The 53,260-nt window shown below is 38.4% G+C and overlaps 3 protein-coding genes across 3 annotated transcripts; 2 read left to right on the forward strand and 1 right to left on the reverse strand.

The window, feature by feature from the left end:
- Window positions 1–11,082: 11,082 nt before the first annotated feature.
- Window positions 11,083–16,333, reverse strand: LOC136824103 (dynein axonemal heavy chain 5-like). Its single transcript, XM_067080267.1, has 5 exons — window positions 16,219–16,333; window positions 13,462–13,596; window positions 12,891–12,981; window positions 12,019–12,179; window positions 11,083–11,121 (listed from the first exon to the last, which is right to left on the reverse strand). Exons 1-5 carry the CDS (start codon window positions 16,276–16,278, stop codon window positions 11,083–11,085), a joined length of 486 nt encoding a protein of 161 aa, XP_066936368.1. The 5' UTR covers window positions 16,279–16,333.
- A 23,456-nt stretch (window positions 16,334–39,789) lies between these two features.
- Window positions 39,790–43,152, forward strand: LOC136824126 (axoneme-associated protein mst101(2)-like). The gene is made up of 7 exons (XM_067080291.1): window positions 39,790–39,902; window positions 40,099–40,254; window positions 40,474–40,611; window positions 41,091–41,198; window positions 41,380–41,535; window positions 42,603–42,740; window positions 42,943–43,152. Exons 1-7 carry the CDS (start codon window positions 39,843–39,845, stop codon window positions 43,039–43,041), a joined length of 855 nt encoding a protein of 284 aa, XP_066936392.1. The 5' UTR covers window positions 39,790–39,842; the 3' UTR covers window positions 43,042–43,152.
- Window positions 43,153–51,393: 8,241 nt separating this feature from the next.
- Window positions 51,394–53,044, forward strand: LOC136824121 (uncharacterized). The gene has a single exon (XM_067080286.1). It carries the CDS (start codon window positions 51,409–51,411, stop codon window positions 52,837–52,839), a length of 1,431 nt encoding a protein of 476 aa, XP_066936387.1. The 5' UTR covers window positions 51,394–51,408; the 3' UTR covers window positions 52,840–53,044.
- The last annotated feature ends 216 nt before the right edge of the window (window positions 53,045–53,260 follow it).

Below are 53,260 nucleotides of genomic sequence, written 5' to 3' on the forward strand. Positions count from 1 at the left end.
AAAAGTGTCATGGTGAAGAAACTATATAAAGAATAATCTAGAATCTAGAAAGAAGCTACAAAAATATGAATGTGTGTAAATTATTAAAGACTTTGATTTCAAAAGAACATTTTCGTTTTACAAAAGAGAACACTCGCCCACCGGACTCCGAAGGAGCCGGTCGACGGTGTCAAAATGATTTATTGGCCACCGAGCGGTACGGCCCAGGAAGAGAAATTATGTATTAGATTTATTGGCATTGCTGAGTTAAACCCAGAGAAGGAAAAGACTGCGGAGTTGGGGATCTCCGCAGAGTGAAATAAAACCCAAGTCGTAATAATCTGCAGTGAACGGCGCATCCAGACGTGGATATTTTATGAACTTTTTGTATATATTTATTTGGATTTTATTGTTGGTATCGTGTTTTAATATTGATTACTTATAATGAACTAAATTCGTGTCCACTCCGTTGAGCCTTGACCCAGGAACTACAAAGGGTACCAACCCGTCTCCTTACCTTCCAGCGGTAAGTCAGGCCGATATCCGGGAAAAACTTTTAAATATAAATTTTGTTGTCATTAGCTCAGGTATGATCAGCCCTGAGCAACACGACATCTGGGGGCTCAACCGGGATAGCCTAATGGTGATAGGCAGTTATGGAGGGACACAACAAAAAAATCGCAAAAATTAAAAACTTATAAAAATAAAAATTGAAGAAGACTGAAATACGAATTACCGAACAGTTACCATGAAACCGATTTGCTGTGAATTTCGAGAACACTATTTTCAAGAGAACGAAGAGATGATTGTTCAATTTGTTTTGTTAAAACAAAGGCTATGTGTACTGTTGGATATGTTTGTTATTTACTTGGTTGTTTGAAGAAGCTGCTCACTCTTCTCGATGACTTGCGTGTATTTTGGCTTGTCACCCCTAATGCTTTCAGGACTTGATCGGTAGTTACTGAACTCCACGTCTATCCAAGCTTGGACTTAGCGAAACGCTTACACTCAAGCTCTGATAGACCAGGTAGTCACTCAACTCCGATCTTGCGAAGCAAACAGATATCGAACAAATGTCTTGCGGCTAGAAACATCGATATGCCGAATTATTGAATTTTGATCGAACACTTTCTGAATGGTTTGAGATTACTTTCTACACCGATCTTTGAAAAAAAGGGCGTGGCTGTTTTTGGAGTCGTTATGGTTAGAAACAAGCGAAACGGGAAGTTCCCGAAAACCGAGAATTCTTGTGGGAAAGAATATGTTTCCGATATTGACAATCATTTCGATGAATTAGCAGCTGCCTGTTGTTAGATAAGCCATGAATGCTATCCAAAGCGAGCTTGCTGAATGAAAAACAAGTTTTGCATGAATGCCCATTCATGCATTCAATGGTACTCTTGCTTGAAGAAACTTTACGAGCCTGTTTTCAAACTTATCTGATTGTTTCTTAACAAGATCGACTCTATATTTCAATCAACCTGTTGGCATCTGTCGCTGCTAAAAATTTAATGAAAGGTTTTCACTTCAGTGACTTGTTACAGTAGTTTGGGTATGTCGGACATTCTTGGCAAGATCTTTGAAGAACAAAGACGTTTGAAAAGTGTCATTTCAAACAGAAGCTCAAAGGACCCGCTAAGCTTGCTGGGGACGTACAAAATCCCAAAGAGTACAACAACAACAACACCAACTACAAACCAACAAAGGAAAGAACAAAGGAAGTTTGTGCAACGGGACCAGAGGGACAGCAAAGAAGTCAGCCGTTCACAGGTTCCTCACTCTGAGGAAAGGCCACGGTTCGGGAACCGACGCCTTAAAACACAACCAACTGGTATTTCATCCAAAAAGGAATACGAGAAGAAGCTAGTACAGCTGAAGAGGTTGCAGAAGAAAGAAGAGAAACACATCAAGCAGCTGAAAGGACGTGTTGAGGAGCGGAAAAGGAAGATCGCCGATTGCCATCGACGTATCGCGGACATCGACGATCCAGAATAAGGTAATAGAACTCATACAATCTTCATAACTCACTCTTACGAGCCTTCGGTTCGTTCAGGTGAGACCGAGGATCTATTGAATACATCGCGACTTGGTCAGATAGCACGGTCCTATCCATACAATCTTCATAACTCACTATTGCGAGCCTTAGGCGCGCTCAAGTGAGACCGAAAGTCTATTGGATACACTGTGATCACTGATCACCACCCAAGCGACCAATTCTAGATTTACCTTAAGATTTGCCAGCTGTTCAACCGTAGATCGCCAACTTGCAAACCAAACCAACAAAGAGATACCAATTGACCGCAATTTGTCTTGCTTGCGCCAGCGACTAGAGGATTCAGACCTCGCACTATGTATGACAACAATAGCGACGATGGCAGCCGCCCACCATCACTTCCGGAAAAGACCTTTTTGAGACGAAGAAGGAGTTCGCATTACGCACCCTTGTTGGACGATCTCCAGCAGCTGGATGACAGAGACAGAATTGCCTCCAATGGACAACAATTAAGCGATGAAATCGACCGCTTAGCGGCTGAAGTCAAGAGAATTAAGATGGAATCAACACCTTATCCTTCAAAAGAAGAGCCTTCGGACCGCGACTCATTTCCACAGAGAAGACATGGCCTACAGTCACAAAGAGGTAACGACCAAGCTGCCTTGAAGTCTTTTTCTGCGGAGGAATCATTTATCGAGTCCATCCACAAGCTGACTCGACCTAATGTTACAAAGAAGGACCTGCCGATCTTCGATGGTACAGAATCAAAGTCGTTCAAGATGTTTCTCCAAGAATTCGAGGACATCACTAAACTTGGTCAATGGTCTGATGAAGATAAGCTTGCTGCTCTCCCAACGATATTGGAAGGCAGACCTAAATTGTATTACCACCGGCTGGATCCCAAGAAAGAAAAGACATATGAAAACGCCATTAAAGCAATCGAGAAGATGTTTGATTCACCCGAGAACATCTGCATTCTAAGACGTGAACTTCGTAACATCCAGCAGGGCGAGTTACCTCTCGTCGAATACCTTGAGCGATTAGAGTATTTGTTCACAGAGCTCTCTGTTCCCGAAGATCGTCACTTGGACCTCCTGACAGGTGGACTCCGGGAAGATCTCCAGGACTACTTGGATCTAAAGGAAATAAAAACCTACGATAGTGCAGTGAGAAGCTTAAAGATGAAGGAATCCGTCAGGAGAACGAAGCCAGTAGATGCACGCCTAACTGCTATCTGCGATAAACTGAGCGCAATCGAAGAGAGGCTGGATGAAGCTCCTGCGGTAAAAGCAGCGGTGAATAACAACCAAGCTGATGTAGCTGCCTTGCTACGAGAGATCAACCGTCTCAAATCACAAAACAGAAGTGGGCAGAGAGGTTACAACCGAAGTAATGGGTACAACCAAGGTAACGGGTACAACCAAAGAGGTGCATACAGCCAAAGAAATACTTACGACCAAAGAAATGCGCAAAACTGCCAAAATTGTGGCAAACAAGGTCACACTGAAGAGACATGCAGAAGTCCTCGAAAAAGAACGGTTGGTGACCTCCTTTGCTGGAACTGTGGTGGTAAAGGTCACCGTGCAAGACAATGTGGGCAAATGTCAGCGAATGTCAGATGCTTGGAAGAGGCCAAAGGCGAAGGACCACTGTTGGCTGTAACCATTGGTGCTTTCGACATAGACGCACTCTGTGATTCCGGTGCTCAAAAGTCCGTTTTGTCTGAAACTTTCGCCAAGAAATTGGGCTTGTCAATTACGAAATCTGAAGAAAGGGCTAGAGGAATCGGTGGATCGTACCTTCATATTATTGGTCATACCCAATTTGAAGTGGAAATTGCCGGAAGAACTTTCACGATCAAGCCAATGGTGCTGAGGGATGTAACCCACCAATTGCTACTTGGTATCGACTTCCTGCAAGAGCATGGCGCCGTAATTGATTTGGTAAATGACAAGATTTTTCTGCAACATTCAGGTGGACAACTGGAGGCGGACATCCGTATGACAATTCCCATGAATCGCCAACCTGTAATTGCAGAGAGAGCAATCCTCCTTCCGCCCCAAGCCTCAACAGCTTGGAACTTTCTTGAACGAGGTGTTAAAGACGTCCAGTCGCTGCCTCACGCTCCAATCGATGTGAGGGTCATGGCAAAGACGGAGGATGGAGCCCGTATAATGATAACGAACCGGACAGACGATGCGATTGCAGTACAAGCAGGGGAAATGATAGGAGAATGGATATCCGGAGAGGCGGAAATAACAGATCCGAAGAACCTCACAGATGGGAGAAAGGAAATGGAAGAGCTAAGTCCGGACCAAGAAGCAGAGCTGAAGGACTTGGTCGCAAATAATAACGACGTGTTTGCAGATAGTGACGAGACACTGGGCCACACACACTTAATGGAGTACCAGATTGACACAGGTGATGCTCAACCAATTCAAGTTGGGTGTCTACAGCACCACACCAGCCAAGAGAGAGGAAATTGATCGTCAGCTGGCAGAACTATTGAAGCAGAAGATTATACAACCGTCCCGAAGTCCCTGGTCGTTTCCTTGCTTATTGGCCAGAAAAACCAGGAGGTGGATGGAGATTTTGTGTTGATTACCGCCGTCTAAACAACGTAACCAAGAAAGATGCTTACCCAATACCAAAGGTTCAAGATGTATTAGATCAACTGACTGGAGCGAAATACTTCTCAACAATTGATCTTCAAGCAGGATTTCATCAAGTACCTCTCTCCAAAGAAAGTGTGCCAAAAACCGCGTTTGTGACCCACCGGGGACACTTTGAATACCTTCGCTTACCATTCGGGCCTACTAATGGTCCAACGGTATTTGAAAGGTTACTCGAGGACATCTTTCGCGCAGAATTATGGAATTATGTCAGTGTCTTTATAGATGACATAATAGTCTATTCAAACACTTTCGAAGATCACCTTCAGCACTTAGACACAGTGTTTGACAGACTGAGAAAAGCTGGACTGAAAATGAAAAGATCGAAGTGCTTCTTCTGTGTACCCACGTTAAATTTCCTTGGTCATGAAATTTCGGCGGCTGGGGTTAAACCAAAAGCAGACAACATCCGACCGCTGATCGATGCGAAGAAACCGACAACAACAAAGCAAGTGCAATCCTTCCTCGGACTTACTGGATACTACCGCCGTTTTATCAAAGATTATGCAGAGATAGCGAGACCGCTATACAAATGTATCCCCACCTATGTGTGGGGAGGTGAGCAAGAGCAATCCTGGAAGACGCTCATCGAGAAGCTGACCAACCCTCCCCTTCTCCAGTTCCCAGATTTTAAAAAGGACTTCATCCTTAACACAGACGCCTCAGGATTTGCTATTGGGTACGTCCTTGGTCAATCCGTGAATGGTGACCACCCACATCCGGTCAGGTACGGGGGGAGAGTCCTAAAGAACGCCGAACTTCGATACACAATAACAGAAAAGGAGCTGCTGGCTTTAGTCTACTCCATTCGAGATTGTAACCAATACCTCGAAGGGAGACATTTTATGGTCTTCACCGACCATCAACCACTCACGTATGCACTAAAATTCCGCGATAAGACCGGTAGAATCTCTCGTTGGGCGGTGATGCTACAACAACAATATGACTTCACTATCCATTACAAGAAGGGTTCGAAACACAGAGACGCAGACGCAATGACAAGACCACCCATCCAGCAAGCCGGAGAAGTCTATTCTGTAAACAGTCTTACCTTGAAGTCCACGGTGGACATCAGAGCAGATCAAGAAAGAGATGTAACACTGATGAGGCAGATTGTTGGGTCAAGAGGCGAATATGCTAAAGATGAAAAGGGTGTTTGGCACCACTTAACAAAGCGAGAGAATCGCGTTATCCACGCTCTAGCTGTACCCCAGAGACATCGCCAAGACATCATTGACGCCGTCCACCGACATCCGACAGGAGGACATTTTGGCGTAGAAAAAAACAATGAACAAAATATGGCAATCATACTTTTGGCCGGGAATGTATCAAGACGTGGTGACGTACATCGAAAAATGCCCCGGTTGCAGAGAACACAAGGGAAAATCATTGAAGGCTAGCTTGCAAAGCATCCCTTGCACCCTGCCCTGGCAGGAACTCACAGTTGACATACTCGGTCCATTCAAGATGACCCTTACTGGTAACAAATACATCCTATCCTTTGTTGATAGATTCACTGCCTGGCCAGAAGCTTTTTGCATCCCAAGCTGTGAAACACCAGTATTGGCCCAGATCATGGTGGATGAGATAATCACAAGACATGGCGTGCCTAGAAGCATACTAAGTGATAACGGCCCAAATTTTGTATCCCTATTGATGAAGGAGGTATGCCGAATACTGGGAATGGAGAAAATAACCACTACTCCTTACCGCTGTCAAACAAATGGAATGTGCGAGCGATTCCACCGCTCTATTGCTCGTTGCCTAGCACAGTACACAGACAAGCATCAAGACGACTGGGACAAATACCTACCCATGATACTTTTTGCATACCGCACCTCTCTGAATGCCTCACGCAGATTCACCCCATTCTTCCTTAATTATGGGTACGAGGCTAATTTACCCGTGAACGTTGAACTGGAAAATAACGACACTGATTTCATGGATCTCCCGGCGTACGCTCAATGGCTTAAGAAGACACTTGCTGAATTTTGGGAGCAATCTAAAAGGAACCTAGAAAGATCGCAACTGGTTGACCATCAACGCAACCAACAAGCTGAGGTACCATACGAGGAAGGTGACCTCGTGTTCATTAAGAAACAAAAGAAGAGTCAAAGGAAAATCTTTCAAACTCATGCGGATCTGGTTAGGTCCGTACACGATCACTAGATGTAAACACCCTATCTACTCCATGGTGATTAAAGGAAAAGAGCAGTGGGTTCACTATGATAGAATCAAGCGACACACAAGAACGCAGGAAGCTGAACCTGAATCAGACAAACAAAACGATGCACCGACTTCATTCGACACTCCTGTATTACCTCCAGCCAACGATGGAACAACAGCATCAGCACCTGAAAAGGTTCGCGAACAACCATCAACAGCGAACCTCACTCCTATTCATCAGGGTGAGCTACCTGATGGTCAGTATATTGTAGACAAAATCGTAGCACACAAAAAATGTGGACGTGGCTACAAATATCAGATACGATGGAAAGGCTTCCCTAGTGATGATGACAGCTGGGAACCGAGTAAAAATATCAATCGGGACCTCATCAAAGAATACTGGGAGAGATCAGGCGCTCGACCTAGAACAAGCGCAATAAACTCATTATCTACAGTCGTCCTCTACATGCTATTCATCTTATTGAAGTGTGTTGGTGCCGCTCAAAACGACTCGAAGTCACTTAACCTTGGAGTACTCTACGATTGTACTGTGGTAAAGCCAGTCGGTATCTTCGAGTATCCGTCCTTGAAAGATTGTGATCACAATATGGAAGGAGGCAAAGATGACATGTTCACTATTAACGCTGAAATCTTGAAGTATGCGCCGAAAGTTTCAAAATTTGACATCTACATGTGCTCCCTCGAAAAAGTGACACTCAAATGCGACTACGAGAATTTTTTTATATCCCCGGTTAAATCCAGAGAAACTGAAACAATTCGTGTGACATCACAAGACTGCATGAGTGCTGTGAGAAGTGAAAAACTGTTTGTCCTCAGCTCCACTGATGATCACATCGATTTGAAAAAAACCAGACACAACTCATGGGAAACGGATTATGACGAGGAATACAAATGCACAGCTGCCTACACCGAGACGATGTACTACTACTCAGTCACCATCAAAGCTTTCCCAGCTCAAGTGATTGGGGATTCAGCTGAAATCGAGCAGCATCTGGTGGACTCGACTTGTTCTTCACAAATCTTCCCGAGTATTGGCTTTGGGACATGCCGACCGTTCTATGAACCAAAAAAAGATTATTGTATGGGAGGACCCAAAGCACAACACCACAGATATGGACAGTTTTGGGGTCCACGAGGTGAAGAGGTCGGGTGACTACATTCTCGTTGAAGACCTTTTGATCGGAGGAGCCGTACAAAGAGAGTATGATGAGGGCCGATTAATACAACTCGACAACGGAATCGTACTCAAAAATCCAAACGTTACAGAAGGCTTATACGAGAAGTTACGTTGGGGACTCAAGTATTACAGTAAGAAGATCGGTGATAACACCCTGGCCCCGATGCTTGAAGCTCACCTTTCTTCAGCAATTATGAACCAAAAGAACCTCATGATGAGGGAGTGGGCACGTATCTGCTTCATACAGAACGAGATGACCAGGGTACACCAATGGATGATTTCAACTTTTCCTACTTCATCAGCGAGGTGGATTCATCAAGAAGCAGGAGTCACCGTTTCACTTGCTGGTGATGCGCTGGAAGTTGGAAGATGTATGAGAGTATCTAATTACCACATCTTCCTTAACCGAACATACAATGGCACTTGTTATTTCGATTTCCCCATCATTACAGTACGCGAGAAAGGAATCAGTTTCTTGAGACTGGTGGACCGTCAAATTGTTTCCGTCAGCGCTCGCATAAACTGCACGGAAAGGCCTCAACGCACATTTATCAAGAAGTCAGAGGGAGTCTTCTACCAAGTCGACCACGAAGGGGATGTCACACTAGTCAAGCTGAAGACCGACACTGCAAAGGAGCCGCATAAGTTGAAGCTAAGAAAACTGAGAGGCTTCGACGAAAAGATATTGAAGAAGATCCCCGACCATCTCGAACCTTATACCATGCTCCAAATGTTCTCCTACGTTCATGACGCCATCAACGAAGTAAAAAACATCCAAGCTAATGTTGGAGGGGGAAGTTTCCTCCTCGGAGTAGGAAGGGCCTTGGGTGCCCTGATAGAAGAGACCGCAGAAGGCACGTCATCCATCATTAGCAGCATTGGCGGTGGGATAAAAGACGTACTAAATGGAGTTGGAGACTCAGGAGAAAAGATCATCACCAGTTTGGGAGACAGCGCCTCAAATATAATAACATCTACCGGTGATGCAGTTGAGAAGAGCACTACAGGAATTGGAAGGATGTTCGGAGGATTCTTCGGTGGAGTCGGTGACATCATAAAATGGGCAATGATAATGTTATTGGTTGCTCTAGTTGCCTACATGAACAGAGCTGCGTTGATGAAAGCCATGAGAAGGTGCTACTACAACAAGAAAGAATCAATCTCCGACCCGAACGAATCACACAGAAATTCACAGGATGCTGATAATGAGAACCGACCGTTCGCACCAACAGAACTAGTAACGCTTCATGAGGCTTCAGAGCTTTATGAAGTTCCACGCCCAGCTACCCCAACGAGAGCACCAAGACCGAGAGAAACAAGAGTGCACTTCGCCGATGGAAGACCGACGACGTGTAGCTCACGTCGCCCTAGTAGGATTTCCACCGTTCGACATCGCTCTGGAAAGTTTATTGCAGATGGCGCTACATGCGACGTTGAAATCTTTGTCGATAAAAGAGTGTTGAAATGTGGTGCAAAAATCGATACAGGGTCCCCGATCACGATCATGAAAGATACTCTTCTGGAAGGCTTGGACATCACCCCATACTTAGAGCCGACAGCCAAGGATTTGAGGAGCCTGACGGACGAAAAAAATTGAATGTATTGGCAGCGTTACCGTTCCCGTGTCGATAGGGGTTGACACGTGGACGCACAAAGTCTACGTAGCGAAAGGCATCTTCCACGATTTTCTGTTAGGAACGGACTTCCTTCACCGCGTTGGAGCCATTCTGGATTTCAAACGGCAGAAAATCAACGCTGGATCCGCGATAATGGCAATGGCCTATGAAATGCCACGTGCTAGTCCCAGCCGTTGTGGGCCATTTGTCTACAACAAGAATGTGAGGCGATGCGTAGTTGCTATCATTAACGTCTTGATTGCGCTAATGATTTTAGGTTACTATCTCCTAGTCATGACGTTTTCAACTCCCTTACAGAAAACCCGCGAAAACATCAAATACAGTGCAGACAACTCGAGCTTTACAACCAACCCACATCCCACGGTCGAAACAGCCTTTCCTACCATCGAAAGCTGGGACGGAATCACAACCACGACAAAAACCTCAACTCGGCCGTCGGGGTACACTACAGATGCTCAGATGGAGGAAGATTCAGACCACCCGTACCTAGGTAGTTTCCGTTCGGAATTGAAAGTCCGAATGGGAAAAGTACTATCTAATTGGACCGAAAGCATCTACGTGATGGAAATGGCGATTCCAGAGCAGCTGAATGCTATTCTCCCCTTGGGGGAACTGAAAGTCTTGTGGTCGGACAAGCGGTTTGTGGACGCAACGACGCGACAACCGATAACGATGAAGTGCCGAACGCGAGTATGGAAGCCCGACGAGAAGAACTTAAATGACTAACGAAACACTTAAATTTTTTATTTTATATGTATTTTTTTTTTGGTAACTGGTTAATTGACGTATTGATAAAGACGATCAATGGTAAAATTTAAGCTATAATTGTTACATTCCGATGGAAAATGCCATTTGGGGTCCAAATGTTTGGGGGCCCCGGCTGTTGTCATGGTGAAGAAACTAAAGAATAATCTAGAATCTAGAAAGAAGCTACAAAAATATGAATGTGTGTAAATTATTAAAGACTTTGATTTCAAAAGAACATTTTCGTTTTACAAAAAAGAACACTCGCCCACCGGACTCCGAAGGAGCCGGTCGACGGTGTCAAAATGATTTATTGGCCACCGAGCGGTACGGCCCAGGAAGAGAAATTATGTATTAGATTTATTGGCATTGCTGAGTTAAACCCAGAGAAGGAAAAGACTGCGGAGTTGGGGATCTCCGCAGAGTGAAATAAAACCCAAGTCGTAATAATCTGCAGTGAACGGCGCATCCGGACGCGGATATTTTATGAACTTTTTGTATATATTTATTTGGATTTTATTGTTGGTATCGTGTTTTAATATTGAGTACTTATAATGAACTAAATTCGTGTCCACTCCGTTGAGCCTTGACCCAGGAACTACAAAGGGTACCAACCCGTCTCCTTACCTTCCAGCGGTAAGTCAGGCCGATATCCGGGAAAAACTTTTAAATATAAATTTTGTTGTCATTAGCTCAGGTATGATCAGCCTTGAGCAACACGACAGGTGCTTCCTTAAAAAGGGGTTAATAATAAGCAGATATTCAATAGGTAAAATTTGATAATCCAATAACCAACGAAAACCTATTGAATATATGTTTTATTAGATACCTAGAGGCAAAAACAAAGCATTAATTACGTCAAATGTCGAATGTTTCACATAAAACACTCCCATTCATAATCGAACGTTCGAATGTTCTACCGTGGTATAATAGCCGGGGTATATCAGGAATTATTCAATGGCTGTTTTTGCCTACAAGTATATATTCATACAATATTAACTGTTTTGAAGGCCAATACGGAAAATATTGACGGCAGCCAGAGAGTACAGACCGAGCAGCTTGTCATGATTTTTAAGATTGAAGGTATTTTAGTCCCCCTAAATAAGGGAATCAAAATAACATATCCAACAACTTCGGCCTTAGGTTATTCTCTCTTTGCGGGGACCTCAAAGAAAGAAATTTCTGGTATACTCGAAATTCCGTTGCCCTTTTCATGCAGAGTTCATCAAACCAAAGGACAGATTTGACTATCAATTCTTATCTAAAGGTAAGATTTTTTTTAAAGTTTTCTTGATACTGCTACATGTACGAGCCGGAGAGTATCTTATCCATTTGGTGGACTAACTTTCTTGGAGTTTTTCTTGTTCCTTATGGTAATAAGGAAATTTTAAGCTTCTGGGCCACCTGGTTATCTCATCTGGGTATCCATAATGGCGGACTTTTGGTTATTGGACCCTTTTTGGACCCCCATAGGCAAAACTGAAAATTTTTCCAACCCAAATATAGGCTTATCATAATATCAATCGATCGGAAATTGTATACTGATTATTTTTAAGATACAAAGCTTGATCGACTTGAATCACTAGAACTACTTGAGATTATTAATCCAACCTGATCCAACTTACTTACATTATGTATATTTTGTGCAGTGATTTCTTTTGTTTTGTTGATCTTAGCGAAATACAAACAGAATCCAGTCAATTTTTCTGCCAATCCATCAGTCAGAAATAATTTATGTTTGGTTTTGTTGACCAGTTGATTGCCACCGTGTCCAAGACGCATGTGATCCACTATGAAAAAAAAACAACAAAAAACTCACCACAAGAAATACTTTTAAAAAAAGACCAAAAATCTGAACAACTTTTTAATTTAAGAAATCATTACGGGTGTTAGAATCCCAGGGGATACTACCCTTTCCAACCGAAGGGGTGTGACACAGAGGTCCGAAAAAATGAACCCTCTACGTGGGAATCGTTTTTTGAAAAAAATGACCCTGAATGATGGCTTAAATTCGAAAAGTTTCACAAAATCTTCCTCTTTTTTCCCAAATTCCCCCAAAAAGGTACCCTACCAGGGACTTCCTTTTTTACTTTTGCGTTTTTGTGATCCTACCTGGGACTCGTAGATGTGAGAAAAGTACCTCGACGCTCAGCTCATCCACGTACCCTTTTTTGCCAAGTGCCTCCCGGGGTTAGAATATCTTGGTCCTCAGCTACCAAAACCACGTTCGAATCTGTTCGAATTACCATGATAGATTTTTTTCTAGGTAAACGTTGTTTTTTTTGTTTATAAGAACATCCAAAATTCTTGTAACGGCTGATTTCGCATGTTTACATCAGATTTTCGAACGTTTGAATTTCAAAATATTCGAATCGCGATGTTAACGAGCCGAATCAAAAAAAAGATGGCGGACAATTCAGCTCTAAAACTGGACACGCTTCCTCTGTCATTTGAGAAGCCCGATCCAGTCAAATAGAGATCAGTGATCAAAATCTACTAACCTCCATCATTAGTAGCTTCCATTTGTTGATAGAAAAAAATCAAACTGGATCTTGATCCGTTTTCTCGAAAGAAACTGGTGATCGTTTCGATCTGAAAAACCAAACAAAGAAATTAAAGAAAATAAATACAGTGGACTAAAATTCGACTTACTACTATTCGAATCTTTGATAAATCGAACTAATTCTCAGTTCCTGTCGAGGGGCAACCCTCTCGAGTTCGAATTAATGAAAGTTGACTGCCATCAGTTGTTCCAGATTATAGGTTTTCAACTTCATTATGTTGCCAAAAATGTGCAAAGGATGAACTCACTCAGTCTTTTTTTCCTTAATCTGTAGCTTTAAAGAGACGCTGGTTCGGTAATCGGTAATCGAAAGAAAAAGAATCCGGAACAGTCCGGAAATATCCAGACGAAAAAGAGTACCTGATAATGATAAGCTACAAAGAAAAAAACTGACATAAAATAAATAATAAATAAAGAGTTTAAAAGAGATGTGGTATAATTTGACTTGCATGAAATAGAGATAATGCTTCAACAGGATTGAAAAAAAATAAAATCAAGGTATCACGAACCTGTGTTCCTTCAATGATATGTTCCACAATTTCATTGTAATCGACATTAAGTGCATCGGAAATATTTCCAAGAAGATATTCATGGCGAGCGTCTAGTTGTGCTTTCTTCGCCTCTTTCTCCTCCTTCACTCGTGCCTGTAGTAAGAAGTTTAACCCGTTGTGAAAGAAGTTTAAACTGTTAGAAATGTGCAGTTGACTCTCTCTAATTCGATCTTCGAGGGACCAAGAATCGTCTTCGAATTAGAGAAAGTAATACACCTTTCCCGAATTGTTGGGTATTTTTGGAAGGTCTTCAAACCATATTGAAAACTATATATTTGTATTCCTCCTATAAAGACAAGTGCATGCTGAAAATTTGAGCTCAAAAGCTTTTTTCTATCAATGTTTATGACTGTTTATGTTCACGGTGAAATCACTTATAAAAATTAAAACATACAGCCCGGCCTCGTTTCCATGTAATTCTATTGTTTATAATCATAATCAGCCTATTTTTCATGCAAAGAAAAAAAAAATTGTTTTGATTGGAAGGTTCTTAAAAAAAAACGATTTAAAAAATGTTATTTTCTCATTCTCAACCTCAGCATGTTTCTTAGACGTTTCTTAGTTTTTAGGGATTCTGAGCCTCGTGTTTCTTAAAAGTGTGTTTCTTAAAAAAAACGTGTATAGGAACCAGAAAACAAAACATACTTCATGAAGTTTCTGGTTTAAAATCTTCCAGCCCCTTGAATGTGGCATTTCGAAAGACAAATTTCAAAAGACTTGAAGAAACGAAGTAAATCTTGATGGCGACCTCACCAAAGTTATAGAGCAAAACAACACATAAACAGAGACGTAAGTAAAGCGTCCAATAAACTAACAACATTCGTCAATCGCAAAGAATTAAAGTTCCCCCTCTCTCATGTTATTCTGTTCTAGCAGTTTTAATTAGGTCTGGCATTTTCATTTGAGCTTGAGTACTACAAGTTTTTTTATAAGAACAAACTATATAAGAACATAAGGCTTCGATGGCCAAAATGTTAAGAACAAGTTAAGAACGTTTTAAGGCTTTGCGGACTCGAAAATACCCGATTTCTTAGGAATATGAGTAAAAATGGTCACAAAATGGTGAAAATAAAAACATGTTAAAAACATTTTTAGGCTTAAAACTGAAAAAGTTAAGAACATCTAAAGGCTTCAAAAATTTTGGATGTTCTTATAAAAAAACATGTAATTCTCAACCATTGAGAAAAATAAATTAACTAGTTATGTTATATTTGTATTCGATTTTTTTTAACTTTTATTGCAGATACTGCCTTTAGAGTTTAAATAATATTGTACAAGAGGTTCAGTACAGCCAAAACATATGATGAGACCACTGACCTTTATATAATCCTGGACCAAGCTATATCCGCCATCTTTAATCGAAGTTTTTTTGAAAGTCGGTACTCACAAAGAAGCCATGGTAATGTTTGAAGCTTTGCCTAACGACAAGCGGCGCTACATCATTAGTGTACAAGCGAAACTAGATCTAGCGCTCTCTACGCGGGTACCAATTTCAAAGAAACTCCGATCATAATATTTTGCTTGGCCGACATTGAGTAACTTGGTCCAGGGATACATAAAGGTCAGTGGATGAGACCATATCTATCATCAAGAGACCTGAAGCTGTTGAACGGAAATAAACTGTTTTTATAATAATAAATCTTATATTCTCAACAACTAGTTGAAAGCAAAACCAATGATACATTAAAAATACCTGAAGATTGGGTCGGCATGACGCACTTTGTGGTAATAATACTGTAAGTTAGTTTTCTTTTTTGTCGATGATTTATCGAATATAATAAATTACGTTTAGGGAAGACTAAAAAAGTTTTTCTCCTAATGTATTATGTAAGTTAATATCATAATAAGGATCAAGGCATCACAAGGGTAAGTGGAGCAATCCAGGGAGAAAGAGTGGCGCCCACCCCTACCTTCCTTCGGGTAGATAGCCGGCGGTAATCTGGACTTCAAGCTATACGTATTTCAGTTAGTGGCTGTACTATTACTTTTATACGAATCAAACATTCAGAAATAATTCAAAAAATTAATTTTTCTGCAAAACACCATCAGATGAGCTGGAGTTTTATATATACAGTTGACTCTTGTGATCTTCAAGTAATTGAGGATTCTTTTCGAGTTATAGGAAAATTCGTATTACATGGAGTATTTTAAACGACTTTCCAGCTGATGAAGGAACCGTTAAAAAAAAATACGAATTATAGAGACTCGAATTACAGAGAGATGATTGTACTAATCTTACTTTCAAAGCACTTCGTCTGAAGGTAGCTGAAAGACTAAGCTCCATTTGAAGAGAGCTTTCACAATAGGTTATCCTGAAGAATTCTCAATTCAAACACGATTGACCAGGTTTGTGACATCTTAACAACATTACAGAGCATGTTGTGTATTTATCTGACAATTCCTACTCCAGTCTAGTCCAGGGTAAAATAATAAAGCTTTTGTCTGAATTTTATAGGCGACCCAAAAAATGCACAAAAAAGTACAATGAATATTTCAACAAAACACGGACTATTCGACCATTCGTTTATATTTCGTTCTTGTAAAATGCAAGGTACATTGTTCTCTTGGTATTATTTTTAATTCACCAAATTCCTCTGTGAACAAAAAAATGAATTGAATGCTTTGATATTCCGCAAATTTTTGATCTTGCAGGTAATTTAGATCTCAAGTCTCAGAAAACTAATTTTAACAAATAGGTGTGAAATCAACCCTTACCTTTTCAGCCTTAGCTTGAAGTCTTTTGATTGAAGCACGCCAGGTTAAACCTCGTTTCATTGTGTTTGTATTAATGAAAATATCGTTTTACCAGATGAATAAAAATTCTATCATTTGTATACGTAAAGCAATGGTAGTCAAAATAAAATCCAAAAATATTACAATCATAAAAGTTCCAAGGTCTTATCACCTTGTGAATTTGTATGCCGAAACTATAGGAACCTATTTCTTAAAAATTTCCAAACAAATTCTCACTTTCAAAAATATTTAATTTCATAGTCTCAGTGCCCTAAAGTTATAGAAAAAGAAAACTTTTTTTTCAATTGCTATCTCAATTTTCACTACTTTACTACAATGCTTAAGATAATATAATTTAAGCCTTTTTTATTTTATAGAGATATTCTATCATCGATATATCACAGTTATCAAATTGCTATACACGTTTTCTTTATAAGAACAAACAATATAAGAACATAAGGCTTCGATGGGCAAAATATTGAGAGCATTTTAACAATTTATGGTTTCTAAAGCACCCAATGTCTTATGAAATTGCACAAAAATACTCACGAAATAATGAAATTAAGAACATTTTAAGAACATTTTTAGGCTTTAAAAACTCAAGTTAAGAACATCTGAATACTTCAAATATTTAGCATGTTCTTATAAAAAAATGTGTAAACACTAATGAGAAACCACCTGCCTCTTGACTTTCAAAGAGAGGAGAGAGGATCTATCAAAACAGAGAAAAGGAATATATAAGTAATCTCTAATGATTTAAATCAAACCACACACAAACTAGCTTCCCCCACAGCATGGTTAAGATTTCAGTAAAAACATTTCAGTAAAAAACAAACCAAAATCAAGAATACTCTTTAAAGAGGCTTATTATGCTGTGCTGTGATTTAAATATAATTGGATTTTTGCTTTTTCCTCGATCTTTCTATTACAGTAAATTAAAAAGATACTACCATAGTGGAGTTTATAAAATAAGTTTCCAGCATAAAGATTTCACAGTTTAAAAATCAAAAATCAAAACAGAACAGAATAGTACAAGAAAAAGAGACCCGATTTATTTCTACAATTATCAAGTAAAAGTAAAAATTTCAAATAACTCAAAAATAATCAAGAGAATGCATTGATGGTTTCATAGATAAAACCATCCTGGAAATTTATCCGATCTGTCATGTTAAAGGTAAAATACTAGCCTATCATGCATGCAGTTCAATAACTTTTATGGTAGATTATATTTTGAGCTTAAATATATCTTCAATTTGAGAAACCCTTCTTTGATCCAGACCAGGTATTTTAAAAACATTAAACTTTGCAAGAAAACCCATTTAAAACACAGTTAAGTAAACAACCTTTTGGATATAGTTGGGAAGATATTTCAAAGTACAAACTAAATAAATCACCTGTTTTTCTTTCAGCGTATCACCAACAGTTATTGCCAGGGACCTAGTATTTGATATTTTGCGTCCTGATTTTGTTGTAGCTCTACTGATGGGTATGGTTGTTGTGGATAAGGAAGATGTCTTTCCAGTAGAATCATTTCTGTCCATTTTTTCATTATAATCTTTCTAACTTCCTGAAATTGAGTGAAAAGATATTAACACATGGCATCATGATTAAAGTTCAACACAAACTATATAATGCCCATAAAATAATTTGATACTTCAATACAACATTCAAGTATCCAATTCAGAAGCATCCGGTAACGGCCTTTTTTAAATACCTGCTGTTCAACAATAGTTGACCTAGATTTTTGGATATATCAGGGGGTGTATTGTCCCATAGCTGGTGGGGTGGTGTATTTTTTTAGGTTAAATTCAGTTAGTACAGTGTACTAAAAGGGTGGTCCTCTGAGAAAAATACAATGAAAAAGTTAGTACACTGTACTAAAAAGGGTGGTGTTCTGAATTGATACACACTGAAAAGTTTGTACATTGTACTAACTTCAGTGGTAAAAACACATGAACCCAGCGAATTTCCATGTATATTTGCCCTAATTTGGCTGGTCCAAGCTGGTCCAAGACTGGTTAAACTATACAAATTGGTTCACTGATTTTCTCCCAATGTTTCCTCAATTGTTTACTTGATTGGATTTTTTTCAGAGACGCAGCATGCGTGGTGGAGACCAACCTTAAGTCCAATCTGTGTTACATTTTCTTTAAGGCCCTTTCTATATTATGACATACAACTTGCCAGACATATGTCATTCTCATAAGAAGGAAAATAACAAGTTGGTTTTGAGTGTTTTGACGTGCTAATTTCAGCGAATTTCACTGTATTCTAATGACTTTCAGTGTTTGTTTCATTGTTTCAGTGTTTGTACTGCAAGGATTCAAACATTTTAATATTCAAATCTTTCCCTTTATAAAATTTGGTGCTTTTTTAGCAAAATGCTTCAAAACCTTTGTAAATGGTGGCAATTAAACTTATCTGGCCAAAAAGAAATTAGAACAGTGCACTATAACTTATCTGATCAAAAAAATCTCATCTTAAAACAGCTCGTACAGTGTACTAAAAGTGTGGTATCAAAAATCTGGTCATGGAGAAAAGTCAGTACAGTGTACTGAAAGGGTGGTATAAAAAATCTGGTCGTGGAGTAACCTCAGTACAGTGTACTAAAAGGGTGGTGTCAAAGCCCCAGCCGTGGAAGAAAGTTAGTACAGTGTACTAAAAAAGGTAGTGGTCTAATTTTTTGGAAAAGAATCCAAAAATCAAGTTAGTACCCTATGGGCCATTACTCGGTACCCCCCTGGATATAATGTGTTGTTCTCTTAAAATGCCAAACTAACTTTAGCTCTTTTCAGATACATTGGAGCTGTTGTTCAACTAAAAACTACTCCTTTTTTAGCCCAAATATTTTCTTACACTGATGTCAGAAATAGTCGAACGTGCGCAACGCACTGGGCTCAACTTCAGTGCCTTCAAACTATTCATAGGCCCAATTGTAAAGCCCCAGATATTCACCCAAGGAAAAAGTGTGCAAAATTTCAGCCAAATCGAACAATTTTTGAAGTCTCCAGGCTGCCCCAAAGTTTTAGCCTCATTTTGGCGAAAAACTTGTCCCCAGGGGCCCAAAAATCAAAATTTTTGAAAAATGAAAGAAACTCCCTCAGATATTCACCCAATGAACAAGTGTGCCAAATTTCAGCCAAATCCGACCATTTTTGAGGCCTGTAGGCTGCTCTAAAGTTTTAGCCTCGTTTTGGCGAAAAACTCATCCCAGGCCTCAAAAATTAAAATTTTTGAAAAAAGAAATAAACAAACCCAGATATTCATCCAAGGAACAAGTGTGCCAAATTTCAGCCAAATCCGACCATTTTTGAAGTCTCCAGGCTGCCCCAAAGTTTTACCCTCGTTTTGGCGAAAAACTCGTCCCCAGGCCCCAAAAATCAAAATTTTCAAAAAATGAAAAAAACACCCCCAGATATTCACCCAAGGAACAAGTGTACCAAATTTAGGCCAAATCCAAGCATTTTTGAAGTCTCCAGGCTGCCCTAAAGTTTTTGTGACAGACAGACACACACACACACAGACAGACAGACATTGTCAGATTGTAGCTCAACTGAAGTTGAGAACAATGAATCTCTTCTGATCTAATTTCTAAAATGAGCAAAATAATTTATTAAATGAGCCAATAAGATTTCAACTATGGATAAAAGAGCTCATTAAAAATGCACAATATACCGTACAAATTTGTTGTCAAAGAGATTTAACACTAAGTGAAAATACAGACCAGATATCAACCAGTCCCATGTTTCGACCAATCGTCCCAAGCAAGAGCAGTTGACGATATGAGATTATGCATACATCATAACTTTTTTAATCCTAGGGTGAGCTTGGTTACAATAGCATACATCTCCTGTTTCTTTATACCTCCATGATAGTATATAACTATATTTCTTTGCTTAACCATCAAAGGGGAAAATATTTTGTCTATCAGTCAGTACCTTTACCAAATTAGGAACATTTGTCTTATTTTTACCAATACACATTTTTTTTATTTTAAGAAACACACTTTTAAGAAACATGAGGCTCAGAATGCCTAAAAACTAAGAAACATCTAAGAAACATGCTGAGGCCGAGAATGAGAAAATAACATTTTGTAAATCAGTTTTTCTTTAAGAACCTTCCAATCCAGCCTTCCATGAGGCTGATAATGTCAAAAAGTTTAGAAACATATAAGAAACATTTAAGGCTCAAAAGGCCGATTTCTTAAGAAACATTGAGGCTGCTTGGTAAAACTAGTTTCTTAAAAAAAACAACGTGTATTCCCAAGTAGGAATCTTATTTTTAGTTTTAGGAAGAAAAATATTCCTAACTAGGAAGAAATATTTAAAAGTGTAGTATCTTTCTAATGAGCTACATCTGCAAATTCCAAGTACAACAAATAGATTCAGTATGCCAAATGAGATAACTGTGCAAAAAATTGAAAACTTTCATTCACGGATGGTAGAATTATGAATGCCCCCCAAAAAGAATTCCAAATTAGGAATTTTTTATCTGTAAGGCCTGCTTACACCTAAATAACTTTTTCAAGTAACATATAGAAAGGGCTTTAATGTGTAATCACACCTAAATTCTTTCCCACCTAAATGAAATGGCAAGAATCTTTTTCTTCTATTTTTGGAGAAAATCTAGGTATTTGCTTCATATATATGTGAAGAAATTCAAAGAATTTCTGTCCAACTATCTTCTTTCAGGAGATTTGGGTGGCAGAGCAGCATATGCATTTCGTCCTTATTAGGACTCGTCAGCACTGCATACTGCACCCTGGCTAGGCAGATCGAATTGCCTAGCATCTCACGCCATAAAACTAATTGTGGCGCAGACTGAAAGAAGAATTGGACAAAGGGAAATTCCCTAAGGAATTCTGTGAATGACTCCTCTGGAGTCAAGCTTTGAAGAGAACCAAGAGGGAGGAAAGCCTCAACACTGCATGGCCTCAAAAAGAATATATATGTGAAGAAATTCAAAGAATTTCTGTCCAACTATCTTCTTTCAGGAGATTTGGGTGGCAGAGCAGCATATGCATTTCGTCCTTATTAGACTCGTCAGCACTGCATACTGCACCCTGGCTAGGCAGATCGAATTGCTAGCATCTCACGCCATAAAACTAATTGTGGCGCAGACTGAGAAGAATTGGACAAAGGGAAATTCCCTAAGGAATTCTGTGAATGACTCTCTGAGTCAAGCTTTGAAGAGAACCAAGAGGGAGGGAGGAAAGCCTCAACACTGCATGGCCTCAAAAAAGAATATATATGTGAAGAAATTCAAAGAATTTCTGTCCAACTATCTTCTTTCAGGAGATTTGGGTGGCAGAGCAGCATATGCATTTCGTCCTTATTAGGACTCGTCAGCACTGCATACTGCACCCTGGCTAGGCAGATCGAATTGCCTAGCATCTCACGCCATAAAACTAATTGTGGCGCAGACTGAAAGAAGAATTGGACAAAGGGAAATTCCCTAAGGAATTCTGTGAATGACTCCTCTGGAGTCAAGCTTTGAAGAGAACCAAGAGGGAGGAAAGCCTCAACACTGCATGGCCTCAAAAAAGAATATATATGTGAAGAAATTCAAAGAATTTCTGTCCAACTATCTTCTTTCAGGAGATTTTGGGTGGCAGAGCAGCATATGCATTTCGTCCTTATTAGGACTCGTCAGCCTGCATACTGCACCCTGGCTAGGCAGATCGAATTGCCTAGCATCTCACGCCATAAAACTAATTGTGGCGCAGACTGAAAGAAGAATTGGACAAAGGGAAATTCCCTAAGGAATTCTGTGAATGACTCCTCTGGAGTCAAGCTTTGAAGAGAACCAAGAGGGAGGAAAGCCTCAACACTGCATGGCCTCAAAAAGAATATATATGTGAAGAAATTCAAAGAATTTCTGTCCAACTATCTTCTTTCAGGAGATTTGGGTGGCAGAGCAGCATATGCATTTCGTCCTTATTAGGACTCGTCAGCACTGCATACTGCACCCTGGCTAGGCAGATCGAATTGCCTAGCATCTCACGCCATAAAACTAATTGTGGCGCAGACTGAAAGAAGAATTGGACAAAGGGAAATTCCCTAAGGAATTCTGTGAATGACTCCTCTGGAGTCAAGCTTTGAGAGAACCAAGAGGGAGGAAGCCTCAACACTGCATGGCCTCAAACAAGAATATATATGTGAAGAAATTCAAGAATTTCTGTCCNGTCCTTATTAGGACTCGTCAGCACTGCATACTGCACCCGGGCTAGGCAGATCGAATTGCCTACATCTCACGCCATAAAACTAATTGTGGCGCAGACTGAAAGAAGAATTGGACAAAGGGAAATTCCCTAAGGAATCTGTGAATGACTCCTCTGGAGTCAAGCTTGAAGAGACCAAGAGGGAGGAAAGCCTCAACACTGCATGGCCTCAAAAAAATATATATGTGAAGAAATTAAAGAATTTCTGTCCAACTATCTTCTTTCAGGAGATTTGGGTGGCAGAGCAGCATATGCATTTCGTCCTTATTAGGACTCGTCAGCACTGCATACTGCACCCTGGCTAGCAGATCGAATGCCTAGCCTCTAACGCCATAAAACTAATGTGGCGCAGACTGAAGAAGAATTGGACAAAGGAAAATTCCCTAAGGAATTCTGTGAATGACTCCTCTGGAGTCAGCTTTGAAGAGAACAAGAGGAGGAAAGCCTCAACACTGCATGCCTCAAAAAAAATATATATGTGAAGAAATTCAAAGATTTCTGTCCAACTATCTTCTTTCAGGAGATTTGGGTGGCAGAGCAGCAGATTGCATTTTCGTCCTTAGTAGGACTCGTCAGCACTGCATACTGCACCCTGGCTAGCAGATCGAATTGCCTAGCATCTCACGCCATAAAACTAATTGTGGCGCAGACTGAAAGAAGAATTGGACAAAGGGAAATTCCCTAAGGAATTCTGTGAATGACTCCTCTGGAGTCAAGCTTTGAAGAGAACCAAGAGGGAGGAAAGCCTCAACACTGCATGGCCTCAAAAAAGAATATATATGTGAAGAAATTCAAAGAATTTCTGTCCAACTATCTTCTTTCAGGAGATTTGGGTGCAGAGCAGCATATGCATTCGTCTTATTAGGACTCGTCAGCACGCATACTGCACCCTGGCTAGGCAGATCGAATGCCTAGCATCTCACGCCAAAAACTAATTGTGGCGCAGACTGAAAGAAGAATTGGACAAAGGGAAATTCCCTAAGGAATTCTGTGAATGACTCCTCTGGGTCAAGCTTTGAAGAGAACCAAGAGGGAGGAAAGCCTCACACTGCATGGCCTCAAAAAGAATATATATGTGAAGAATTCAAAGAATTTCTGTCCAACTATCTTCTTTCAGGAGATTTGGGGCAGAGCAGCATATGCATTTCGTCCTTATTAGGGACTCGTCAGCACTGCATACTGCACCCTGGCTAGGCAGATCGAATTGCCTAGCATCTCACGCCATAAAAACTAATTGTGGCGCAGACTGAAAGAAGAAGGGGACAAAGGGAAATTCCCTAAGGAATTCTGTGAATGACTCCTCTGGAGTCAAGCTTTGAAGAAGAACCAAGAGGGAGAAAGCCTCAACACGCATGGCCTCAAAAAGAATAGATATGTGAAGAAATTCAAAGAATTTCTGTCCAACTATCTTCTTTCAGGAGATTTGGGTGGCAGAGCAGCATAGGCATTCGTCCTATTAGGACCTCAGCACTGCATACTGCACCCTGGCTAGGCAGATCGAATTGCCTAGCATCTCACGCCATAAAACTAATGTGGCGCAATGAAAGAAGAATGGGACAAAGGGAAATTCCCTAAGGAATTCTGTGAATGACTCCTCTGAGTCAAGCTTTGAAGAGAACCAAGAGGGAGGAAAGCCTCAACACTGCATGGCCTCAAAAAAGAATATATATGTGAAGAAATTCAAAGAATTTCTGTCCAACTTCTTCTTTCAGGAGATTTGGTGGCAAGCAATATGCATTTCGTCCTTATAGGACTCGTCAGAACTGCATACTGCACCCTGGCTGGCAGATCGAATTGCTAGCATCTCGCCATAAAACTAATTGTGGCGCAGACGAAAGAGAAGTGGACAAAGGGAAATTCCTAAGGAATTCTGTGAATGACTCCTCTGGAGTCAAGCTTTGAAGAGAACCAAGAGGGAGGAAAGCCTCAACACTGCATGGCCTCAAAAAAGAATATATATGTGAAGAAATTCAAAGAATTTCTGTCCAACTATCTTCTTTCAGGAGATTTGGGTGGCAGAGCAGCATATGCATTTCGTCCTTATTAGGACTCGTCAGCACTGCATACTGCACCCTGGCTAGGCAGATCGAATTGCCTAGCATCTCACGCCATAAAACTAATTGTGGCGCAGACTGAAAGAAGAATTGGACAAAGGGAATTCCCTAAGGAATTCTGTGATGACTCCTCTGAGTCAAGCTTTGAAAGAACCAAGAGGGAGGAAAGCCCAACACTGCATGCCTCAAAAATATATAGTGAAGAAATTAAAGAATTTCTGTCCAACTATCTTCTTTCAGGGATTGGGTGGCAGAGCAGCATATGCATTTCGTCCTTATTAGGACTCGTCAGCACTGCATACTGCACCCTGGCTAGGCAGATCGAATTGCCTAGCATCTCATGTATTCCTACTAATTTGGTATTTTAATGACCAGCCAGGTCTTTTATTTGAGGGCTATGCATGTTAGCCTCCACTGATGCAAGTTACCCAATCTCACGGTATGTACAAGATAACTTATCCCGTTTTACTGGCTGGAGTAGTAACTTGTTATCTTGTGGGTCTAGTTCATAGTTTAACATCTATCACCTAATTTTGATACTCTTCCTTAGAGCATAGAAATAAAAGGAAGGTTGGAATGGGCCATTCCAGAATTTGTCTGTAACAGGGGGGGCGGACGATACAGGATTTCCAAGGACAAAAGTTTTCACCAAAATTCGAAATTTCCAAGGCGAGAGAAGAAAATGTATGAATTTCCAAGGCAATTGAATTAAAAAAGGCAAAAAAGAGTGGAATTTGCAATGCATTTTGCAAAAGTACATTGATTTTTATCGGAATTTCCGACCACCACTGGAAAAGAAAAATTATTTCCGAGGCTAGAAAAAATTAAAAAATGCACGTCGTCCGATGGGGGGTAACAAAAATTTTTTGGAATGGCCCAATACGCCCTCGGAACATAAGCGTGCAATTGAGAGGATTTCCCAGACTGAGTTACAGGAGGCTCTGGGAGCCCATTCTCGCAACTATAGATGCTTTGAGTAAGCATCCCGTCAGCACCTTGAACTGACTACCCAATTCCCCTCACATGGCATGGGTTGACCCGGGCGAAGGTTTGTTCACTTGCCAAGTGAACCGTTGTGAGTGGGAATCGAACCTTGGTCGACTGTACAGAGAAATCAAGGTTGATGTCCACTATACCACAACGCCACAGTATTAGTAGTTATACAGTACCACCCTGAAAATCTTTTGCCAAAAGAAGATCCCTATCAAAAGTTAGAAGCTGAAAACCCACTTTCCCTAAAACCCCTCGCACGCAGGCAAAAGCGCGTTCGTTTACCTCCCAAATAATTTATACACAACGGTGGAGTGCACATTTTCCCGGGCCATTTCTGAGAAGTTTGAATTACAAGACAGGTGTATTATCAATTATATGATGTTATCATTAAAAAAATTCTGCTGGAGTAATTGGAAAAGACACTGTCACATAGACCTTTTTTCAAAAGAGGACGTCCTGTTGAATAATTATGTAGTCCAGCCATAAAAACAATGATAGAGCCATGCATAATACACCTTTCCCGTAATTCAAATTTCTCAGAAATGGCCCGGGAGAATGCGCGCTCCACCGTTGTGTATAAAATTGTTTGGGAGGTAAAAAACGCATTTTTGCCTGCGATGGGTTAGGGAAAGTGGGATTTGAGCCTCTAACTTTTGACAGCGATCTTCTTTTGGCAAAATATTTTCAGGGTGGTATAATATCATGAATAGATTGAACATACTAAAATTTGAAGGGATTTTGTTCGACAGAACTTAAGAAAAGCTCAAAAACCAACTTTCCTTAAGGGAACGCAGGCAAAAACGGGTTTGTTTACCTCCAGAGACCAAACCGTGGAGAGCATCAAAATAATGCGCGTGCATTAGTTTTACGAATTACGGGAAAGGTGTATTACTGTATCATGCATATTGTAATAACTATGCATGGTTTTATCATTGTTTTTCTGCTGGATGGACTACATAATTATTTCTATTTCTATTTGGTTGAGTTGCAGGAGGTTTTAGAGGCCTATTCTCGCAACTATAGACGCTTACTAATGAGCGTCCCGTCAGCACCTTGAATTGACTACCCAATTCCCCTCACATGGCATGGGTTAACCCGGGCGAAGGAACGTTCACTTGCCAAGTGAACTGCCGGGAGTGGGAATCGAACCCTGGCCTCCTGCACAGAAGCCAAGGTCGACTACCACTATACCACGGCACCTATNACGTACTCACCAGGGGGTAAAGCTCTATTTGCATCTGCTTGCCTATAGGGGGAGGGGTATATATACTCAATTTTTGACATTTTAGTGGGTACGTACTATGTGGACGGCCCCTAAGTAACCCCAAAGTTCTATTTGAAACACTAATTTTTTAGCAAAAAAGAACCACTTAATATACTGTGCTATTTGCCCAAATTAGTTTTTGCCAAAATTAAAAATTGCATTTCTCTTCAAAACCACATTTATAAAAAATTCTATTTTATTTAGCTCCTTGCCAAAATAAGTTCTCTCCAAAGTAATTGTATTCCCAAATTCTTATTTTCTTGCAATTTTTGCCTTGCTGATTTCACCATTTTATCTCCATTTGTCCCTTTTCGTTAAATAATTGTTTTTCAGTGAAGTGAAAGTAACAAAGATCAAGCATTTTCACTCTTAATTGTTACACAGTCCATAAAGTGTCCATCAATCTTTTCTTTCTTAATATTTAAACCAGTTAAACATCATAACAGTGGTCAAATGTTTAAAATTAACTTCAACTGACACTGATGACTGACACTGAGCAATGCATTTAGTTATTTAGCATCCTGGAAAACCAGGGCTAACAAATAGTGCAATCTCTCAGAGTTTTTATAGCTCATGCTTATTCCAATCAGCCAATTAGTCACAAAAGCAAGATGCAATGATGATGTTGAGGACATGATACTTTTCATGTTTTTACACACAAAAACATTATGTTGTTGTACAAAAATCTGATTGAATTCATCCTACTGCTACTGTCACTGCCGTTCATCGTTCCCAGCTGTGGTGACATGATGTGGCGGGTGGACATTTGGAGTTTACGTTCTTGAGGCTGGATATAAAGATTCTATCGGCTACTTCTTGGATGAGCAGCATCAGCAGAGTCAGCAGCAAAGCATTAGAGCTGTTGAAAATATTTTATTTATTTTTCACATAATCTAAAAGTGAGAAAGAAAGCAATAATTTCAAGGTTGAAATTTCTTTAGATTTGCTGAGTGTGTTTAAAGGCAGTTAATTTATAGTTTTAACTGTTTAAGACCAGTTCACAGCAGTTTTCTGCACCAACCCTAAAACTTCACCACACAAAAATATCCATATCAGAGAGCCAAATTTAAAAAACAGTAATTGGAAGTTGAGACAACTTATTGCAAGGCTACTAATTTATTTTGAGCCAGTAAAAAAACATTAAAAGACAGAGGAAAGCCATTCTCTATTCCAAACAACAAACACAGTCATTTTCTACTTGCATTTCCCTTCCAAATGTCCAAATCAACATTATTTTCTTTTCCCATGCCAAATGGTCATACGGAGAAGAACTATTTACAGCATTTTGATATAAATTATTTTAGTAAGTGTGCTCGCAGCTCGGCTGTACTTGTCTTCGCAACATATTGCCCACACTCAAGCTGCCAGAGTCCAAAGGTCGAAAAATATCAAGATTCTTGATATTTTCTCTTCTAAAGTACCAGGGCCCTAAACGATTCCTCCAATTATACGGTACTGGCCTCTTTAAGTCGCAGAATCGTTTATCGGCCCTGGCTCGCGAGGGTGATAAACAACTGAGTTGTTGCGTCCTTTTTCTTTTCGTAATTTTTGGCTTTATTATATAACCTTATCAACAATCTGGTATTCGGGAACCGAGCTATAGAATAGTTTAAAATAAGGGAATTTTAAACAGCTAATCTAAAAGTATTATTCAATTTAAAATAACCGAGTAGTTAACAACAGGAAACAACTCGAAAAATTAAAGTAAGCAAAAAAAAAAACGATAACGACGATATTGATGATGACAATGACATCATAGTTAAACCAATATTTACAGAAAATAACTCATTTTTTCGTAGCTCAAAATAATAACTCGAAAAAAATAACTCGACCACACTTTCTGCGGACCGGATAACTTTTCTGACGGCCAATTTTCTGCGGGCCAGAAGACTATTTCTGCGGCCGGACGACTATTTTGCCGGCCGGATGACTATTCTGACGGCAAATTTTCCACCAGCCGGATAGCATTTCCACCAGCCGGACGGCTATTCCACCGGCCGAGGAACTATTTCGACGGCCCCCCCTGATGTAGAAGAAAGTATAAAAACTTCGATCCTTCAAGAAATCTAGTCATCACTAACGAAAGTAGAGGATTAGTTCACTGAAGTTACAACCTTAGCCTGGGAATCCAAGCTCATAATTTTAGAAAAAACAAAAAATACCTCACCTCACAAAGTTCTAAAATTATAGAGCTTGGTGCAGGTAGATTAGTCTGACACAGAATGTTATAAACAGTCTGTGTGTGAACCCTTGTTGACAGAGTTTCTGAACTTTGGAAACCCAGGCAAACGCACATAATCAACTTACCATAAAAACTCTTTCACAAGCTCTAAAGACTTTCAAAACTACTAAAAACTACATCAAAACATCAGCCACATGTATTTAGACTTCCAGCCAACAGCCATTTTGTTTTGAAATGAGTCTATGTTTTCATTTTCATTTGTTTTCCTTTTTTCTGCAGAGTCGGCTATTTCCATAAATTATGCGTGCGCATCGAAAATATCAAAATACGCGCGAAAGTACTGCTAAGTAATACGCCAAAAGCTGGCCAATCAGGCCGAACCTGCATTGCAGGGAAAAATCTCCCTGCAGGCGAGTTACCTGCACCAAGCGTTAAACCAGCAGCAATAATATCATAAACTAGACTGTGAAAAAAGTTTAACGCTTGGATTCCCAGGCTATTACAACCTATGCTAACGCCACCAAAGCCTTCACTCTGATCTTAGCTAGTGGCTTAAAAACAATCGTTAAAGAAGCTAGGTATGAGGAAATCAAAGAGAAGTGTCATCATTGATCGAAAAATATCGTCATCCATGGAGTAGCTAAAGACACACCGGAACAAACAGAAATCACTGACAAAACCTTTGTTGATACCCTAATTGAAACGATCAAAATACCAAAACCAAACATCAAAGCCATCTCAAGAATCGGTACTCGAGCCACCGATAAGAAACGACCAATCAAAGTTGTGCTTGGTACAGAAAAAGAAAATATGACTTTTCTGCGCAACCTATCCGCATTGAAAAACAACGATGATTATCAGCATAACAGAAGACCTTACACCAACAGAAAGGTCTGTCCTTAAAGAATGGACGGGAAAGGCCAAAGATCTGAACTCCGATTCATCAGTACATAGAGTCCGAGGTGATTCAAAAAACGGATACTACATCAAGAAGTTTCCAAAAAGCCAACGTCAGTAATATCTGTTGATGATACATTACCCAAACACAAAACATCAAAATACCACAAACTGACAAAGCAAGCAAGAACTTAGACATTGCATTTATTCACCAACAAGACAGACAGTTACAACAGAACGGACAGGAACAGCGAGTCGGACAGGAACAACTCGAAGACAACATGCACAGGTATGATGTAGATTCTCCAATGCTTAATAGAGAGCTTGAACTTGAAAATTTTGAAAATCTTCGCAAGCAAAACGCCAAGAAAATACTTATTGGTCAACGGAATATCAACTCAATAAAGAAATAAAATTGAAAATTTACCAGCTATAGTATCAGCAGGGATATGTTATAGCGTAGCTGGATAACGCACATTTGAAAAAGCCTTGTTCTATCTCTGTCCCTGACATTAAAATTTGATATGAAATTAAACTTTTTTAATCACAAATTCGTGAAATTTGGATTTCTTTTTAGCCAATGATTCTGCTGCTGCATTTATTGTTCACGATTAAAAACTTTTAATTATCAAGAGGGTCTGTAAAACATTGGTGAATGACAATTTAAAAAAATGAAAAACATTGTTTTCATTAGTAAAGTTATAAGAAATTTCTTCTGTAAAATTATAAATAGCTCTTTTTCATTTGAAATACCGCGCTACACCGTGGGGTGCCTCACTTTCTAACTGATATTTTCAGATAGCAAGTCGGTATGTCTGATTATGGAAAAAATTTCAAGTCAACTGAAACAATATTTGTCAAAATATTTACATCCGAAATTTTTAAAGAGAAATCAGGAAAGCTTCTCAAATCCATAACACACGCTGATAAAATTAGATTTCATTTACAAAGAAGCTTTTGGGGTATCTTTTGCAAAAAAAACAGAACACTCAAGGGGACAGAGAAGGATTTCTATTATGAACAGTTTACAATAGAAAAGACAAAGAAGCAATCCGCTAAGGAATTCTCGTCCTTCATCAAGCTACGCTATAACATATCCCTGGTATCAGGAAACCTAGATATATTTTTGGTTTCTGAAACTAAATTGAACGATAATTTCACAACTAATCAGTATGAAATAGAAGGTTTTGAGGAACCGCATCGTTTGGATAGACCTAAAAACGATGGAGGCGGCGGCCTTTTGCTTTATGTAAGAATCGGATTACCATCTAAATTAATAAGATCTGAAAATACGTACGAAGGCATGTTTGTTAAGGTAACAATCAATAAACAAAAATGGCTGATATGTTGCTCCTATAACCCACATTTAAATAACATCAACGAGCACTTAGAAAAGCTGCAAATTAGCATAGATGCGATAGATATCGATTATAACAACATTCTGGTTCTAGGAGACTTGAATTGCGAAATCGAAAATCAGCCTTTGGTTGATTTTTGTGAGGGGTTGAATCTCAAAGCTATGATTAACTCACCAACCTGTTTTAAAAATCCTGATAGACCAACTTGCATTGACCATATGCTTACAAATAAGCCAAATCACTTTCAGAAAACACTATTACCACAGGAATATCGGACTTTCACAGGATGACTCTAATAATCCTAAATGAAAACTTTAAGAAATTGCCACCGAAAGCCATCAGATACCGATCGTACAGGACAATCAACAGTGATACTTTTCGCATGAAACTAGATCTGATCATCAATAGTGATAACAGTGATTTTGAATCAAAAATAAAATGTATCATAGAAAAACTAGACAAACAAGCTACTTTTAAATATAAAACGGTTAGAGGTCATAATATGCCTTTTATAAATAGAGATATGAGAAAAGCCATCATGGTGAGATCCAAACTCAAGAACCTTTACTATAAGAACAAAACACAATAAGACAAAACAAGATACAACAGACAAAAAAATTATTGCTTATCGTTATTGAGGAGGACTAAGAAAGACTACTTTGCCAACCTCAAGGATTCCAACATAACTGATAACAAAAAGTTTTGGAAAACTGTACAACCATTGTTTCCAAATAAAGGTTCAAACAATAAGAGTTATACTTTAGTGGATAAAGAAAAGATCATAAATGACGAAAAACAGATAGCCCAAATATTCAATGACTACTATGGCCAAATAGTATCTAAACTAAACTTGCATATGCCTCCATCTGTTGCATGTGACGAAACAAATAATCATACTGAAATTTGTATTCAAAAATATAGACAACACCCAAGTGTCACTGAAATCACGGAATTATTATAGACACTGGAAAAACAACTAGCTGATTTTTGCCAATTTCTCATGTACAAGCCTTGTCCGCAGTAATGACATTATTGCTCACCCTCCTTCCACCATTAAATGTTTTTTTGTAGTAGTTTTTTCCAGTTCCTCATCAAAGAGCACTTATCCAACTCTCAAAAGAGACTTTAAGCTTTGCTCCGAGATTCAAACTCAGCTAGTTAATTGATAATGATATGTCGTTATGACGTTTTATATTGCCAGAATAATGCAAAAACATGCTATGTATAAGAAATTGAATATTGACACCAGAAATTTTCAAACTTCAACCTTAAAAAAACCACCATGCCACCACGTGTCACCAAAAGACTTTCATACCACAGTGGAACTATTAGACTCACGTCTAACATATGTCAATCTCAGCTCTTCTCGGAGAAATATTGGAAAGATATTCCCAATTCAAAATTTCGTGTCATTATAAGCTTTTGTTTGATTTTACTCCTCTGATGATTTTGTTCTCACACCAGATTTCATAAATGTATTCGTTTGGTATTCTAGCATTTATTTTGAAACTTTTCGCCAGCAAAAGTAAGAATAGATAAAGTTAGAGAACTTTTTAGAAATAAGAGTATTAATCATTTTCCAAAATCAGAGCCCTTCGAGCCGCCATGGCAGTTGTTCTTTGCAGACAAAGCCTGTACATCGATTGTTTTCTGAAACAATGGAAATACAATACCATGCTGAAATCAAGAAAACAGAGTATCTAAACAAATTTTTCTGACCATACCAAGGGTAAAAAATATCGCATTAGCAGATGATATCACCGGTGTAGGAATTTGATAGAACTGAAATTTTCGTGGGAAAATCCAGCCAGTTGAGGGAGAACTGATAAACAAACTAGCCGGTGAAAACACAAGACCGGATATCAGAGCAAGAGGTGTTTGGCGGCCAGGACAGAAGGCATACTTTGACATCAGGGTCATTAACACCAATTGCAGATCTCAAGTGAACAATGACACAATGAAAACGCTGGAGAAGCATGAACGAGAGAAGAAGAGACAATACAACCAGTAGCGTAGCCAAGAGGGACGCAACATTTGTGTAGGAGAGTATGACACTGTAATTATCTATTCATGGTATTAAAAGATAATTATAAACGCATAAAAATCTCCTGACCTTACACAAATTTTGCGCCCCTCTTAGTTACGCTACTGACAACCTTCGTGTTATGAATATTGAGCACGGACCCTTCATACCATTGGTTTTTTCAGTTACAGGAGTGATGGGTGCTCAACGTTCCACAAACATATGGCTAATAAAATCTCAACGAAATCAGGGGGAAAATACAGTGACGTTATGAATGTTTTGAAATGCAAATTATCATTCCCAATTTTGTGAGCTATCCCTTCTTAGTATTCGGTGTAGCAGGACACATAAAAAGGAATGAAAAATTACAGATAACTTTACAAATGTTTTTGTTAATGCTAACATGCAAGGATAAATGTTAGAGATTCTATTTTGTTTTTCTACTTCGATATCCTATTTTCGCTTTTACTTATACTTTTTTTACCTTAAATTTTATTTCATTGGAAACTTTATTTCATTAATGCCAGTATTCCTGGCAAATAAATATGTGTATCTCACGTTTATCGCTTCGTAGTATACTCTGTGCACATTGACTGTTTGATAAAAACATTCCCGTACGGAGACCTCTGCGATGAAGTATGATTTATAAATAGCAACACTTCTCTCATTGCCTCCCCTCTCACACCAACACTTTATCGCAGCATTCGGTTTGAAAAATCTCAAATGAGAAAAGACAATATGACAATATACCTCTACGGTAGTCTGAATCACAGACCTCTAAAGATAAAATTTTTTTCGCCAGAAGATGAGCAGAAGCCTGCCTCTATGGCAATGAATTTTGAAATCAGTTGTAGATACTGGGATATGCAGAAGCCTGCCTCTACGGCAAGGAATTTTTGAAATCAGTTTTGTACTGGGATATGCAGAAGCCTGATTTTGAATCAGTTGTAGATACTGGGATATGCAGAAGCCTGCCTCTACGGCAATGAATTTTGAAATCAGTTGTAGATACTGGGATATGCAGAAGCCTGCCTCTACGGCAATGAATTTTGAAATCAGTTGTAGATACTGGGATATGCAGAAGCCTGCCTCTACGGCAATGAATTTTGAAATCAGTCTATACTGGGTCTGTGTACATAGAACTGCTTTGACTGCTGGAATTGGAATTGGAAATGGAAATACAAATGTGAGCGCATACCCTACACTTTAGCCTATCTCTACCCTAACACGCCATTTTTTTTATCACTTTGTTGGAACGGTGTCCTAGAAAAAGCCGTGGTCGTCTGGTACAGGCGAAGAAAACTTTGGCACGACGCAGCAAATTTTTTTCCATCAGCGACGACCCAAACCCAGCTATAGCGGCCACAAACACAGTCATTATTCAGCCTTGATAGAAGTTGCTTCTTTATTTTTTGGACCAAAGGGGGTGCCAAACTATAAAAGTTTTACTATGAACCCACCATGTAAATCGTCATGGTTTTAGAACACCCCTGTCTCTGTGCCCTAGCGGGTGTGAAACATCCAGTGGGGTGGGATGTGAAAAATTTGAAATTCACTGGGGTGCAAGATATTTCCCAAAAATTGAGTGGGGTGACCAATTTTTGCTTGATTATCACTGGGGTGAAAAAAATCTTTCTGAAAGTTTATTCTGAGGTAGAGTAGCTAGCACTGCTAGTCAAATGTTAAATTATAAAATGTAGTGCGGAGTCGTTGTTACACTATCTGAGGCTACTGATAGGGAATATATTTTCAACTGCGTTGAAACTGTGAGGAGGAGGAGGAGGAGGAGAGGAGGAGGAGGAGGAGGCGGAGGAGGAGAGGAGGAAGGAGGAGGAGGAGGAGGAGGTGAACCTTCCCTTATCACAGGGAATAGGCCCTAACTTAACTTAGGGTTCACAGCGCTATGACAAATAAAAAGTATAGTAAAAAAACGAAAACATTAAGTGCAAATGATAAACTAAATATAACTATCAATAACATTTTTCCATTCCACACGATTCAAAGCTTTCCCATACCACTCACATTTCAATATACCAACTTTATTCAAACTTTTGTAAACTCCACGCCCATATGTGAATTCAGGGGCCCCGCGTGGGCGCCTTTCACTAACCAAGCATGTCAGCATCTTACGGGGCAAACGATCAGAGGGCATTCGGGTTACGTGCCCTAACCAGCGTAGTTGGCGACGTGTAACATATACATCAATAGAGAGCAAACCAGTGCGCTCAAGCAATTCAGCCGTCGAAATTCGGTGGGATCTCACATGATTTAAGTTAACACGGCATATGGTGCGGACACAACGAGCATGAAAAACTCTCAACTTTCTATAAACAATTTCAGTAAGGCACCAGTGCTCAGAGCCATATAGCAAAATCGCCAGAACAAGGCCTTCGTAGACAGATTTTTCTGCTGCGAACGAAACATTAGTAGAACGGAATAAACAATTTCTCAAAGCTCCAAACGCACTGCTGGCTGCTTTTATTCTCGACTCGACGTCAAGGGTATCTTTACAATCACGCGATAGGATTGACCCCAGGTAACAGAAACGATCGACGATCGGCATATGGGATGCATCATCGATTTTGACATTACTAAGATTCGTATTATCGAAAGACAGGGGATCAGTGTAGGTTTGGTTCGGAGCAGAAACAAACAAAATTTCAGATTTAGAGCTTTTCTCTTCGGTACCAACATGGATTTCTAGACCGAATCTTAGAAAATACTTGACTAGTGGTGGAAGGTAGGTTTCAACAGAGCTTCTTGATGTGAATAGAACTCCGGTGTCGTCAGCATACTCAGAGTCCGGTAACGAAAACTGTTCACATTTTTTAGTTGAAGGTCGTCTACCGGTTAGGATATCGTCAAACTTGGTGTGAAAGATACAGACTTCTCGTGTGTGAGTGGTTCTCCAAGATATCATTACAGCAGCAAGGTAGAAAATGAAAAGGAGTGGACCCAGTATATCACCCTGTTTGACACCAATTATACTTTCGATCCTTTTAGTGATGTCATTTACAACAAACTTAACTTCCACATTTGCGTGAAGTGATTTAAGCAGACGTACAAGTTTATCAGGGACACCAAAAATATAAAACACTTCCCAGAGAAGCTCGCGCGGTACTCGATCAAAGGCTTTGACCAGGTCGAGAAATAATATCCAAGTCTCTTGGCCATGTTCCCTGCGCTGTGAGGTATAAGACTTTTAATCATAAAAACACGAAACATCATCCATTACTAACAATAGGGCAATATACCTCGATCGGGAGACGAATCCCGTTTGGAAGACGTCTCCCGAAGGGGAAACGATTTTGCAAGAGCGACATTCATTTAACGTCCATACAAAGTCAATCTTGAAGTGAAAAAGGGGGGAAATTGGGGCAAAAGGGGAAGCTAAAAAATGGATCAATGGAAAGATAAATGAATTTATCAACTTTTGACCGAATGATTTTAAAATTGACCGACAAAATTTTTAAATATTCTACTCTACTTTCATAAGCTTTTCCAAGCAAGAATATTTTTACGCGAATTCACGCAGCCAGTATCACCAGAGTTTGATGCAGGATTGTCTCATAACTCGCTACTACTTTTGACGACGACTTATACGTGGATTCCATAAGAGAAGGGGAGATTCTAGTGGGGTGATTCTTTTGATGTGAGAATTCTACTGGGGTACGTTAAAATCATAAAATTTTCAGTGGGGTACGTGCGGATTCTTCGTATCTTTCAATGGGGTCATTTTCAGTTACAGTATTCCAGTGGGGTGTGAGTGATTTATCTACTGGGGTGAAAAAATGGGCGATTTTTGGGAATATTTTTCACTGCGGTGATGAGTGGGGTGGATCACACTGGGTCACAGAGGCAGAGGTGTTTTAGATAATGCGTTTGTCCTGTAAACAAAATTCTAAATTTTAATGGTACCAATTCACTTTCTGTGACGCTTCCATACAACCCACTTCAGGGAAAGGGGTGCTTTAGTTCTGGTAAAAAGTATTTTTCAAGGCAAAACAAGCGCTGAATGTTTCTAAATTCTTGAATTTGTCTTGTCAGTCTTGCTTTGGTCAAGTGACCACGACGAAGCTCGTTATTTGAGCTGAAAAACCTCTTATTTCATGTCAACGGGCAATTTTCAAGAAAATTAAAATGTACCATCATAAAAATTGTCATTGTTAGCTCAGCAATTTCGTATAAAAATAACACTTACGAAAATGTAGTAAACATCCCTATTACGTAGCTGTGAAAATATTGATTTTAATTAATAAGATTTTTAAAAAAGGTCTTTTTCTAGGACACATGTTTTAATCAAAACATCGACGTTTACCTTCTTTTTTCAATTTCAATTTCAAAACTCTAAAGTCCCAAATAGACAGCTTACTTTAAATAGTCTGGTTATATATATTTAGTTTTTTTGGGGGGAGGGGGGATGGTTAAAAGTACAATTTCGGACTCCCCGTTTTATCCGGAGCCCCCCACAACTCGGGGCCTTAGATTAGTTGTAACCACGTACGTCCACCTTTCCGTGTGTAGCTTTACCCTGGGGGGGGGTACTTAGGCAAATGGAGGGTACGGTATGTGCCGCCCTTAAGGGTACCTTTTTTGGACTTCCAAAGTCCCGCTAAGGATCGGAAAAATCAGAAAATCAAATTTCAGTCCCAGTAAGGGTCGGAAAAATAGGAAAATTTCAACTTTTTACACCCTGAAAGATCTAAAATGTGTCAAAATTGGTCAAATTAGTCCCGCTAAGGGTCGTAAAATTCCCAAAATTTTCCTTTGTTTTCTCCTTTTTAGTCCCGGTAAGGGTCCAAAGTTCGAAAGTCGGGCGGCACCCCCCCGTCAGCTCGCAACCCTAGTATCCCCCCCGGGAGCTTTACCCTGATTTCAATTTCATGAACAATAACTGTCCCAAGCTAGTCTTTCAGGCGATTTTAATTAATCTACAGTTTTCACAAATAAGAAAGTTAAAGAACACTTTAAATCATTCATGAATTAATTTTGTAAATACAAGAAGAAAGCCAAAATGGTTTCTTGCTTGATTGTATAGACACTTGCTCTTACTTTTTGTATCAAAGTAACAGTACCAACTCTCCTTGTAACACCCTCTTCGTGCATACTCTGTGAGACCCCCTTCAACTAAAAAAATTCTACCAGATCTGTCAGAACTCGAGTGACTTAGGGCAAGTCTCAAAAACCTAGCAGTTTACCCTAAGTTTTCGCGACCAATAGCAGCCAGATTGAGAGATCCACTTAGGGCTCTAAAGTACCTCTTTACATTGAAGTTTATGAATCAGGTTGTGACCTAATTAAATATCACCCCAAAAATCTATAATTAAAGAAATTTTAATCATGACGTCATAATTTGATCGAATTTGGTGAAAAATACATGTTCAATCTTTCCAAAATTTGAACCAAAGATGCATCTAACTGAAATGTAACTTTTTGAAAGAAAAATTTTCGATCAATTGCATTTTTCGATTTTTTGCATTTTTTTCTGACGTCATCGAAATTTTCAAAAGAATTTTCTTTGAAAAGCTTGCCACTATTAAGATGCATCTTTGGTCCAAATTTGACAAAGATTCAACGTGTACTTTAAGAGTTAGAGCTATTTTACGATTTATGACGTTATAATTTGATTCATAAACTTCAATGTATAGAGGTACTTTAGATCCCTAAGTGAATCTCTCAATCTGGCTGCTATTGGTCGTAGGTTAATATTTAATTACGTCACAACCGGGTCCTGAAACCTTAAGGTATAGGTCATCTAAAAATCCATAAGTGAATCCCTGGGAATGGGTGTTATTGGTCGCGGATTCGAGATTTGTGATTTTTTTAAATTTAATAGACACACCCTAACTCAAGCGAGAAGGAGGTCCTTCATATCTCATATGAGCATTGGTTGACAGTGAAGTTATCACATGAATCACATGAATCACACCACTCATTTATCATTGTAGTTCTAGTCGACAAGAATTCATGATAGCTAGATTTCATATTTTGTTACGACTCCTTCTCACAGACCCACTGGGAACCCTCCCACTGGAAAAATTAGTCAAAATATAGTCCCCAGTGGAAGATTATACTCCATTTTCCCCTGCTGAAAATAATCAGATAAGCAAATCCTCACTGCAAAAAACTGTGCTATTTTTTCCGTCTACACTGAATTTTCTGGCTAGAAAACAATAAAATTCAAATCCCCAGCCATAAAAATAAAACATTGGAATATCAATTTGGTCCGTTATTTTTACCCCCACTAGCTGATAAAATCCCACAGGGTCTGTGAGAGGGGGATGTTTTGCTTTGATAAAAGTTGACAGATACTTCTGTCCAAATATACAATATGATACCGTTATTGAGACTGTGAAATTTAATAATTAAAAAAGTTGTTTTGTGACAACACTGGCTATACTACGTCCTCTAATCGAATCTAATTAATTAATTTTTGACAAGTGTTTACTCTTTCTTGTTGGTGTTGCCAAAATATCATAGGCTACTGTTCAAATAAACCATAAGGTGGTTCATTAATCCCGTCCACTGTACAACAGTATAAAAGGGCGTCGTTGGACCAAAAAGATCACTCATCATTTTGAAGAGAGAACAATCAGTGCGATTGCCTTTGCCAAAATGAAGTATTTTATCGCTGTTTTATACCTTGCTTACATTGCAACTGCTTCGGCAGATAAGGTATGTATTTTTTTCAATTTGTTGATGTTTTCAAGTGAAAAACCTGCTAGAAATATGAAAAGTATAGCTAGAAATTTGTAAACTGTAATCAGAATCCATTCTTCTTTATGTATTGTCTTAACAGCGATGCCTGATTTGTTCGTCGTTGCTCATATCTTTCAATATTCATAATTTATCCATAATATCTTTCCACTAGTGCACCGATGTTTACGACTCCTGTGTCAACGCCACCGGTAGCGACCCCATGTCACGATTCAAATGTGGAATGAAATATTTGAGATGTCGATTCAATGACATGAGAAGTGATGAAGAGATTGCTGATGAACTTTTTGACGGAGAAGACAAACCTGAAGTAGATTTTACCTCTTACTCTGTTGCTTTTAATAAAGTTTTAAGGTTTCCAGGACAAAAAAGCCTTATAGAATTCGTCCTTAGTGAATAAATCTTTATTAGTACTTGCTACTGCTACTGTTGAAAAAAGGTAAAATTAGGGCGGCGTCAAATACAAGCAATTTAGACTGGAATGGTATAAATCTTTTATTTCGATTTGTAAATTATCTTTTCATTATAGTGTAAAGTTGGGTTCGTCGATTGCATGAAAGCCGCTCAAAAAGCAGAAGACAAAATGGCAGCCAGAAAAATGTGCATCAAAAATAAATATGTTTGCGCCAAAGAAAATGCCAAGGAAAAATATGCCTGTCTTAAGAAGGTAATGAAGACAACCTACATTACCTAAATACGTAAAATCAACATCTAGTAAGCCTAAAAATCTTTGCAAACGTTATGTGTTAACTTGAGATAAAGATATTGAGTTTTCCTAACTTAAATTTTACTATGCTTAAATGTAGATTTTAAAAGTCAAATACCTCGTTGCAATTTTCTTTGAGACAATGAACAGTTTTACACGCCTGTCTCACAGCCCCGGTGGAACTTTTTCCCACAGTGGGGATAAAAATTTATATCGAATAATCCCAATGGGGATAGATATTCCATTGTTCCCGAGCTTAAAGCTAATTTTTCTATTGAATTTCGAATGGGGATGAAATCAAAGTCAATTTTCCAGTGGAGCTGAAATTGTATGGTATTTATTCCTCCAGGAACCAAATTTTGGGCAAATTTTTCAGTGGGGCTGGGGTCCCAGCGGGTCTGTGACACGGGTGTATTTTAAATTTTTTGATTTATGATCAGTGCAAAGATGTTGACGGAATGAAAGAAAAGATGAGATGCGCTGCTAAATGTTTCAAGAAAGAAGAAGAAGAAGAAGCCGCTGATGAACTTTTTGATGAAGGAGACAAAGTATGTTTTGAATATCTTACCAAACGAGTTTTATGTTTGAAACTATCAGCGGCAGAAGAATACGACCGATAAAGTAGACTGACTTTAATATTGTTAATACTTTTTCCAAATTGAGGTATCAGCTTTCTATCAAAGTTTGTTTTTCAATACTCATAATTTATCCCTGATATCTTTCCGGTAGTGCACCGATGTTTACAACTCATGTGTCAAAGCCACCGGTAGCGACCCCATGTCACGATTCAAATGTGGAATGAAATATTTGAGATGTCGATTCAATGACATGAGAAGTGATGAAGAAATTGCTGATGAACTTTTTGATGGAGAAGACAAGCCTGAAGTAGGACTCATTTTCGTAATTTGTGCCCTTTAGTAAAGATTTAAGGTTTCCAGGACAAAAAGACCTTATAGAAATCATCCCTAGTGAATAAATCTGCTTGCCTATTAGTGCAACGCATTTTTACATTTGATTCATTTTGAAACACAGTCGAGGATATAAATCTTTATTAGTACTTGCTACTGCTACTGTTGAAAAAAGGTAAAATTAGGGCGTCAAGTACATGCAATTTAGACTGGAATGGTATAACTTTTTGCCCCGCAGGGGCTTTTGTTCGGATTTGCTCGCCAGAAAAATATTCATGTTCAGATTCATGTTGTTTCTTCCGATTCTGAGCGGCCCGCCGCGGTTAAAAATGTTCGCGCGCACCTAATATTATATCTCTTTTGTTGCTACTTGGTACTTATTATAAGAATCAAATCAATAACTCTTGATTGAAAACCATATACCTTTCGGTAATTAGTTCTTACAAAGTAAACAAAGGATGGCAAAAAAATTGAGCATATTTATTTTTATTATAAGCATTTTCTTTATAAGAATCAAATCAATATCTCTTGATTGAAGGCAATATGCCTTTCGGTAATTAGTTCTTACAAAGTAAACAAAGTATGGCGAAAAAAATTAGCATATTTATTTTTATTATAAGCATCTACTTTATAAGAATCAAATCAATAACCCTTGATTGAAGGCAATATGCCTTCGGTAATTAGTTCTTACAAAGTAAACAAAGGATGGCGAAAAAGATGAGCATATTTATTTTTATTATAAGCATTTTCTTTATAAGAATCAAATCAATTTCAGAATTTTTGGCGTTTTCACTGTGATAACATGTGAGCGATAACTTCTCTTTTTGAGATGTGAGCGACCGTCTATCCCGTGTCATCTCAAAAGTAAATTTGAAACCAAGCTTTCTTCCTGCGACTTAAATTTTATCGATAAAACGAATTTAAAATCTACACATGCGATGCGTTATTTTGCTTAGGGATTTTCGAAAGGAAGCTCTGCGGGGCATTCTTAGCGACAGCTACTTGCTAGTTTATTTTGAGTTGTAAATGGTCTTTTCATTATAGTGTAAAGTTGGGTTCGTCGATTGCATGAAAGCCGCCAGAAATGCAGAAGACAAAATGGCAGCCTCAAAAGTGTGCTTCGAAAAGAAAGCTGCATGCATCAAGGACAAACTTCAACCAAAGATCGACTGCGTTAATAAAGTAAATCAATATTATTTTATTTACATCCCAAAAAAATAAACCGCCGTCCATTCTTAGATTTGTGCAAAATTAAGTATTTCTTGATCCTGTAAAATTATTCTTATTCTGTAGATCGAGATACAGTCTAAATCAATTGGTTCAATTTACAATTGGAAATTTTCCTTGTTTTTACATATTGATACTCTACTCTCTTTTATTTTAGTGCCGTGAAGAGCTTAAATCTTGCAGAGCTGATGGATCAAGCAGAATGCAATGTGGATACAAATTCTACAAGTGTGTCAAGCCATGCAAAGACGCATAAATCCCTTGCAAAACCTCTACAAAGATGAACAACTTTAGTTTTTTTATCGAAATTTTAAGTTTTTACCTTTGTAGATTCGTTTAACGGAAAAATATTTACTTCAACATAAAAAACTTGAGTTTTATTTTTAGTGATCTGATATTGACTGAAGATAAAATAGAAATGAATTGGTTTCTACTGTATAGTACTGCCCTAATAAAATCCGGCCTTAATCTAAATGGGCAAACTTGTTTTTAAGTAGTTGCTTCGAAGAAGATCAATTGTTAGAAAAGAAGTCTTAGAAGCAAGCGGTCAAAAACTATTCTGGCTCAAAACGTGAACGTAGATAATTCACCGAAATATGCGATAATAGGAAGAAGCCGTGAGTTCGAATCTCACTTCAGTCCTCAATTTAGCAGTTCTCTATCAAATTGAGGTCTATGCGCAGTATAAGATATAGTGTTGGCAAAAATGTCAAGAGCGATGAGCGACAAGCACAAAATTTGAAATTATGACTGTAGAACTGTTTTGTAGAACCAAAAATATTTTTCTGCCGTACCCGTACCAAAAATACTTTGTACTTTTCTTTTTTTTTTTTTTTGGGGGGGGGGGCTTTTGTGGAATTTGGACCTCGTCGATTTCAAATACAGTAACTCGATACTCAAGCATCGCTTTAACTCGAAAAGTTTTCTCCCCTTGGTCGTTCATTTATGGAGACTCTACTGTTGTAAAGGCTACAGCCCTTCAAATTAGGCTAAAATTGCCATAATACAAGAAAAATCTTCTTTTCGGAGGGCTGTAAACAGCTGTAAACTTCAAAGCTTTATAAAATATGTGGACTGCCAATTCTTTTCTTTACATCATATCGAACCAAAAAAAGATCACTCATCATTTTGAATAAAGACGAAGAAGTACTTTATCGCTGCCTTATGTCTCGCCTTTGTTGTAACTGCTTCTATGTTTTTCAGCTTTTAGATGTTTTCAGGGAGAAATTCGCTTAAAAGACTTTTTTGAAAACCTGATTTCTGAATATTATTGTGCATGTCTACTATGGCAAGTTTTAGTTTGCTCACAATTTAACCTTCACGTTTTCCCACTAATGCGTACCAACCAATCATATGCGAATGCCAACGTTCATTACTTTCAAACAATAACAACATCTAAAACTATTGTCCCTATATTTAAAAGTATATCCAAACATTTAGCAATATAGAAAGATGAGTCTTGCTGCCGATTTACTGTTAACCTCAGAAGCTTTTTTTTTTACAGTGTAACGTGAGATACCGTATTACTTCGAATAAACGCCCCGCCCTTCTTTTAAACGTCCTTTTTGCACTGAAATCCTGGTATAGAACTAAAACAAAGAGTAGATTTGCTCTAAATACTTGACGTTATACTCAAATAATTTAATAAACGCCCCCTTCTTTTAAACGCCCCCTCGAATAAACGCCCCTCCTAAAATCGAAAAAATTAAACAAACGCCCCAGGCGTTTATTCGAAGTAATACGGTACGTCAATTGCACAAAGCCAGCTCTGAGGAAGAAGACAAAAGGGCAGCTAGTATGTGTACCAAAAAATAATATTTCATGAACCAATAAAAAATTGCATACCTTTCAAAGGTAACGATAACTTATACACCCCTGTGTCACAGACTCCTTGGGGTCCATAACCGAAAGGAAAATTTGATCAAAATTTCTGGTCCCAATAGAGCAAATATCAATAGTGCATTGCTGTGGTGTACAGACCTGCAGCCGATCAGCTCCGTCGTCTGGCTTGGATGACATCGTGGTACAGCTCCCAAGCGGGAAAAACCCGAAATATGGTGCGAAAAACACCCTACAATTTCAGCCCCACTGAGAAATCATTTATGAATTCATCACCATTCCGTATTCAATGTAAAAAAATTGAACTCCAAAAAAACGTCAAATTTTTTTTTGGAAACAGACGCTTTTGTGGAACTCAAAATTTTCCTGCAGAATCTCGACGAAAAAATCAACAAATTTTCATTAAAATTCACTAATATTTCGGGTTTTTCCCGCTTGGGAGCTGTACCACGATGTCATCCAAGCCAGACGACGGAGCTGATCGGCTGCAGGTCTGTACACCACAGCAATGCACTATTGATATTTGCTCTATTGATCAAGATAAAGAACGGCTGACTGTTAAATGCAAGCGAAGCGTTCACTATAGATGTACAATGCTTCCAGCATACCAAATTCAACAATTTATTGACAAGTCCAAAAGTACCCACTACCGTTACACTTGCCAAAACTGCGTCGAAGTTAAACCAGCATCCCGCACCCTCATCCCAGCTAGACGACCCCAATCATCCCTCAAACTTGAACAGGAGGTTGAGAGCCTAAGAAGAGAGCTAGAAGCATGTAAGGGGATTCTGAAACAGAACGAGGTTGACAGAGTTACAATGGTATCTCAAGAGAAAGAGCTTACAACTCTAAAAGAAAAACTTAACAAAGATCCTGGTTTCCATACTATCGAGTATGTTGAACAAAAATTCGAAGAAAAACTCGAATCACTAAAACCATCCATTAAAGAAATGATCCAACAAACAATCAAATCAGAATGCAAATTAATTACAGAGAAAACATACGCATCTGTGACCTCTTCCAACGTCACCAATCTTGTCACCCCAAATCAAGAATCACTGAAGGAAGTCATTAAAGATGCATGGCGTGAGAAGGGTGCAGAAGAAGATGATAAAAGAAAGTGTGCACCAAATGTTATTGTTCATGGTCTGCCAGAAAAGAACGATGAAGAGGACAAAGCTTGGGCATCGGACTTCATCAAGGATACTCATGCACGAGCTGACATACAGCTTGTTAGAAGGTTGGGAGAATCAAAGGAAAATAAGAAGCGTCCCTTGTTAATCTCACTCAAAGACGGAACGGAAAAGTGGAGTGTTATTGGAAAATTGGCAAGTCTTAAAGGACTTCAAAACTACAAAGGAATCAGTGTCACTGAAGATCTGACACCCACACAAAGGAGAAAATATAAAAAACTATCAGATAAAGCAAAGAAACTAAACTCCGAAAAGCAATCTCAATCAGAAATTTATCGAGTAAGAGGAGATTCAAAAAACGGTTTCGAAGTAAAGAAGCTGAGAATCACAAAACAACAATAAAAACAAATCAAAACAAACAAGCACCGAATATCAACGAAAGAAAACCCACCATAAGAACAATTCCTGAATTAAGAATCCTATACACCAATGCAGATCAATTTACGCAAGTAAAGAAACGAGATATGAACCAGCAGAATACAAACCGATGAAAAGCCGCACTTAATTACAATTTGTGAAGTTAAACCAAAACATGGTAAAGTATGGACAATGCACGAATACGAAATGAAAGAATATAAAGTCGTTAGCTCCACTAATATTGATAACAAAAAAGGTCGAGGAATCGTCATACTGGCACACTCAACCATTGACCATCTTGTTGCTGACATCAAGAGTCCAGTTGATTTTGAAGAAACTTGTATTATTGAGATTCGTCTGGCAAAACAAGAAAAACTTGTGTTTGCATGTATATACAGAAGTCCTACGAAACAAGCTGACTCGGATAACAACAATTCTATGTTGAATAGTTTGCTGAAGACATTGAGTCAGGACAAAAGGTACTATCACAAATGTTTTGTTGGAGATTTCAACCTACCGACGATAAATTGGAAAAGCTGGACCTCACCCCACATTGAGGATAGTAAAGAAGAAAAATTCCTAGATGCACTACGCGATTCATTTCTTTACCAACATGTAAAAGAATCAACAAGATGTAGAGGAATGGACGTGCCGTGCCGTCTCTAGTAGACCTCATCCTAACCAGCGAATATAACCAAATCAATAACCTCAAATACCTCAGTCCACTAGGACTGGGTGACCACAGTGTACTCGTCTTTGACTTCAAATGTCGTCCCGAACAGAAGCCAAGTTGCCAGAAATATGCCTACAGTTCAGCTGATTTCCAGGAGATGCGATACTTTCTTGAGGCCGAAAAATGGACTCAAAATTTCATCGCAAAATCGAACGATAAGACCGTATGTGAGCTCTGGGAACATTTCAAAGGGGATCTTACCGATTTGAGAAACAGATTCGTGCCTTTAAAAGAGTTGGAAATTCTTATTGGAAGTATAAAGGAATTGTTCCGTTGGGAGAAGAAATCCGTAATGAAATCAGAACTAAGAAGCGACTGCATAGTGGGTCAATTCTTCAGACGCGGAAAAAGTCTTCAATAGAACACAATATGTCTCATCACGTAACTGAGTCAACAGCATGATCAGGCGAGTGCGTAGAAGTTATGAACGCAACATCATTAGATCAGCAAAGAATAACCCAAAGCGTTTCTGGTCACTTTAGAAATTAACTGAAATCAACTAGCCGCGTGACATCTCTACTGGAGTCCGAAGATGACAAGAAATCGGTAAATGCCTCAATTGCTTGAAAACGCATCATGTACATCATTATCTATGAGAATTATTTTTTAATTGTTCGATGCTGCATACATACAAGATGTTTTAGAACTATCTACTTTTGCAAATTATTGATTTTGTGTATTGTATTGTAGTAACAATTATATAAGTGACTACGGAGAGACGACTATTCAAACGCTGACGGAGAAAATCTTCTCTAGACTGTTTTGTTGTGGCTAAAAACGCTTTCGTTGGATGCAGTATTTGCAGCACAAAAATTGTCATTAAAAATGAAAAAATACGCCCTCAGAAAAATAACGAAAATATTTGTTTAGATATCTTTGATGATTTTGATGTTATAAAGTTTTGATTATTATTGAATGACTTTAACATGACAATAAGTTAATATGACAATAAGTTAATATGACAATAAGTTAATCCAAGACCATGCGAGCGAAGCGAGCAAGAAAACCTTACAGATTTACTAGTACGTCTTAGATTTTTAGAGTTTCCTTGTGCTTTAGACAATGATTTGCTTTTCAAGTTCACGTTGAAAATCTCGATTCACGAATTCACGGTGGAAAAATCTTATTTTCACGTTCACGCTGATATCTTGATTCACGTATTCACGCGCTAAAAAGGTCCAATTCACGTATTCACGTCAGGAAAAAGGCTCATTCACGTGTCACGCCAGCCCCTGGGGGAGGCCCCCTCCAAGGCATTTGAGATTGATCTAACTGACAAAAAAAATCCTCCCTGTAGACAGTAGCGGCCTGGCTTAATTTTCTTGGTGGTGCAAACTATGAGATTGGCGCCCCTGGTATTTTTGTCCTTATTTGCGCCCTCCATCCTAGTGAAAATACTAAACTGTAAGAGCAGTGACTGGTTGAAAGTAACGCCCCTAATCTTTGAAACGGAAATGTTATACCTGGTAAGTCGATTTAGTCTATATTTTTGCTTTCTAAAACTCTTATCAGAAAAATTACCAGATAATCTTTTGACTTTTGCGCCACTGGTCTTGCTTTACTCTCTATTAAAGATCAATGGCTGAAATAGGGCAAAAATTTCGAAGGTGTAAGAAAGGTCAAACAGGTCAAAAGATCTTCTAAAATGGAGAAAGTTAGTCAGTATAAGACCACGAAAACCACTGCGAGAATCAACAAGTTTTGATCTTTTTGGCAATCTCTCATTTTGGGGGTGAGCATATTCTCTTTAACCCCTGGTGGATACACAACACTTCTCTCACTTCTGATTCAATATTGATAGAAGTTTTGAAAAAATTCAAGAGAAAGGATGCATGAAGGTAAAATAAGGCGCCGCAGGCGAAAAAATTAACATTGTACTCATAGAAGGCGCTATAGACGTGCCGAAGGGCGCCAAATTGCCCAATTAAACATCAACAAAATTTTGGCGCCCCCTTAAAAAGCTCGTTTAGCGCCCCTCTCAGATCTTTCTGGGTGGTGCACTGCACACCCTGCACCCCCTGCCAGGCCTCCACTGGTGATATGGTGGTGTTCAAAAGCAACTCTTTGATTGTAAGATTTCTATCACTTTATTGGTGCATTTACTAACTACACAAACATGAAATACTATGCTAAAACAAATATAAACATCTTTAAATACACGTTTTTTTTTATAAGAATGTCAAAAATTTTCGAAGCCTTCGGCTGTTCTTAGTTTTTTGGATTTGAAGCCTTAAAAATGTTCTTAAAATGTTCTTATTTTCAGTATTTTTGGAGCATTTTGATGTAATTTCTTAAGAAATTGCATGTTTTTTTAGTCTCCAAAGCCTTAGTATGTTTTTAGAATGTTCTTAAATTTTTGGGCCTCGAAGCCTTATGTTCTTATATAGTTTGTTCTTATAAAAAAAACGTGTACTCTAAAAAGCATCACAAAAAATACCAACAAGCAGCAGCTGACAGCATGTTGAAAACTGAAAACCACCATATTTAAAAACGAGCAATGTTTACAAAAGCTTGATTACGTATACCTGGACTTGCGGAATCACAAAAAGTTAGATTTTATCTTAGCGAGTGAGTACATCTTTAAGATATTCGAGAATGTTCGAGAAGCTTCTAAAGCACTTTCGTGTGAAAATCTCTTTTCATGAGATATTTTTATTTAGATTTTTAACCATAAAAATGTTTAAATTTTCGTTTTTAATTGATATATTTAAAATCTACATTAAATTTTCTTTTTATTGATACCCATAACAATTTATGTTGAAAAAAGTTTAGAATTTCAAGTATATTGTCCAGAATATTTAAAATTTTCAGTTTTTTTGAAATTGCGTAACTATTTTTAAATTTCACAGCTCGAAATCTTGACAATGTCTTGAGCCATGATGTCATGATGTTTGCCACCCAGTTATTTTGCTTGAATAAGGTAACCTTAACTTGACATTTATCTCGACAAAAATGAGTCTATCGATCTTCCTGGTTTTTTGTCAACTATATAATCTTTAAAATTTGATAAGTGGCATATTGTTGGCGTCAGTTTTTTTTCATAAGTGAGAAAATTTGAATTCCACGATAATATCTCGTCGTGTATCTTGACAATGTTTTGATCAAATTTAATTTGAAAATTCATATCATATCTAGTTTTCATGCATATTATATTTTTTTGCCAGTTGATTTTGTCACCCTGATATTTGCTTGACTTAGTAAGACTAACTTCAACGTTGTTTAGGCAGAATTAATCCAGCGTAGGTACCAGATGTGAAAATATGCTACGGCACGCTTTGCTCTGAAGGTCGGGCATATTTTAACATCTGGAAGATTTGCATTATGGGATTTGACTTGACCGCGTTCAAAAATTTTGCGAGGAGCTTGGAAACGAGAACTAAAAAATATCATCAATGCTTTTTAAAAAGAGTCAGTGATAGAGAATCATAACATAAAGTCTGTCTATTATTTCGATTCAATTAAAGTGACATTTCCATGATTAATAGTTTAGTAATTACTGTTACATTAATAAGGTAATATTTGCTCTTCACCTTTGATTCTTTCTACAGTGATTAGATTGACACATGTGCGATAAAAATTTCTATTATTGGTCTTCAGAGGTTAATATATTCTTTGAAAACTAAACCTCTGATACTCAGGGTACCTACGGCTAACATTAGACGTGCACGACTACTGCTCATCGTCCCTTTTTTTTTAAAACGTAAGTACCAAGCTTAAGTATTGATATGAAACCGTACCCCTGTGGGCAAACTTTTTTTATTTATTATAATTCCAATGAAATGCAACAGAAAATTTTGCCAAAGTTTTGAAATTAGACCAGTAAAATCTCTCCATGCAACAATTTACTAAATTCGATAAGTATGCACTAAATTTGCATTGCTTGTTATTTCTCAACCAATGATTCAATCTTAAAAAGTTTAGTATCGTCGGGAAGGTAGGAAGGAGCTCATTAATTCACTATTAGTTTTTCCCGTGAAATTTGAAAAGAACATGAAGAAAAATACAGAAGAACAAATTAAACTTTTTGGTAACCTTTTAATTGATCATCCATCAGAATTTGAAAGACCCCACCCTTTTAGACGTTTTTAGATTTTTAATGAAGAAATTTTCAAGGAAAATGTGCTGAAACTCTCAAAATTAGCACAGTGTTCGCCAAAAATACATCGATATGAAATCATAGAGCTATTATTGTAACCTTACTTTGAGAAAATTATTTTTGTATCGCGTTTGAACAAGAACTTTTTGCATGATATGTTTATTTCAATCAGGATAACATTCTCACTTCTGTTCTTATAAATTTACATTTTGGATTTTTTTTTGCTTCCAATAATAGGTCAATCAAAGAAAACCTATTTGAATTAAATCATAAAAGACTTTAACAATCACTTAGGCAATTATCGAGTCGTTTACTCTCCAGCTTTGTTAATCAAAAGACACTTTAAGCTCACAAAATACCTTAATGCCTTTCTTTATCTCATTGAAGGACAAAACGTAGCACAACATGGTTGCAGTTGATTTTAACTACAAAGAGTGGCTCAAAAAGCGAAAAACAACAACAAAAGTTTTTGTCTTTGTTCAATTTGCACTAGGGCTCGAATATTCGATGACTTTTACAACATTGTACTTGTACTTAAAGGACGTTTTACACGTCACAAACAACCTTAATGCTTTTTATAGCAGTATCTGTGGAATATATGTTTCAGCACAGATTGTTGCATCGTTGGTTTTATGCCATTTGTTTGATAAATATAGAACATTGAAACTTTTCTTTATTCTCGTTACATTTATAACATTTGTTGGAAATGTTTTGTACGCAATCCCATACTCGCCGTATCTCTTGTTAGCCGGACGTTTCCTTTCCGGAGCTGGAGGCTGCCTGAGACCAATTATATTATCTGAATTGACCAGGGTATATCCTAGTGATGAAATTATGGCACAAATGACGGCGATGACTGTCAGTTATGGTATTGGTATCACACTTGGTCCGGCGATTAATTTTGCTTTTGTGAAAGCAAGATTTACACTACTTGGTATACCGATCAGCTATGCTAATGGAGCTGGATTAGCGTTATCAATCGTATTCCTAGTAGCGTTTGCTTTGTCTCTCTTTTTTGTAAGTGATCTATCAAAAGAATTTGACTTAAAGGAGGAAATACAAAAGATAGATGTTGACAAACTACCATTAGATAGTTTATGTGGTGCAAATAAAAAAGTTTCATCCGAAATATTCTCTGAAAGAAACAATTGCGATAACGAATCTTTGTTGGGTGAAGACCCTTCCGAGAATGGAACAGAAGTGAACCAATTAGGAATAATGGAGACTCTTATAAAGCTGTTCTCTTCAATCGACATCGTTCTCATTTTTGTTTTCGCATTTTTCGCTTACATCACAATACTATTGCAAGATCTATGGATATCTATGACAGTCATCAAGTTATTACATTGGACAGTTCTGGAAATCAATCTCATTTTCATTCTCAATGGCATCATTATAACTTCAATTTGCTTGTTCTTGGTATTCAAACCGCCATCGAAAAATCAGTTGGTCAATATTGGGATCGCGAGTTTTGTAGCAACATGCTACACGTTTGGAATTTTTTTGTATTTCCGTTTGGTTAACAACATAGAATGGATCAATATTGCATTATGGGTTATCTATCCTTTTATGATGTCTACTATTGTTTTTGTTGATGAGTTATTCACGATGAGTGTTTTGGCCCAAATGGTTCCATCCAAGATTCAAGCATTTTCTGAAAGCGTTCGTTTGATGTTCTCCAGATTAGGAGCAACCCTTGGTTTGTTCACTGCAGCATTCGCTTTCGAATATATTTTATATGTTTGTCCATCATTCATGGCTATTTCTTTGGTATTGATGCTGTTCTTGATTTGGAGAAAGGAACACTTTCAAAACCCAAGAATGATGATTTCGTAAAAGGAAAATATTTGCAGGGAAGTAGAAGAAAAAGACAATATATCTAAACAATCTATTGTATCGAGCCTTGTAGCAAACTTGGTGAAGTCCATTTCACTGAAAACCTGAAATTTCGGAACTTTAATTGAATAAACAACACAGAAATAACAATGCTTTATTTTTAGATCTTGACATTGCAATTAAGTACAAACAATTTAATTTAATTTAATTTAATTTAATTTATAGAAGTGTATTTCTCAGGTCTATTGACCTCTATGATACAATCTTACATCTTTAAAATTTATAGATTTTGTCATTCCATTCGTTTGTCAATTCTAGTTTGAATCTCCCTACGGACGGTGCATTTACAACATTGGTTGCCAAACTGTTCCAAGTATCAATGCTCCTCTATAGTAAAGTGAATTCGTTTGGTATCCTCTAA

The sequence above is a fragment of the Clytia hemisphaerica genome, unplaced genomic scaffold (genome assembly GCF_902728285.1).
Source record: "Clytia hemisphaerica strain Z4C2 unplaced genomic scaffold, Clytia hemisphaerica genome assembly, whole genome shotgun sequence".
NCBI lineage: Eukaryota > Metazoa > Cnidaria > Hydrozoa > Leptothecata > Clytiidae > Clytia > Clytia hemisphaerica.

Coding starts and splice junctions, on each gene's coding strand:
- LOC136824103 (XM_067080267.1), bottom strand. CDS start 16,278: ATGAAACGAGGTTTAACCTGGCGTGCTTCAATCAAAAGACTTCAAGCT. Junction 13,597..16,218: donor TTCAAGCTAAGGCTGAAAAG/GTAAGGGTTGAT, acceptor TTCTTACTACAG/GCACGAGTGAAGGAGGAGAA. Junction 12,982..13,461: donor ATATCATTGAAGGAACACAG/GTTCGTGATACC, acceptor TTGGTTTTTCAG/ATCGAAACGATCACCAGTTT.
- LOC136824126 (XM_067080291.1), top strand. CDS start 39,843: ATGAAGTATTTTATCGCTGTTTTATACCTTGCTTACATTGCAACTGCT. Junction 40,255..40,473: donor ACGGAGAAGACAAACCTGAA/GTAGATTTTACC, acceptor TTTTCATTATAG/TGTAAAGTTGGGTTCGTCGA. Junction 42,741..42,942: donor AGATCGACTGCGTTAATAAA/GTAAATCAATAT, acceptor CTTTTATTTTAG/TGCCGTGAAGAGCTTAAATC.
- LOC136824121 (XM_067080286.1), top strand. CDS start 51,409: ATGGTTGCAGTTGATTTTAACTACAAAGAGTGGCTCAAAAAGCGAAAA.